The 63726-nt window shown below is 27.8% G+C and overlaps 1 protein-coding gene across 1 annotated transcript; it reads left to right on the top strand.

Annotated features, from left to right (window-relative positions):
• Positions 1-9789: 9789 nt before the first annotated feature.
• LOC129910372 (low-density lipoprotein receptor-related protein 4) lies at positions 9790-52951 on the top strand. The gene is made up of 21 exons (XM_055987726.1): positions 9790-10944; positions 34025-35153; positions 35217-35510; positions 36717-36876; positions 36939-37060; positions 37123-37314; positions 37386-37936; positions 38003-38184; positions 39879-40189; positions 40249-40670; positions 40731-40946; positions 42285-42565; positions 42637-42933; positions 42993-43490; positions 49283-49435; positions 49498-49889; positions 49941-50066; positions 50125-50242; positions 50308-50764; positions 52509-52666; positions 52741-52951. The coding sequence occupies exons 1-21, from the start codon at positions 10905-10907 to the stop codon at positions 52864-52866; spliced, it is 6225 nt and encodes a 2074-aa protein (XP_055843701.1). The 5' UTR covers positions 9790-10904; the 3' UTR covers positions 52867-52951.
• The last annotated feature ends 10775 nt before the right edge of the window (positions 52952-63726 follow it).

Genomic DNA, 63726 nt, shown 5'->3' with positions numbered 1-63726 from the left:
ATTTCACCTGGCATCTTTAGAATTGTCAAAAAAAATTTCCCTTACCCAAAATCATCATCATAGCCCCATCACTTGTACAACGCCAACGTTAAAAACAAAACGTTATAGCTTAGTTTCAAAATTCAGACTGGTCGAAATAAGCGTGGGTGGGACGTTGTCGTTGGGGTCAAAATGGATTTTTTTTTTCAAACAAAAAAAAAACTTTCTATACCAAAGCTGAAAAAATGGCAGAGGTTGTTAAAGAAAGTGTGAAAGAGACAATTCTAAAATGGCAGAAAGCTTAACAGACTGCGAAAAGTACCCAAAGTCTTAATTTTTATTGATTTTTTTTTTTAAATTTAACCTAAATCGGAAATTTCTACATTTTCAAAATTCATTATCTTCGTGATTGTATGTAGTCAGAAAATTCAAAATGGCAGAGAGCAGACTGAGCGGGTTCTATTTATTTTCAATGTTTTACTTTAGAGAGAACAAACAAACTTTTTATAGAAAAAAAGTAAGTATTAAAATACAGCGGCAATAACTACTACAATCTCATATTATATCTAAAAAGCCAGAAACCCATTATTTCATTATCTTTTTAAATAATGTTGTTTTACACCTTAAAATAAGATAATAATCACCTTAGATCTCACCCTCTGAAAACAATGCGATTTCCACTTAAAATAAGTGGAATTCGCTTTAAATATAAATGTCCATCTTAAATAACCGATTATAAATAAAAATTTTAAAATTATCGTCAGACTTTAGCTTAAGTTGCGGTTTATCATACTTTTTTCCAACAGCGAGTTAGGCTGATGGTGATAAGATAACAGTTGTAGGTTGGATTTCTAGCAGCTGCTAGTTTTTTTTCAATGAAAATGTTTTTCGTTTAAATTTAGTGGATTTCTTTTACATTAGTGCATTCAAGAAATTAAGAAGATTTGTCCGCTAAGTTTAAGACGGAAATCATCTTGGCAAAAAAAAAACATGTAGAAATCCGCTAAAAAAATAATATACAATTGTAGATAACAGCTTGTTCTAAGCTTACAAAGAAGTGATTAAAAAAGAATCCGCTTGTTTTTGTTTTTGAAAAAATTATTATTAAACAAATTTTTTTTCTTCAATTTTTAAATAAAGTATTTTTGATAATTTTACGTTTAAAAAAAAAACTCTTTTATTTTTGTTAACCTTATATTTAGCACAAGTTTCAATTTTTAATTTACAAAAAGTTTTATAATTTCATTCGGCTTACCTCAGTTTAATATCTAATGTATCAATAAAATACCGTTATTTTAAAGCTACATAATATTTCCAACAAAAAATCATCAATATTTCAGATATATCAATTTTTGTACTGAAATATTTTTTTTTTTAATTGTAGTTTAGTTCACTGAAGATGCGGAAAAATTGCGTTTTTCATATTCTTTTAATTGAAAGAAATGTGTTAGCAAAAAATTCTCAAATATATATTGTTTAGTTGAAATTATGAAAAATTTCATATGAAAATATTACAAAATGCCCCTTGAGTGAATTACAAAAAAATCCCTACTCTGCTATGCTATTCAACTCAAAAAATCACCTTAAAATAAATACTATGTTTTCAAAAACAATCAAATTACTCAGTTAATATGCGTCTTTTTGGGGTCACACTTGCAAAATTTCAAAACCCATAAAATGAAAACAATGTTTGACCCCAAAAAAACGCATATTAACTGAGTAACCTAGTTTTGTGAAAACATAGCCTATTCTTAAAGGTGATTTTTTTTATATCCCGTTTGTATCCAATTTTTGTTTCAAGTTCAAGAACAAGCCATTTGTAATGGGCATTTGAAGTAAAGAAGTAAAGTTTAAAAAATCATAAACATTTGATATCAACTTTCGGTCATAAGTGAAATTCGATGTTTTTGTATAGCCCTGTGTCACTTTATAAGCGCATTACAACGTGTCCTTGTCCCACATGAATTTTTATTACAAGTCAATTTAATAGTTGTGCTACTGTTTTGCCTACAACAAACTTTCTACATACAAACACTTCCATGTTCAAGATATTTACCGGCTTGTTAAATCAAAAAAAAAAAAAAAATATTTGTTTTGATATTTTTTTCTTATTGACCCCCTAAAATTCTTGGTTTTAAAAAATTTATGATTAAAATGATTTAAAGTAAGAAAAACCTTTTCAATAGAGTATACTACGCAAATTAATAAAAAAAACCTTTTGTTTTTACTTTCGAAAAAACTTCAAACACTCATCATTAAAAAACCATGATAACTTTGTTGAAAAAAAAAAAAATATATCTCAATACTGCACTATGTTGACCTAGATTTATATATTTCCTTAAGTACATATGTTTGCACATCAAATTGAATTAAATTTTATTTCTTATTCTATTAAAAGAAAACCACATGAACAGAGTGTTCTTATAACTCGCTTTTATAATTTTTCATTGAAATCTATTCAAAGAACACCCCACACTTGAACATTATATTATCTGCATCTCATTCAGAGTCAAAGAAAAATAAGTGAGTATGTTTTTTTTTTTTTTTTAATTTAAATCTCGTTTTCATTCAAGAAATACATAACAGATAATAGGATTAAAAAAAAAAAAAACTGATAGAAAGCCAAGTGAATGAAGAAACATGACATTGAATGCCATTTTCCATCACATTATCCTTCAACACCTCCCCCAACCTTGTCACTTTTGATCCATATCATTCATTTTGCATAGATTCACAATACACATATACACACACAGAATATGTGAAACTTAATTTCATTGCGGTACTCCGCAATTGAATTTTTTCAATTCGAAATGTTTCAATGGAAAACTAAATTCACTCGGGCGTATACTTACTTTTTTTTTTTTTTTAGTTTTTCCCATTGAGACAGTACTCTGTCGCGTACTCGTTACTTGACTCAGTATGAAGTTTAACTGTTATTTTTAGAGAGAGAAAAAAAAATAACATCACACTGACTCCGTGGATGTGGCCATTCATAATCTCAATCATGGCTACCAATATGTTTTTGACTTCTGGCACCAAACACTGCTAACTTCTTTTTTTTTTTTTTCATCTTCTCGTTACTTCAGAATGACTTTCGCGTCGGTCTTGTATTTTTTTTTTTTTTTTGTTATTTTAGTTCGAATGGAAAATAAATCCATCTGTTTACTAGGTTTGTTCGTTTTTATTTGAAAGATCTTTTTTCTCTGTTTTTTTTTTGTCTTCCTCCATCAGCAGGGATTTTGAAGTAAATACTCACATTATCTCCCACGTAAAAGTTGTGTGGTAATCATCATGTAAGAAAAAAAAAAAAGAAGTAGGTTGTAATTTTGTAAACTCGAATCTCGAAAGCTTTTTTGGGTTGTTTTTGGCGAGAGTGAAAAAGAGGACATCTTCTTTGTTTTTGTTTAGTTTTATATTTCGAGAGAGTATTTTCTACTCTAGACAGAGTAATAGTGTAGAAAAGAGACAAAAAGATAATACATTTCAAAACAAGATAAGTTCGAAAAAAAATTATAATTTCGGAATTAAGTAGGTAATGGAATTTTATTTCTATCTTATGAGAAATTACTGACAATAGATAGATATATGTTTGTATGGGTGGTATAGAGGTAGAAGGTAGGTTATACACAGATGATATTAAAATGGTTGATGAGATGATTTTGCAGCAATCAGCTATGACACATTCTGCGTAGGTTTTTTATTTATCAATGAATTGAGAGTAAGTAAACAGATTTTTTTTTGTTTTTTTTTTTTTTTTGTTTTTGTTTGAGGTGATGATGAGGTGGGAGTGGGTTCTTTTTTGGTATACTTTTGATGTAGGTATATTCACTTTTTTAGAGTTTTTATCAGTTATATTGATTTTTTGGGGATAATTTTCTAAATTTTGGTGCGTAATTTAAGAAAGATATGGATTTAAAAGATAACTCATTTTTAAAATAATCATGGTAAAAATATGATCTTATGAATGAATTTTCTTAGTAGGTATGTAGGTATCACTCGTGCGTGTAGTATTAAAATTTTCACTCTGCTAAAACACAATTCTGAAGGTCAACTACTCACAACATATTGTGTTTCAAATACATGCTACGAGTATTTCCAAAATGTGAAAATAGCTTGAAGCACTCCAAGCCAACGGCCATTTGTTACATTAACTCAAATGTTAATTTGTTTATGAATCTCTACATAAACAATTGAAAAAATTATCGTATAATATGTAGTGGAGTAACTAAAGCTCAAAAATTGGCAATATTAGGGAACCCGGCCGAACAGCTTAGATTTTGATTTTTTTTTTTCAAACGTCGGTAATTAAAAATACTTTAAAGTCTATAGATTAAAAATTGCCGGTGTTGCCGTTTTGATTTTTTAAATTTAATTGAAGATTTTTGTGAACAAAAACAAATTTTTTTCAAAAAATTTTCTTAAATTTCATAAATTAATTGATGCCAAAAGATTGTCTAGGAAATTCAAGGAAAAAAAAAATAAATGGGAGTGAGGGACAATCTTCCATAGTTCAAGCGATAGATGCAATTTTCTTATTAATTGACTTCAAACACAAAAAAAAATATTTGAACACAACGGCAACACCTACAATATTCAAATATACATTTTTTAAAAGCTAGAAGATTAGTCATATATGTAAAATTAAAATTAAGTTAATTGAATGAACGGCTTTTGAAAGTATGGTAATTGAACTCAGATTTTTGAAAAAAAAAAAAAATTATTGAAAAAATTTTAACATGTCGTTTTTTAAACTTGGTCGTAATATAAAATGCATTTATTTTAAAATTTTTTTGGCCGCATTTATTATGATTTCAAATTATAAAAGGAAATGTCAAAATGTATTACGGTTTATAAAAAAAATTAAAAAGTATTTCATTTTCGAAGAACTTTTTTTAATAAAAGTTTTGAAAAAAAATGTAACTTATTTTTTTTTTAAAGTTCAACATCTAAACATAAAATTATTTTTTATTCATTTAATAACCCTTACTGTTGAAAGTTAAATAGCAAAAATTTAAAGTTCCTATTTACCACAGTCTGTGAGAAAATTAATTATTTCAATGCAAAAATTCAGTTTTAATAAAAAGAAACCATTGAAATTGAAGTAATTTTTCATTTTTTCATTTTCAAAAGTGTGATATATTTTACCTTTTTTGCTTCGAAATTCAACTGATAATATTTATGGCCAAACATTTTTTTTAAATAAATTCATATTTTATTAGAAAAAGTTTGGAAAAAAGTCATTTTAAATTTTTCTAATAACATTTTTTTTTAATTCTGAGTTTGAGGACCATTTTTTCAAAAAGTCTTGATTAAATTTAGTGGATTTAAATTTAAGAGATAAGAATGAGCTTCTGGCTTTTTAAAAATGTATTTTAAAATTTTGTAGGTGTTGCCATTGTTTTCAAAATATTTTTTTTGTGTTTGAGGTCAGAATGTTAGAAAATTGCATTTATCGCTTAAACGATGGAAGATTGTCCCTTACTGCATTTTATATGTATATTTTCCTTAAATTACCTAGAGAATCTTTTGCTATCATTTGTTTTATGAAATTTAAGCAAAAAAAAATGGTTTTGTTAAAAAAAATTAATTTTAATTTTGAAAAACAATACGGCAACACCGGCAATTTTTAATCTATAGACTTTAAAGTATTTTTAATTACCTACGTTTGAAAAAAAAAATCGTCAAAATCAGAGCTGTTCGGCCGGGTTCCCTAATAATTTGCTTTAGTTACTCTACTATAAGACGGGAGATGTCCAGCTTGATCGATCATTGCTTTGTCAATACCAGTCATAAGAATTCATGAACTCATTTTTTGACCATAACTCCTATCTTTTCTGAACTCTTATTTCTCTAGAGAACCACTAGTGCAAACAGCATACAGTAAAAAAACGGTAAGAGAGGGCATGTTCGTGATTGCATTAATTTTTTTTGCAAATTAACTTATTTTTTGTTTAAAAAATGAAGTCATATGTGCCCAGTCTCTTTACCTTACAAGAAGTATATTTTAAATTGTCTCCAGCATAAATTTTTGGAAATAATTTGAATTTTTTTTCAAGATTAAGATTGATTATTTTAGTTGCCTTGTTTTGGAAGTTTTAATTATTCGCTGTACAACTAAAATTTTGACATCTACCATGATACCATGGTTGTGATTTGTTTTTCATTACAAAGTAAAAAAAAAAATGAATTGCAAATACAAAATAATAATGCATTGAAAAAAAATATTTATTGCAACTGAAAAAAATGGCATTAAAAAAAATTGTATTGCAAGTGAAAAATAAAAAAAAAATAATTTTTGCAACTATATTTGCATTGAAAATAAAATTGGTATTGCAAATTTAGTTGCAAAAAAAAATTTAATGCAAATAAAAAATTGTCCGCATTGAAAAAAAAAAAATCTTTTCAAAATGTGTCCATTAAATTCTGTTTTTTTTTTTTTTTTTAATATTCAAATTAAACAACAATTTTAATCCCCATTCTTTTTTTTTTTCAATGCAAAAAAATTATTTATTTGCAATGCCTTTTTTTTAATGCAAATATTTTTCAGTTGCAATTCCAAAGTTTTTTCCATGCAATTTTTTTCAGTTGCAATAAATATTTTTCTTAGTGCAATTTGTTTTGTCTTTGTATAGTTTTTTTTTTTATTTCACAAGCATTTTTACTTGCGATATACATAGGTACTATATATCAAGTTATGCATTCGTACAAAAAAGAAAGTTGAGATAACATTTTTCCATGACATTACGATGGTAGACAATGCCAAAAAAGTGGGTCCCGGAAGTCCGTCTGTCTGTCTGTCTACCGATTTTAGTAAAATTGAAATATCTCGAAAACGGCTTCAACGATTTTGTTTAAAAAATTCAAATGTTAGTTTTTTAAGCTAAAGTCTATCTTCTTATGAACAAATTTTTGTTTGAAAATCATTATTAACGGTACCTTCCATAGAACCGTTTTTTTTTTAAATCCGATTATCTCCGAAACTGCTTATTCGATTTCAACGAAACTTTTTGTGAAGAAGCATTTATATAATTTAAATATAAAACAAAAATAAAATTTCCACAAAATTAAATTTTGGATTTTTAAAAAAATTTTGAAAATTTGTTTTTGAAAAATCAAATTTTCGAAAACGGGACATTAAATTTTTTTGAAATTTTGTTTTTAGATGTTGATTAGTGATTTCTACAAAATGGCATACCAATTTTATTTTAAAACTTTATTTCCAAAAAATTAAAAAACTTCTCTAACGATTTTGAATTTTTTTTTTTTCTAAAAATGCATGTTAATATATCAATCAAAACTGCATACTTGTTTTGGAGGGCAATTTGATTTCAGATTTTATTTTATTTTCTTAAAGAAAGAAATTTTATTGATTTTTTTCCAAATTTCTATATAAAAAGTCTTAAAAATTTAAGCAACTTTAACTCTAAGAGCAAGTTCGTGCGACCCAGTCGTGCATTTTATTTTAATTGATATTCTTACAACTCTGCATGGTACTATTAGGGTAAGTACTTTAAGGTAAGTATAGGATTCGAATACCTACATACTTATTTGCTACAAAAATCAGACATGACATTACAATAATAGAGAATGCGAAAAAAAGTGGATCCTGCGTGGATGCTTTGGATGTGAAATCGAATATTTTTCCTGCACTACAAAGCAAAAATTACTAATTTGTTTTTCTTTTTGAAATATCAGGTTTTTAAAAACTGTTCAACGTTTTATTGTTTATGAAACTTTGTTTTAAGTTGTTGATTAATAATTTCTTTTGAATGGAATACCATTTCTTGAATGTTTGAAAATGTTTATTTTTTTATAAAAAAATTATTTTGTTTTCTTAAAATTCCTTAAATACACGAAATTTAATGGCATATACTACATACAAAGATTAAAACATATTAAGATAAAATAAAAAAAAAATTTTTTGTCAATTAAATTAAAATAATTTTTTTTATGATGAAAAGCTTGAATACTTTTACAATAACACCAACTTCTAGAGAAATTTAAACTGCCTAACTGGGTGGACGAGTTTTCTTTAAATTTCGTACAGATGTTATTTTCTATATAAAACGACACTATTGATTTTGATAAAAAAAGGTCAAACCTTCGATAAAATTATTTTAATATTTGAAATCACAGAGGGTCAATAAAATAAAATCTTCAAAATGTTGTTTGTTGGTAGTTTTAGCTCTTATAGTTTTTTTCGGTCAGTGAATTGAATTTAATCTATTTGAAAAATGTTATGAAAACTGTTAATAATTTTATAACTTAAAAAAAACTAATTTTACTTGACTATATACATACATTGTGAAATGTGGTTCTGTCTTTCTCCAGCATTATAACTTAAAGGAGTCTAAACTTTAAAGCATTACCTATACATCGGTGGCTCCTTTATAATCTTCTCCTCAAAGAGCACGAAATGTGTTTTTATTAGGTATATTATAAGGGTACTCAGAGCCCCTTAATGTAAACAAAAAAGCCTCCCATTGTTAACAAAAATTTTGATACCTTCATATTAATTTAAGTAGTTTTTTTTTTAAATACCTTCCTGTGCCAGATTTTAATTTAATATATATTTTTACTTTGAATAATTTACTTGGTGTTCTAGTGAAACGATCTCAAATTTGTCGTCTAAAAATAGAAAGATTTCTAACAATTTTACAAAAAATATAATAGAATATGACAATTATATCAATTCCATATAAATTCAAAATACGTCTGTCTGACCTAGTGCTCTTTCAAATATATAAAAATATCTTTTTAATTCAATTTAATTTATTCAACAAAAATACGTCAATCGTCAAACAAATAAATCATTAATAATAGCGAAAAAAAACTACTATAAGTTTCATGTAAAATGATACGTGTCCTTACAACAAAAAAAAAAAAAAATAAAAACACCTACACTCAAATTTCTCCCACTTGTGTTTTTCTTTTTTCACACAAAAGAACATATATATTTTTCATTAACTTAAACTTTTCTATATGATTGTCTGAATATGTGTGTGTGTGTTTTTTATATTTTTTTTTTTTCTACAAAATACAGAATCAAATTAAATCCATACAAGTTAACAATGAATTGTGCTATAAATAGAAATTAATAGAATATCCTTTTTCTATTACATCGATATATCCCCAAAAACCAACCAACCACCCACCCACTTTACCACAATAAAGGTAGGTGTGTGTCAAGTAAGTAAGTTAAGATAAATCAAATTGCATCAAGACTTACAAAAAAAAAAAATAGAAAAACTCAAATAGGTACCTATCATAGATTTAGAAACAAAAGAACAAAAAAAAATATATATTTTTAAATTGATTTGAAGCAATCCATTTTTAGCAATGTGACTCTGCTTATGCTCTACTCTGCTACTGCTCTTCCTGCTGATTGCTCTGGTTAACGTCAAAAAGTCTCCACGAAAATAAAGCTGTTTTTGATGAATAATTTTTCCTACTCCTACCTTCAAAAACATAAACAGACGACGACAACACGAACTATACAACATCGCGTAGGTGTTTCTCAATACCCTGCTGTGTGATGTTACAAAATCCTGCGCAAAAGCTACCTTTCAATTTATTATCATCAATGGTGTAGCAAAAATAGAAAAAGAAACAACAACAACAACAAAAATATCCTTGAGATGAGCATCCAAAAAAGCATCTCCCAAAAGCATATTCCACATCCACAAAATTCTATCCAGCATCTCGCACTCTCACCAAACTCTCATCTCAACCAAAAAAAAAGCTCCTTTTTGGTCGAAAATTTTTGCCTGTACACCGCGTTTGAGAAAACTTCAGTCGTCGCGAATACGAGTCCTTGCACTGTTATACATCAGAAAATATCTATTCACATATATTTGCAAAGGATATACTTTTTTTTTGTTGCTTTTTTAAAAAGAATTTTTAATTTCAATTTAAAGGATTTTAAGGACTCTAACTTAATCTGACCTTTAATTCTTAGTTAATTGCTTATAAATAATATTACATGGATTACATTAAAAATTGTGAAGTGAAATCTATATAATTTGATTCACAGGAATTTTCTTTCCTGTGAAAAAAGGATACATTTTTCAATAAGAAAAAAAAAAAAAAAGTATCCTCTTCTCTCGAGAGTGAAGAAAAAAAAAAAAAATTACATAAAACCAAGGCAAACAGCTGCTCTCATCCTGTGGGCTGTTGTAGCGCTTAGGTTATCATTATATGTATATCCCTCAACCGTCTTTCGTCCTTACAACAAAAAAGAAAATTTGTAACAAAAAATTAAAGATGGAGTGAATTAAAAAACGTCCTTTTTCGGTAATACACACCCAGTTTGAAAAAAAAAAAAAAACATTTTTAGAATATTGAAACAAAAAAAGTTTTTCGAAAAGTAATTTAAAATATTGTAAAATTTTGTGCATACATTTTTCGGGAACAGAAAAAGATGTATAAAGTGGAGAAAATTCTATCAAAGGATTCTCTAATACGATGAAACGGGGATACAAAAGAAGACGAAAGGGCCATCGCCGATAAATTGTTTCGGCCAAACCCATTTTATTTTTCTCTCTGTTAAAGAAAAAAACAACAACAACAACAAACGATATCTTTTTCTTGATGAAATAATACAAAAAAAAAATATATAATTCCAATATTTTTATCCAACAAAAAGGATTTTTTTGAAAAAAAGGAACAAAAAATATATATAAATTCCATCAACAACAACAAAGATCCTTATACCAAACCCTTAAAATAAAAGATATTACGCAGTGAATTTATATCGCTAAAAATAAATCATTCCACAGTAAAATATAAAAAAAAAGGATAACCTTTGCACCCTTCCTCAGCAAATAACATAAAACAAAAAAAAAAAAAAAAATAAAAAAATATATTACAAAAAGGATACAAAAATTCAAAAAATAAGGACCGAAAGGAATAATTTTTAGATCATGCTCCATTTATTATCATATTTTATTTGGATACGAATTGGTAAGTTTTGGGACGTCTTCAGCAAAAAATATAAAAAGGATCAGTTTAGACCACCTGTTTGGGAGAGAGTTAGGGAAGATGAGATACAAATTTTCATCTTTGGGGCTATGCCTTGAAACAATATGGCTGCCGGATTGTATCTTAATCTAGGATATTTTTCAAAAATATTTAAAAAACCAAAGATTTATCAGTTTTATATTTGAAAGTGAATCGAAAATGAAAAAAAAAAAAAAAATAAAATGAAAAAATTGTATGGATTTCTAACTTATCGATATGTACAATTTTTTTTTTTTTTTTGAAAGTTCATCAGTAACGCCCTTGCAATAATATGTTGGGATTTTATCATTTATCTAAAAAATCTCTCTTTCTCTGTATTTTCTTATTTACTCTCTCTCTCTATGATTGTGCTCTCTCACAATATCTTAAGTGTTGTGTTGGTTTTATGTTGGAAAATATTTGGGCAGCATTATAGTCTATCTGGAGCTTTTTTTAAATTTTTTTTTTTTTGAAGATATTGTTGGTGATTGAGAAGTGTGATGAGAAGATGAAGGTGTAAATGTAATTGTAATTTTTTTTTTTTGAAAAGTTTAAAGGAATTTTATTTTAACAAAATAGAGATGGTTTTTCTATGTAGATAGGATTATTCTGGACATAATTTTTAGGGTGTTGTGTGTGTTTGGAAGAACAAAAAGGAATAATTTTAACTGAAAATTGGTGTTTAGCATATGGTTTGAAAATGATGTTTAAAAATTGAGTAATTTAGTTAAAGAGATAACTACTATAATTCTTAGGTATACTTAGATCTGTTCCTAGAATAAGTGAATAGTTTGAATAGTGATAGCTTGTAAGAAAAAAACATAAAGTTGACAAAAATCTTGACTATATAAGGTTTTTATTTGACCTTCAATTTTAATTCAAATAAAATGAATTAATATTGATAGCAATAACTTGTAAAGTATACCTACTTTTTTTCAAACTTGTTTAATGTACGTATATTTTTGTATTTATTTATATCAAGTTGAACAAAATTCTTAAAATTGTTTTAAGCTTAAGAACAATTAGATTTAATTTTTAAAAAAGGTATTACAAATCATTTTTACAAATTATTTTTGAAGAAAGCTTTGGAGAATATTAGAATTAAGGACAGTAAGTTAGGACACTTTATATCCAAGATTTGAGCAGGCTGAATCATTTGAAGTCTTTTAGAGAGTAGGTAGAAGTTGGTGAGGATTTCAGATGACAACTGCATGACTATGCATGATTTGATCCTACTAAGGTTTAAGGTAGGAAATATACCAACAAGGGTTTATTGATCAGAAAAACCTGTATCGAATGAAAGCCTTAAATATTTTACTTTAATAGTTCTTTGAAGATAGCTGCACTTTAGAGAATATTGAAACTGGAATATAAAATGTTTTCTAGAGATAGAATACAATCATATTTTTAACATTAAGATTGAGACAGTTGCATTTAAACCAGCTGGAATATATTATGAAAGTCATTTTAAAGCTTACGGCCTTATACCTTTATAATATATAGTATACTAGCTGACCCGGCGGACTTCGTTCCGCCATTTCTTGTATTTATTTCTATTTTCGACTTTGTAATTTGTCATAATTCCCAATACAAAAAGGAAATCAAAACTTGAAAAGTTCGTCCAATTAATTTAAAAATATTCACTTTTAAAATTTAAAAAAAAGTGGCCTATGTTAAAAAGTTTTTTAAGTTTTTTAATTTACCATTGTGAAGCTTGTAGTGAATGTAGCGTTATGTGTGATATATCAAATGAAAGGTAATATTATCAGGATGCTCAATAAAGATAAATCAAATTTTTGTAAGCTCCAGATCAAAAGATGCAATGTGTTGAAAAATAGAGTTTTATTTTACCGTTATTTCAAATTTGTCATTACAAAATTAATTAAAACTATGTACAAATATAGTCTTGCCTATTATCTATCTACACTGCTGTAAATTTCATTCATTTATCTATTAAAGAAAAAAAGATAAAAATAAAAAACTGTTAAAAACGGCCACACAGAGAAAAATAGACCACATAAAATAGAACAAAAACAATAAGATTTCTCTATGGTTTTCATCCAAGAAGGAAACCTTATTAAAACAATTGGGTTTTCCTTATTGTTTTAAAATCTGCAAAAAAATAAAAAAAACCATGACCAGGCTGGGAATCGAACTGGAGACTTCAAATCATTAGTCGCACACCTTACCACCTGAACCAACCTGCCATGAAAATATTGATCGCGATTTTTGTTCAAGTGCTAACTTGCAAAAAAAATCAACTTTTCAGTCAAATTTTAATAAGATTTTCTCTATAAAAATAATAAGAAATCTCCTTAAAAAAACCTTATTAATCGTTGATTTTAATAAGATTTCCTTATGAAATGTATGGACGGTAAAACAATATGGCAATCTGTTAGTTTTTAGCGGGTCATATTTTTCTCTGTGCAAGAAACTTGGGACAAAAAAAATTGTTTTTCCCGTTATTCGGTCAAAAATCATTTTAAAAATTCAAATTATATACATGCGCATGATTAAAACCTGTATTTCCTATACATTTGAAATTTTTTGCAAACTTTTAAAAATTCCAAAAAAATAAAGGACTACTCAAAAATGTCTCTAAAAATTAGGTTTTTTTTCAAAAATTTTTATTTCAAAATACAGGGCCTATGAAAAAAATCCGTTTTAGACCCCTAATTTTTTTTTTAAATATCTTTCTTATGGTGTAACTCAAATTTCTGTGCAAAATTTTGCGTACCTGTAATTAGTCTTTTGTCGAAGGTCTATGACTGCAAAAAAACCCTCACAACTTGGTTTAGAAATTTTTTGAATTTTTTCAATACCTTTTTTAACTATTGAATGAATTTGTCTATCATTTAAAAAAAAAGTCAACTCTTTACGACTTACCGTTTAGAAAATAGCCTCTTTTTTCAATGTCGTGTAACCCCTATTTACCCTATAAAATCTTAAATTTTTTTTTTGCCTTAAACCTTCTCCTCTTATGGCTCTTTGATTTAAAAAAGAAATTAAGAAAATAAGTCAGTCGGTGTGGCCGGTTAGCGAACGTACACAAAACCAAACTTTAATATATATAATAGAATATACATTATGGCGTTCGTTATTTAGGTTTTTCTTCGAGAATCAAGTTCCTAAGTTTCCACTGTTTCTAAATAATAAAAAAAAAAAAATCCTCTAATTTTTTCAGATTTTTATTTTGACACTAGATGGCATGGCGCTCCAAGAGCATTTAAGTTTTTTATCATTTGAAATAGGTATGTGTTGGCTTATGAGGCCATGTTTTTAGATATAGACTTAAATCAATTGTTTCTATATTAAACAAAGTTTTCAAAAAGGTATAAACCATTTTTCTAGGACCAGGGGTTTAGTCAGGACATGCATTTTTTTGTTGGGTTGCATTTTATTTTTCATCCTATTTCATTATGCTTGTTTTAATAAAACATGCTTGCTTTAATACCCCTAAAAAATAATGCATGCCCTGACTAAACCCCTGGTCCTAGAAAAATGGTTTATACCTTTTTGAAAACGTTGTTTAATGTAGGTAGACAAAAACCTCGTCAAAAAAATTTAATTTAATAATTTTTGTTGGGCGGTATACCAAGTTTGATTTTAACTAGATTTCCAAGAGATTAGGATTACCAATTTGTGTAGTATTTTTAACGTTGTTTTTCGAATTCGATTTAAAATTAAAATCAATATGGAATATTGAAAATAAAAAGCAAATAATAAATGGGTCAAGTCCACTTCTCTATAAGTTGGATGTTTTCAGTTCTTAAAAATGAAGTATTTTGTTTTATCTTAAATAGAATAAAAGAAAGAAATTTTGAAGATATAAATCTATTGATCTGTGAAACATTTATTTCCAAAGTTCTTTTAGTCTGAGAAAGAGCTCCTTAAAGTTCAATATAATGCACAAATTTCAAATGGACTTATTTTTATTATTATTCTGAACGTCTCAAATGTAGGCAATTGAGCAATGATAACATTAAAAAAAAAAAACTGACCAAGAGTTTTATTTTGTTCAGACGATTCCTCACCTTTGTAAGTTTGGAATTAACAATGTGGAACTTGGCGGTGAAATGAGGCACAAAAACATTGCGTTAACGTTAATGTTCGAGCAAAATGTATTTTGTTGTGTAACATTTTTTTACATAAGTTTATGAAATTTTAAAATAATTATTTCTATCAAATTTAATAAAAAATGTCCAATTTTGTTGTGTACATTAGATAACTTTGTTAGTTCTAAAGAGCCTTTATTTTCAGTTTTTGTTGACCAAAGAAGAAATTATGGAAAAATCTAATTTAAAAATTTGAAACGCAATGCAGTTTAATTTTTTCAGTTGTCAAAATAATTTTGAAATATAAATTAAAGGAAAACATATTTTTTAATTTTGATAGTAATGGTTTTGTTTCTATTGAGACACGTAATAAAGTGATGAATAACACTTAAACTATAAAATCCTATTCCAGCCAATAATGTACTTGGTTGCTGAATAATAAAGAATTTTTCTTAGCAATAGAAATATATTTTTGATTGTTAAATTCCTTGCTCAGTTTGTAACATTAAAAAAAAAGAAGATAATTAGGATAAGACAAAAAGTTACGCATACGCCACAGTGATCCACTTTTAAAGAATTCATTACAATTAACTGTCACTGGCCGTACATTAAGACAAAGTTTTATTTGAAACTTTGGATAACACATTAAAATCTTGAGTGTGTTTAAAGTTTCAAATTTTAGCTATTTCTCGATGATCAATTTTTTTTTCGAATTAAATTTTAATTTAATGAGTTTTATGGTTTTTCTCATAGTTTCTATAGCCAGAACAAAATTGAAATGGTACCACACGGCACCAGATTTGCAATACAAAAAGAATCATCAAAATTGGTTGACTCAGTCTAAAGTTATGAGGTAACAAACATAAAAAAAGGCTTGTACGCGTCTTCTCCGTTACCGGTTTATCTGTGAATAATTTGGCTACGTTTAATTAGTTTTTCGTGAAACTTCTAGAACATCAACTTTATTAACTTAAGACCTACAAAGTTTCAAGAAAAGAGATTGCTTCTTCAACTAGATAAACTGGAAACAAGGTCAATATAAATGTTTTCTCCGTTACTTTGGAATGGCCGTTTTGGTAAATCCTGCGATCAAGTTTTAAAAGGGTTAAATATAAAATAATAAAACAAACTTTGATCTTTTATTAGTTTGAATTTCTGTTTGTTGAATCCAAACAATGTTTTGAAAATATTTAAAATAGCCAAGAAGTATGCAAAGGATTTTTTCAAAAATATTTTCTTATTATTTGTTGCCTGGACAATAGGAACAAATTCTATCTGGATGACTGGATTAAAGTAAAACTCTGTATGTTTCTTATTGGTTTTCAGGATTCTTCCGCTTCTTTGGTTTTTATTGAGTGATTCTCCGAGAAAAGAAACAGTTTTATATTTCGTCGATTCAAAAGAAAAACTCACTAACTGCTATTTAAATTTGTTTCTTTAGAAATTAGAAATATTTTTATTCATTTTTAAAAATTCCGTCATTTAATAGGGTAAATAGGGGTAAAACAAAATTGGCTATTTTCTAAACGTGACAATGTAAAGAGTTGAACTTTTTTTTAATCAATAGATAAATTTATTGCAAGTCTGACAATGGTATTGAAAAAAATTCTAAAAAATTTCAAAACCAAGTAATAAATGGTTTTCTAAAACTAAAACATGAGGTAGACCTTTGACGCAGTAGTGATTATAGGTAGGGGAAATTTTTTTTGACAATTTGAAAAACGTTATTCGAAAGATAAGAAAAAAAGAAGTTAGGGGTCTAATGCGGATTTTTTTTTAAGTCTCTGCGTTTTGAAATATGAATTTTTGAAAAACACCTACTTATATTGGGGTATTTTTGGGTGAGTTTTTATTTTTTTAAATTTTTCGTAGCGTTCAAAAAATCTCAAACTTATAGAACATGTAGTCTATGACCGCATACATGTGGTATTTTAAAATTACCAAAAAACGGGAAAAATAAGTTTTTTGTCGCAAGCTTTTGACCGTTTTTAACCGTTTTTTATTTTTATCTTTTTCTCTTCAACAGATAAATAAATGAAATTGTAAATAGATAAAGACTGGACTATATCTTTGCAAAATTTCAATCAATTTTGTAGTCACAATTTTGAGATAAGGGTAAAATAAAGTTCTATTTTTCAACAGGTTATATCTTTTGATCTAGAGAAAATACAAATTTGATTTTTATTGAGTATTCTGATGATATTACCTTTTATTTGATATATCACACATAACTGTACATTCATTACAAGCTACACAATGTTAAATTAAAAAGCTTGCGAAATACCTCAAAACACCTGTGAAGATCTGTTGATCATGAACAGAAACCAGTGTGGGAAGTACCGTAATCTCAGTTTGGAATTTCGACATGGTTGGCTTTAAATAATTCTAACTTTTTTTCTAGGCATCGCAGAAATAAGATTGAAACGTCATATTAAAGTTGAAAAAATGAGCTTTCACATGATATATTATAGGTTGTCATTGAAAAAAATTGATTCAAAAGCATGCGAAGATAAAATAATATATTTCTTTTGCCTTTTTGATAAAAATTGATCGAGTTAATAAATTCTAGCTCTTTTTGTAGATGTATAATAGACATGATCTACATATATATTTTGAGCTGAAGCAATAAGCTTTCAGGTGGTACAAAATTTATTATAATGTTGTTATGTCAAAAAAATGAATTTTTGGGTGATGGAAGTGATTTTTTCACTTTTTTTTATAAGAAATGATTGTTTTTAATCAATTATTTTAATACTTATTGCGAATTGTAAAAATTTAAAAATGATTTTATTCTTTAGAAGAAATGTTTGGCTTTTTAATTGTATAATTTTTTTTTGTAAGCTTTTAAAATAAAAAAAAATTAATATAATGAGAAAAGAAAAAAGGTATTTTTTTTGTAGAGTATAATATTTTCTTATTCAAATTTTAAAAAGAACATAATAAGAATAATTTGTTACAAAACTTCAGTGTTAGTTTCCAGTTTGTTTGCTTGTACGACATAATTTATTAAAAATAAAATTACTTTAGGCACTGTGTTTCTTAACTTTATGTTATAATAACAAAAAAATCAGCCTACGGCTTTAATTCTTTGACAAAATTCCCCCAAGTTATATTACGAGTATTTTATGAAATGTAGGTTACAAATCGCCTGCTACAACTAAAGTCCTTGTATGAAATTGAAATATCAAAGGAATTGCTTTTTTATTCTTTTTGTCACTTAAAAAACATAAAAAAAAACATATTATTGACTCAACTTTCGAATCTAAGTATCTTTTTTTCTATGTGAACAAAGATTTTTATATCATCATCTGTCGATTGCAATTGAAAATCAAGAAGTTTCCAACTATGAACACCAAAAGCAAAAAAAAAAAAAAAAAAAAAAAATCAATCCACCTTGCAGTTGCTTGAAGCATCCAACAGATGCACCTACCTATTCCTAGGGGGTGCATGTGTAAGGATTCAAATTGTATATATCTTTCTCATTCATTCACACAAAAAAGACAAAAAGTCAGACCAGAGGTTAACAAGGCGAACAAACAAACATTCATTGGGTTCATTATTAATCTGAATATGACTTGAAGCGTTTTTAACAAAAAGAAAATATATATACATACTCGTTGTCTCATAGCCAACCTCCCCTAAAAGATCCTGAGATAAAGTGTACTATTATATAGCTAGTTGTTGTTATATGATTGCATAAACGTATAAATGTATGTATGGTACCGTACCTACTCAATATGGGTCGAGGTTTTGCTATTTATTGCATTCTGTTTTATTTGTTTTATGTCTCTGACTATTTTTGTTGTTTTTTTTTCTGTTTTTTTTTTTTTTTTTTTTAATTTACAAACTAATATTTTATGCAGAAGATGAAACTTAAAAGTTAGGTTCTTAAGCGAAAAAAAAAATCCTTGCTTTAGGATAATTAACTTTCTCTGATGGGGAAGAACTCGCGTGTGCATTGTATATGCAGAGATTTGTTGTGTACACTTCGTGTCATTTGATTGAGGTTAGTTTTTTTTTTTTTTTCAAACCAAAATTTGAATACTTTGTTGAATAATTAATGTTGGTGACTTTAACCTTTCTTTTATGTTTTGGGCAGATTCGGGAGATGGAATATATCAGATGAGGGGAGGATACAATCGTTTTTTACTAGTAAAAAAAAAATGACATTAAAAATGTTTCTAAAATTTCCAAAAAAATTTCTCTTTTTCGAAAATTTGATTTAAAAAAAAAATTAAATAAAATCCACAAATTTAAATCTCTTTAAAATTTAAATAGTCATGTCCGATCGTTATCTATTTTTTTTTTTTACGAATGCATAACTTGATACAATGCAACACGGATATAAGAAAGTCTAAAAATCCCTGAAATGTATTTCTTATATCCGAGTTTTTCTTATACATATAAAAACTTCGGATATAAGAAAGAATATTTCTTTCGTTTCAGCTCAAAATATTTATATCGACCATGTCTATACAACATCTACAAAAAGAGCTAGAATTTTTTGAACCCAATCAATTTTTTCATCAAAAAAGTAAAAAAATCAATCTTTTTTCTCTCATTAAATCAATTTTTTTAACTGACAACCTATGATAAATTTTATATCATCTGAAAGATTACTTCACTTTTTATATGAAGTATCAATCATATTTCTACCATGCTAACAAAAAAAGTAAGAATTTTTTAAAGGCAACTATATGAAACTGAGATTACGGTACTTCCTACACTGGTGGCTGGTCATCGGCAACAGATCTCCACAGGTGTTTTGAGGTATTTTTCAATTTAAGATTGTGTAACTTGCAGAGCACGTACCGTTATGTGCGATATATCAAATAAAAGGTTATATTATCAGCATGCGTATTAAAGTTACATCAAATTTGTATGTGCACTAGATCAAAAGATATAACGTGTGTAAAAAAAAGGAACATCTTTGTACCGTTATCTCAGAATTTTGAATATAAAATTAATTGAAATTTTGTACAATTATAGTTTATTTAATTACCTACACTGAGGGAATAAATAAATTGAAGTTGAAACGTCGTTGATTGAAAGTTGAACTACTTTGATTTATGTGACTTTAAGATACGAAACCATCAAAAATTAACCTATTTTCCACATTGATTTTAAAATGTTCATCTTCAACGCAAAATCATTCCGAATTATAGTTAAATCAATGTGGTTTTCATTGATTTAACGTTGTTTTATCGTGGCGTTTCCTTGAGTGTATCTACAGTACGAATTTCATTCATCTATCTATTAAAACAAAAAAGTTATAACAAGTTGAATGTTCGTGTTGCGTTTTCGTTTCATCTTGTTTAAAATCACTACGATACTAAAGAATTTTTAACTTCAAAAAATTTCAAAACACAAAACTTAGCTTGAAACGGTCTCGGAATTTAAAAAAACGGGGAAAAAATGTTGTACTTTGAGATTCAGTCCATAAAATCTGCACCAATTTGGTGCTTGAGCAAAATAAAAAAATATTTTCAAAAAGAACAAATACTCCTTTGTTTAGAACTGTAAAAAAATCTGAAATTGACCGAAAAATTACTGATTAAAAAATCGTTGAAAAATGAAAACATTAAAAAACTGTTTTTTGACGATAATTTGAAATTTTGAGAGTCTATGAAAAATTTCAAATCAGAAGTATGATGTCCTCAGTAATACCTACAACCTCTGCTAGGTCACTTCCAAAGTAACTATCATGATTATTTTGTAACACAGTGTAAGAAATAGTATCCACGTTGAAAAAAGACTCATTCAGAGTTAAAATTGTAGTATCTTTCAATTAAAAAACCACTTAAGTTACGTAGTGACTAATAAAAACTAGTTTAGTAAAGTAAAGTAAATTTTTGATGTTAAGTTACTTTTAGGGAAGGATTAAAATGTCTTAATTTTAGGTAAATCACTTACCTTGAAAAATGCCCTACTTTCAAAATTACATATATTTTTATTTAATGACAAAAATTATTGATATTCACTTGAATAATGCCAAAAATAAATCCTCGGCTAAAAATTTAACCAAATTCACACAGCACAGTGAGCGATTGAATTAATGGGCCACTGTGTTGTATGTGCAACTTTTTTATTGACAAATGTTCAATAAAACAGTATTGACTGTTCCCGTGTCAGTTTTCTTATTTAAAATTCCTTTACCAATGCACTTATGAGTATATAACTCAAGTCCTTTTTACCATATTTTTCTAAAAATCCACTTAAGCTTTTTAAAGATCATAAGCAATAGAGTATACAAAATCAAAAATAATTTTAATGCTTTAAATTTATACATACATTATTGGTAGGTTTTTAATTTTGTTGAAATATTTGTACAAACACTTAAGTGATTAAAAACCAAGCAAAAGTCGATCATAAAATATGTAAGTATACATTTATATTAGGGGTATTCACGTAAACGGGGAAAAACCCATAGAAACCGTAGAATTTTCTATCGGTAGAAATGAGCTGTCAAAATTTGTATGGGAAAAATACAGGTTTCAACTCCAATAAGGAATAACTAATGGAGGCTTTTTAGAGAAGAATAAATGCATAAATTAAAAAAACAAAATGCAAAAGTCATTAAATAAAAAAACAAACAAAATGCAAGTATGTGTTTTATAAGCCAATTTGCTTTTTTTTTTCAATTTTCAACGCGAATGCATGACAGCGACTCTTAGCGGTCATTTTAAAAATTAAAAAAATCTTTTTATACTTTTTTGGATCCAATGCAACTTTTGCGGGGGGTATGTTTTTTTTTCTTATTTTTCAATTTAATTTTTTTACCATTCAATGTGGCTCCGGCCCAATGGGCAGGATTCACAGTCAGAAACAGTGTCTAATTGTTAATTTAATGATTTTTACACATAATAATAAATTGAATTTAATCTTGAAAGGTTGAGAGGTTGCGTTGTTTTTATTCTTAATGATAATATATATAAAAACCTTAATGCAAAATTTGGTTCCGCTACCACAACTTTTAAGGGTTTTTCGGTAGTAAGTTAGCAACTGTAATAATAATATGGGTTGACAGATGAAAAACAGGTATAACTTTTTTCAGAGACGTCAGATTGCCTTTATTTTAGATTTTTTGGAATCATTAAAAAATACCTTGAAATCATGTATCATATGTGTCTATAATACCATCCTCTTTTTTTGCTAATTTTGAAAAACCCCATTTCGCGCTTTGACCTTGAAAATCGCGACTTGCGGACATGAGATTTTTCTAGACTTTGGAGGTATGTTATAGAATGCCAAAACGAAGGTATTGAGCAAAAAAAATTCTATTAGCATTCATTCCGAGGTTTAACCCTTATTTGACTGGATTAAAATTACATTTTATTTATTGTTGCATAGTATCTATGTACATATTTGCAAAATTAGCTTGACTTTATTTTTTGAAGTGAAAACTTCTTTAGTATCGTAGTGATTTGAAACAAAATGAAACGAAAACGCGACACGACTTCAACTTGTTATAACTTTTTTGTTTTAATAGATAGATAAATGAAATTTGTACTGTAGATAGGTAATTAAATAATATATTATTGTACAAAATTTCAATTAATTTCATATTCAAAATTCGGAGATAACGGTAATAAGATGTTCTTTTCCAACACACGTTATATCTTTTGATCTAGTGCACATACAAATTTGATTTAACTTTAATACGCATGCTGCTAACATTACCTTTTATTTGATATATCATACATAACACTACGTGCTCTACAAGTTACACAATCTTAAATTGAAAAAAATTTAAAAATACCTCAAAACACCTGTGGAGATCTGTTGGCGATGACCAGCTATCAGTGTAGGAAGTACCATAATCTCAGTCTGGAAATTCGACATGGTTGACTTTAAAAAATTCTAACTTCTCTTGTAGACATCTTTGAAATAAGATTTATGCATAATTATACAAGGTGAAACAATAAGCTTTCACATGGTATAAAATTTTGTATAGGTTGTCAAACAAAAAAATTGATTTAATAGCATGAGAACATAAAAATAAATGTTTTTTTTTTGCTTTTTGGATGAAATTTCATCGAGTTTAAAAAATTCTAGCTCTTTTTGTAGATGTCTCATACACCTGATCGATATATATATTTTGAGCTTAGACAATAAGCTTTCAGATGATATAAAATTTATATAGGTTGTCATATAAAAAACATGGATTTGAAGGTGATAGAATAAAAATAGGTAGATTTTTTTTTTTTTTTTTTTTGCAAGAAAAATGATTTTTTAAGGTTTCACTTCTACCACGTGTGAATTGCACACATGATTTTTTTTAATTGAACAAATTTTATAAGTTCAATTTGACGTTTAACTAACAGCTGTTTGTTTCCCGTGCTTACGCAATTATTTTCTGCTGGGGTGTTCATTTAAACCTTTTGCGGAATTTTCTATTATTATTAAATTATTTCGTTACGTGAATAGCCTTATTGTTTTAAAGCAAATGACGCGTAGTGTAAATTATTTTTTTGTTTTAATGGGTTTTTACGGGTAAATATAGTTCTTGAATAATACTTACAAAAAAATGAAAGTGCTTCAACACTCTCTAGATGTTTATATGCTATACAAGCCTACAAGTGCCTAAAGGCAATTGAGATAAATGTTATAAGAGTAGTAAGATGGTGCACATGTAAGAAACTTCTTATGTTGTCGTTGTTGTTGTTCTAGTTATAGTAATATTTGTATTGTACCTACCTTACTTATATTATAGCTTTACCAAGGATACAGGAAAAGAAAGTGCACTCAAAAAGTGTTAATTCCGACAGAGTTAAGATTTGAAATTTTGAAATGTTTTGCGGTTTCTTATTTTTTTGTCAAGTATTTATAATGAGAGGGAGGTTGAAATAGGAAAAATTGTATTTCAAGTATGACGTCACTATATTTTTGTACAAGTACATGGAATATAATAATTTTGTCAACACTTAAACTCAATTTTTTAAAGTGCAGTTTATGTTGGACTCCCCTTGACATTGAATGCTAAAAAAAAGTTTTAATATATACCAAGACTTATTTGATGTTGCGTTTCTTCAGTTCAAATTGATTGAAGAACTTCTGAAAAAGGTGTAATACGGTTCAAAAAAAAAAATCTGTGAGGGATAGGTTTCAAGCCAAGTGAATTTTTCTGAAACAAACAAATAATTCAATACAAGATTCATCTCTTATTTAATGGCAGTCAAATAGATTGAGTAACGAAAATAAGATAGCAACATTTTGGTACAGATTTAATAATGCAATATCTAGTTCGAAGTGTTAACGATTGGAATCGAAAATTTGTTGCCTAAAGCTCATCCTTTATAAACATCATGCAAAATTTTGAATCAACAACTATATAATAATTGTGATAGTTAGTGACTGGTTAACTTAAGTTAAAATGTTTCACCATTTAATGAGCGATTAAATTAATGGGTCACTCTGGTGTATGTGTAATTTTTTTATTTTTGTTGAAATTTTAATATCAATTCTTCTATTTTGGGAGGAGGTTAAGTCATATTTGTTGACAATTCGTCGTTTTTCTTAATTATTTTTTGAGTCCTTTGACGGCTTGCATATGATATGTGCTGCATTTCAGCTAATCTTAGGGTCAGCTCACTACTTACTACAGGTATTTATACTTACAGTATACAAACAATTCGGTTTTTTGTGACCTTATTATTACCTATAATAGCTCAGAAAACAGTAAATATTTATTTCGTAGCAAACTTTTCATTTTTAGTGAATTCTTATTACCATTTCTAAATAATAGGTAGATATGGTTTCAATATATCGAAATTTCAAAAAATACAACAATTGCAGGAAACATCATAGATAATTACACTGGTCGGCAAAAAAACAAAAAAAGTCGGGAGCAAGAACTCTGTAAGGTGATTTTAATAAACTTGAGTGTGCTGAATTCAAAACAGTTTATAGATATTTTCCATCACGTCTAGTTTTTGAGCTCTGCTCATCACAATTTTAGTTATAAAGTCCCAAAAACTTATTTTAAATGAAATGTTTTTTGACATTTTTTGATCTAAAAATATTATTTTTCTATTTTGCTATTTTTTCAACCGAATCAATAGTCGAAAACTGAAATTTACTTCAAATCCGCTTCAAAAACCATAAGTTAACTTAACCACTAAGATTTTGAGATATCATACCTTTTTATACCAAATATCTTTTAGAAAAAAATAATTTTGAAAATAAAAATAAACGTACAATAAGACGATAAAATATGGCTTTTGAATATTGCATATGTAGTTTTGCGAAAAAAAATTTACTCACGGTGGTGATGAAATTCAAAGCCAAAAGTGTTTTTGACCTGTTAATATTTAAATATTTCGAAAACTTGACGTGCCAGTGAAATTTTGACTTCAGTTTCGGAATCAGCACACAAAAGTCCTTTAAAAAAGTATGGTTTGGTTCAAGCTCCATTTTCGTTGCCGACCAGTGTTGTTTGTGGCAAGACACTCCATAAAGGAGCAACGCCTAGGAACTAAATAACTCTCAACGATTCTTACAATTATATCCGAGTTCCGAGCCCGAAGCAGGGATGCACTTTCTCTGGGATACAAACCCCAGGCTTTTGCGTCACTTTCTATCACACTTACCATTGTGGTAAGGGATACAACAACAAATAACCATATTTGAAATATATATTTATCAAAAGGCAAATTTTTACCAGTAAAATACTGCAATTTTTTTCTTGACCAAATTTATAAAAAAAAATATTTTTTTTCTAAGATGGCTCTAACAAAATATTATTTATGCTATTTTATAAAAAAAAACACTACTGTACTGTTTTTTTCTGTATTAAATAAATAAAACTAAATATTTAGAAACAGTTTTTCCACTTTGGAACTGGATTCTCGAAAAAAAAAAAAAAATATAAATAACGAACGCCCTAATGTTCATTATGTCCCGGTTATAAGTCGGTCGAAAGTAATCTATTACTTTCGATTTACTTTAAATTCTTACAATGAAAATTCAATTAATTTTCTAAAAAATATGTAAAATTTTTCTATACAAAAAATAATTAATGTTTTAATAGAAAACTTAGTCACAAATTGTTAGAAACAGGTCATTTGGCACTGAAAAAAATTTAATTTTGTTAAAATTTAAATTTTTTTTTGATTCCACTTAATTATTTTTTTTTTTTCTTTAAATATTAAATATTAAGTTTCTAGTTTTAAGAAATAATAACAATAACAAAATGATATATTTTTTTTTTAAGTTACATCATAAACAGGTCGTTTTCTTCTTTTCGGTATTTTTCTATTACGGTTTTTTTTTTAAATTTGTGTCTTGGATTGCAAAATTCTTCTTCCGGTTTTTAAAAAATTGATAGTGCAAAATAGTGTCCTCGTGCTCATTTTCTTAACCTTTTCGAACCCAGATAGAACAATAATGTATGCTACTTCATCTAAGCCAAAAAACAGAACACTTTCTGGACTAACATTTTTTATATAATTTTTTCAAAATTATAACCATATAGGTATATAAAAAAAATTAAAAATTGCAAAAAAAAAAATGTGAATTTCAGTCAATTTTTCGATAAAAATAAACGAACTTGCTCTTAGAGTTAAAGTTGCTTAAATTTTTAAGACTTTTTATATTGAAATTTGGAAAAATAAAAATAAAAAAATAAAATAAAATTTGAAATCAAATTGCCCTCCAAAACAAGTATGCAGTTTTGATTGATATATTAACATGCATTTTTAGACAAAAAATTTTCAAAATCGTTAGAGCCGTTTTTTAAAAAAACTAATTTTCTTAAAATAATTTCTTGGAAAAAAAGTTTTAAAATAAAATTGGTATGCCATTTTGTAGAAATCACTAATCAACATCTAAAAACAAAATTTCAAAAAAATTCAATTTCCCGTTTTCGAAAATTTGATTTTTCAAAAAAAAAAAAAATTCAAAATTTTTTCAAAAATCCAAAAATTATGTTTTTGGAAATTTTATTTTTGGTTTATATTTAAATTTTATAAATACTTGTTCACAAAAAGTTTCGTTCAAATCGAATAAGTGGTGTCGGAGATAAACGGATTTGAAAAAAAAAAATGGTTCTATGGCAGGTACCGTTAATAATGATTTTCAAAAAAAAAATTTTTTCATTAGAAGATAGACCTTAGCTTAAAACTAACATTTGAATTTCTTAAACAAAATCGTTGGAGCCGTTTTCGAGATATTTCAATTTTACTAAAATCGTTATTTGACGAATACCGTTATTTTTGGTCCAAAAAAATTAATTCCAAAAAACCCTCTGGAGAGTCGCCAAATAACGCTACATACCAAGTTTGACATCAATCGGTCCATCCGTTTAGGCTGTAGCTGCGTTTACAGACAGACAGACTGACAGACAGACAGACAGACGGACTTCCGGGACCCACTTTTTTTGGCATTCTCTACCATCGTAATGTCATGGAAAAATGTCATCTCAACTTTTTTTTTTTTACGAATGCATAACTTGATATATAGTACCTATATCGCAAATAAAAAATTAAAAGTATGATATTTGACTATCTTTTTGTACTAATCTAGTACAAGAAATGTGGATACAAATGATGAAGAATTTTAAAATTCGGGATAATGGATACAAAATTTTGGAATTATGACCCCTACCCAATTATATCACAATAAAAACTTCTTAAATAGTGTTTGGTTATAAATAAAAAAAAAATAAAAAAAAAAAAAAAACAAAAAATTACGTTTTCAGTTTGAAAAGTAAGAAACTTTTGTTTGTTCGTTAAATCAGCCCTTTTGACAAAGAAGTGCATAGGAAAAATATAAAATTTTCACTTAAACCAATATCGATAAAATGCAATTACAACTAAATTACAAAAATAAATATTTAGCTTCCTAATAAAAAATATTACAACACGCTTTAAACGATGAAACAGATTTTAAAAAGTAAAAATGAAATTAGATGGTAAAGAATTTCATCATTACTGTGAAAGAGTGAAGTAATGTAAAAGGAAAGACTTGAGCCGTTTTTCGGAAGGATTCTCCATATACGCATAGAATATTTCAAGAAAACAGAAAAGTGTTATAACGAAACAAAAAACCTAAAGAAAATTCCCAGAACCCTTGTACACATAAATAGAAACAAAAACAACAACAATAACAAAAAAATAACACGTTCACAATTTTGCCTTCAGACACTCTTTGGACATATTCACAATAGTCTCGTCTCAAATGTGTTTAAAAAAAGCTATAGATACCTAATTCCATAAAATTCCAAAAGTATTCACATTAAAAATAGAGTTTTTGGAGACTTTACATTTTTGTTTTGTTATTTTTGTATCTACCTCGTACTAAAGGAGTCAACATTTTTCGAGATATAAATGGTTAAAGCTTTTTAACTACAAAAAGCAGAGGCACCACCAGTCAGCATCATATACCTACTTGTATTTTACTTTGGAGTCAGAAGTGGAATTTATTATTCATCTTCTTTTTCGAAACTCTTGTCATCTCGCTCTTGCTCTCTCTTTTTCTCCCACTCTCTCACTTTTTTGAGAATCTTTCCAAAAAATCAAATTCTCTGAAAACTTCAGGAATTCAATTTTTGTGCATCCTTTTTTGGATATATGTAAAATTTCGAATATAATGAGTATATATATATTTTCCTACGACTTTGAGTTTGTAGGTACACATGCGTTACGATGAAAAAAGCTTTTGTTCATTCATCAATTTCTATACCTACTGGTACATTGGAATATTGAACGAGATAGATGAGATGTAACGAAGGACATATCGCCATGTATAAGAGACACAGGATATAGCAAAAATTTTAACATGAATGAGGGCGGCACAGTGCTGTAGACGACGAAGAGCATGACATGCTCAACATTTTAACATTGCGTGCATAATAAAGATTCAAAAAGGAGATACACACCAAACCAAAAACACAAAGAGAGGAGCCGCAAAAATTTTCGAATCCTGCCTGAATCCTGTAACTTTCTGCCTGCCCTACCTCACGACGAAATTTTATGAGTTTGGGTGCGCCCAAGAAAAGTTAATAGATAAAAAGAGCCATCTATAGTTTTTTTTTTGTTCTTTGTTGTTGTTGTTTTTTTGTCTCAATGTGTTAGATGGTGGAGTAGCCAATGTGTTGAGACTGAATGAAGATGAGGTTTTTTTTCTGATGGAGTTTTACATTTTTTAAACTTTTTTTCTTATATTAGTGTCACAGGTGAAATTTGATGTGATTTTGAATAGAGATGTAACGATTGCGATTTCAGTAGAGCGATTTGCTTCAAACTTGGTAACTAACATTTTCTTGATTTTCGTAAACGACTTTGCCGATTTCAAATTTCCCTGTCGGCCAAAAGTTTGAGAAAACTTTAGGTAAAAATGAAAAGTAAAAAAAAACTAAGAAAATTTGAAAGTGCGTAAAATATGTAGGTATTATTTACTCAAATAAACATCTCAATTTTTTTTTTTTGTGAGTTGTTTTCGTCAGAAAAATCCGTAACTAAAGGAATTTTATGAATTTTTTACAAACCGTGCCAAACGAGTAATCAACTAATCGATTTTTCCTTGTGATAAAGTTTTTCAACTATCTTGTAAAAAATTTTACATAAACAAGGCATCGAACACGAACATCAAACACTTCTCGCAAATTTAGGCAGGTCAGCCTATAAAAATTAGACCTCTTACTTTCTACGGCATTCTTATATGCATTATACTTTTATTTCACCGTTACTTAATAAGGAAATAACTTACCTAATAATAAGCTTGACAGTAATGCTATAGGGAAATGTATAGATTTGGTTTTTAAGTTACATTTTAGTTTCGTAAAGATAAGGTTTTTTTCGAAGTGTTCTCAAACATTGGCCACATTAAAAAAAAAAGAGGTTTTCTGTAAAGGTTTACGGACGATGATTTTACGTGACAACGTCGTAAGAAAACAGGTTGTGTGCTTTTAAAATGAGTCAATTGAAACGTTTATTTATTTCAAACAATCAAAATTTACAAGAAAAAGTTAAAAGAAAAAACCTTTTTTTCTTTTCTAATTATATTAATTTTTTTTTTAAACTTAAAAAAAAAAATTATACCATTAAAAAGCCAAATATTTCTTCTAAAGAATAAAACAATTTTTAAATTTTTACAATGCGCAAAAAGTATTAAAATAATTTATTAAAAACAATCATTTCTTATGAAAAAAGTGAAAAAATCATTTCCATCACCCAAAAATTCATTTTTTTGATATAACAACTTTTAATAAATTTTATACCACCTGAAAGCTTATTGCTTCAGCTCAAAATATATATATCGATCATGTCTACTAGGCATCTACAAAAAGAGCTAGAATTTTTTGAACTCGATCAATTTTCATCAAAAAAAGCAAAAAAAAAACATATAATTTTATGTTCTCACGCTATTAAATCAATTTTTTTTAGACAACCTATAAAAAATTGTATATCCTGTAAAAGCTTATAATTTCACCTTTCATATGACGTTTCAATCTTGTTTCTGCGATGCCTAGAAAAAAAGTTAGAATTTTTTAAAGCCAACCATGTCGAAATTCCAAACTGAGATTACGGTACTACCCACACTGGTTTCTGTTCATGATCAACAGATCTTCACAGGTGTTTTGTTTTGAGGTATTTCGGTTATGTGTGATATATAAAATAAAAGGTAATATCATCAGAATGCTCAATAAAAATCAAATTTGTATTTGCTCTAGATCAAAAGATATATAACCTGTTGAAAAATAGAACTTTATTTTACCGTTATCTCAAAATTGTGACTTCAAAATTGATTGAAATTTTGCACAGATATAGTCCTGTTTTTATCTATTTACAATATAGATTTTATTTATTAATCTGTTGAAGAAAAAAAGATAAAAATAAAAAACAGTTAAAAAAGGTCAAAAACTTGGGACAAAAAAACTTGTTTTTCCCGCTATTCGGTCAAAAACCATTTTGAAATACCAATTTTTTGCACATGTATGCGCACTGCGCACAGTCATAGACTTCATGTTCTATAAGCTTGAGATTTTTTGAATGCTACAAAAAATTTAAAAAAATAAAAAACTCACCCAAAAACACCCCAAATTAAGTAGGTGTTTTTCAAAAATTTATATTTCGAAACGCAGAGACTTAAAACAAAATTCGTATCAGACCCCTAACTTTTTTTTTTATTATCTTTCGAATGACGGTGTTCAAATTGTCAAAAAAAAAATTCCCCTACCTATAATCACTACTCTGTCAAAGGTCTACCTCATGTTTTAGTTCTAGAAAACCATTAATAGCTTGGTTTTGAATTTTTTTAGAATTTTTTCAATACCATTGTCAGTTTTGCAATAAATGCATCTATTGATTTAAAAAATTCAACTCTTTACATTGTCGCGTTTAGAATATAGCAATTTTTTAAAATTTTGTTTTACCCCTATTTACCCTATTAAATGACGGAATTTTTAAAAATCCTTCATTTGTATTAAGCATTAGGTTATTATCTTTAAAATAAGATATAAAAGATATTTGTATCTCTCATAGTTTATTTTTAATTTTAAATTCAAATTTTTTCCGCACTGCGAAAGTGCGAGAGTGGAACGCTAGAAAATGGCGTCACTTTTTTGTGGTGGCTGCCATATCTCATCGATTTATAACACGTTATCACGTCATAAAGAGAAGGCATTTTTGGATGACTTTTTTTGAAAATTTTGGAAAATTTTGTATAAGAAAAAATCTAAAAATGGCTGTAACGATTCAATCAAAATCAAATTCCATTATTAGTTTTGAATTAAAAACCTCTTTATTAGACCAGTGCCAATACGGTTAGCAGAGGACAAAAGCTTAAAAGTTATTAGCAGCATAAGCATAATACTTGTGCAAAATACTTGTGAATAATTAACTTCTAACAAACGAATTGTTAGAAAGGGGGTATGTATACGAAAAAGTGCGGTGGGTTTCAAAAATCGTAGTATTTTAAGATTCCTGTCAATAGGATTCTATTTTATTTGGTCAAAAGTAGACCTCCTATCGAAAAATGTTATATACAAAAAAATGAACATAATACGGAAAATTATCTACAACTTGAACTCAAAACATTTTTTTATACAACAAAAATATTGAGAGAAATGCAAAAATAAATACAATTTTTTTGTTTTTTTTTCAAAAATAGTTGGATTTTAAGAAAACTTAAACTTTGTATGTTTTTAATTTTTTTGCAAAATATTAATTTTTGACGAATTTTATTTGAAAATTATAGCCAATTTTTCAATCAAAAAATTTAGGAAAATAATTTCTGATTTTTAAAAAGTTTTAAAAATATGGTGTGCTTTAGAATAAAACCTTTTATTTAATTTACTATACCTAATGTAGAAAAACTACATTTTTGTTTCAGAAAAATATTGGGTAAAATTGAAACACAAAAAACGATGTTTTAAACTTGATATTTCTGTAAAATTTTGCCTTATGAACCAAATTGCACATTTCTAATGGACTTTGACCTTCTATAAATTCAAATCAAGTACCAGAAATTTCAATTTGGGGATCTGGGGTAAAAAAATTTGGGATAGCAGTTTTTTTTTTGTTTCCAATATTTTCTGAAATAAAAATATAGTTAGGTTTTCGCATATCTTTCTTTAAAGGCTTGTGGTCATTTATGGGTTATTCACGCAAGTTGACCGTTAATATGAAAATATTGAAAGCCAACGTGTAAGATATTGAATGACAACACCTAAATACTTTCAACTTTAACTTTAATCATTTCATATTTGTATAACTTTAACAATGTAATTTACAAAAAAAAAACAATGCATTAGATATATTATTAAATATCTATCTATCCAAAAAAGCAAAAAACAACTTCAAGTCAGGACCCTGCATGGGCCCCAAATGCTTTTACTTCAGGACTTAAGGAATTAAATTTAAAAAAAAAATGTTTTAATTATTTGTTGATGGATTACTAAATATGACTTTAGGAACCCCAAAAAAATATGACTTCGGGGATCCAAAAATATTATATGAAGGGTCCCAAAAAATAATTTTTCAGGAACCCCTCTAGTTGAGAGGCAATCAAATATTAATTTGGGGGCCCCAAAATCTATTAGATAATAAGAAGAACAAAAATATTCCTCAAATTTTCTGATGACATGACAAATATTATTTGAGGAACAATCAAATGAAAAATTAAATATCAATTTAGGGCCCCAACATAAATACATCAGGGCCCAAAATAAAAACATTACGTTATTGGTGACATTCCGAATATTACATCAGAACAGAGGCCCCAATACCTATTAATTCTTGGCTCCAAAAAAATTATATTATATTTTAGGGGCCTCTAAGTACTTAATTTTGAGGCCCCAAAAATAATTTTTCAGGGGCCCCAAAAGAAATAAACTATGTTTGATGATGAACAATCAAATGTGTACACATTACTTCAGAACAGAGGCCCCAAGAACTATCAATTCTAAGCTAAAAAAAATTATTTTAGGGGTCTCTGAATATTTAATTTTTGGGGCCCCTAGAACAAGTATTTACTACTTTTATGATAAAAATTTTAAGTAAGTATATCAAAGTGCATTACGAACATATTAAAACATTAAAATAAACCTAAAAATAAATTAGCCATACAAAAAAATGTATGGCGTATACGTACTTTTTTTGTATCTAAGGGGCCCCCAAATATCAAAGGGGCCCCAAAATTTAGTCTTGCCCCGGGGCCCCCACGACTCAACGTACGCCACTGGCACTAACTAATCGTTTAAAACGATGTATGGCGTATGAGTGATTTTTTGTCACATGATGGATATCAATAAACTAAAACGTACATAAAATGTGGGGTAGCATCCAAATCTTTTTTTATTGAAAAGTAAAATATTCAAATGAACTTATTGAGTGCAAATCATTACAAAATAACACGTTATACTCTATTATAAAAAAAAAACTCTCTTCCAAGAAAGGTGTATCTGAACAAATCTGGTACATTTTAATTACTATTTTTTTTTTTTTCCTAAAACAAAAACCCTTCAAGATTTAATATAACAAAATCCAAAGAATTTTTATTTTTTATCACTTATTTAGTGTTTGTATTATGTGATGAACAAGCGACAGCATTTCCGAATTCAGCAGCAGCTGCAGCTGCTGCATCCGGTGGAGGAAGTTCGAAAATTGGAGTTAGACAAGGTTCGGCGAGACAATTTCTTGGTTCGAGTTTTGTCAGAGACGATAGATCCCCTTTGCTATCACTACGATATGGACAACAATCACGTCCATCACGTCGCGGGGATCGCCACGATATCGATCATAATGGAATGATGCAACATCAAATAAGACAACACCATCAACATCAAGATGGCATGGATGATGATATGTTAGATCAGTATGAACCACATCCTTCAGACTTTCCACCACATCCCGATGATGATTATTTCGGACAAGACATCCCAAATTATTTGGCTCAAGAAATTTACACAACAGAACCGTTACAACCAGGTGGTGGAGGTGGTGGAGTGGGTAATAATCACGGTGGTGGGGGAATTGTAAGTAACGGAGGAGGATATGATAAGTCTGATCCACGTTATCGAGCTGCTGTCAATGCTCGAAGGCCATTAGTAAGAGGGGATTTGTATGGAGTTAAAGAAACTGGTGATCGAAAAATTGATACCCAACGTGGAACGGAACGATTTTTGGGAATGTTAAATACCCGGGATAGAATATTTAGACCACACATAGCTTTGGTTAGTGATATCTTGTCTCCGAATGATGGATCTGTACACGAGTGTGCTAATAACTGCAAGGACACTCAATGGACTTGTTCAATGTCATGTTCTTGCATACCAAAAAGCGAACGATGTGACAAAGTTCGGAATTGTGATGATGGTACTGACGAGCAAGATTGCGATGGTAATGACGATATGATTAGTAAAATCCAAATGACTTGTGAATCGACTGGAGATCATGCAATGTGTCCGAAGACTTATCGATGTATCAACAAAGAATGGCTCTGTGATGGCGATGATGATTGTGGTGATTATTCGGATGAAACTCATTGTGGTAATCGAAGTAATTGCACAGATGATCAATTTGAATGTTCGAATGGTTTTTGTGTTCCAAAAACTTGGGTCTGTGATGGCGAAAATGATTGCAAGGATTTTTCTGATGAAGCTAATTGTTCAAGAATAACGTAAGTCTCCCATTTTTTTTTCAAGACTTTTTCGGACTAATTTTCTTATCAATTTTTCTACAGTTGTTCACAAGAACATTTTCCATGTGAAGATGGTTATTGTGTATCACTGGCATTCCGCTGTGATGGTGAAAAAGATTGTGCTGATGGATCAGATGAACGAAATTGCCAAGCTGTTATGAATAGTTGTCCAGAGGGAGAATTCAAGTGTCGTGGAGGATTAGGTGGAGCTGGGGGTCCTGGTGGACAGTGCGTCCTTAACAGATTCCGATGTGATACTGACAATGATTGTGGCGATTGGAGTGATGAAGAAAATTGTCCAAAGAAACCATCCAGTTGTACGTCAAATGAATATAAGTAAGTGAATAAATCAAAATTAATAGTTATTCAGTTTTATTTCAGCATTTTTCTTCAATTCTTCCAAAATTTCGTTAGATTCACTTTTAATTCCGAAAATCTTCATAATTTCTTTGTCCTTTTTGAAGCAATTTTTTCTCAATGAAGTTCGGTTCAACATGAAGACTTTTAATTCCGAAAATCTTCATTAAGTTTGTGTAATTTTGAACAATTTTTCTGCAACATGAAGACTTTTTATTCCGAAAATCTTCATAAAGTCTGTATTCTTTTTGAAGTGTTTTTCCTCCATGAAGTTCTGTTTGACATGAAGACTTTTAATTCTGAAAATCTTCATGAATTCTGTGTACATTTTGAAGTAATTTGTTGCTCCATGAGGTCTTGTTCAACATGAAGACTTTTAATTCCGAAAATCTTTATAAATTTTGTTTGCTTTTTAAAGCAATTTTTTCCTCCATGAAGACCTGTTCTAAATGAAGACTTTTAATTCCGAAAATCTTCATAATATCTTTTTACTTTTTGATATAATTTTAGCACCGGTTCAACATGTTAGCCTTTAATTCCGAAAATCTTCATAAAGTCTGTGTACTTTTTGAAGCAATTTTTCTGCTCCATAAAGTCCTTTACAACATGATGACTTTTTATTCCGAAAATCTTCATAAAGTCTGTATTCTTTTTGAAGTGTTTTTTCCTCCACATGAAGTTCTGTTCAACATGAAGACTTTGAATTCCGAAAATCTTCATAAATTATATGTGGTTCCTAAAGAACTTTTAATTCCGAAAATTTTCATAGTATCTATTTACTTTTTGATATAATTTTAGCACCGGTTCAACATGTTAGCTTTTAATTCCGAAAATCTTCATAAAGTCTGTGTACTTTTTGAAGAAATTTTTCTGCTCCATAAAGTCCTTTACAACATGATGACTTTTTATTCCGAAAATCTTCATAAAGTCTGTATTCTTTTTGAAGTGTTTTTTTCCTCCACATGAAGTTCTGTTCAACATGAAGACTTTTAATTCCGAAAAATTCATAATTTTAAAAATTCATAAATTCATCTTAAAAATCTTCATAAAGTCTTTGTGCTTTTTGAAGTTTTAATATGAAGATTTTTAACTCCGAAAATGTAGTTTTTTAATTATGTTTTTTCTATTTTGTTAAGAAAACTCCTGTAGCTTATTTAATAATCTCTTATTGTAAACCCTTTCTAGATGTAACGACGGAACTTGCATTCCGAATCGATGGAAATGTGACAAAGAACAAGATTGTGATGGTGGAGAAGATGAAAAAGATTGTGGCTACATGAATGGAAGTCAGCCTACGACTTGTGCTCCTGACGAATTCACTTGTCTTAATGGACGTTGCATATTGGTAATTTTGACGTGATACCTTAACTTTATCTAAAAAATATTTAAACCCTTTAACTTATTTAGTCTACATGGCTCTGTGATGGTTATCCAGATTGTTCCTCAGCTGAAGATGAAGTCGAATGTCATTTGGCGTGTGATCCTGGTCAATTCTTATGCCCAGCTAAGAAAAATATAACCAACTTAAAGTATGAAAGACCTTAAAAACCTTTGATGAATTTGGCTAAAATCTATTTTTTTGAACTTCTAGAATTTGTGTACATCAAAAGCACGTTTGTGATGGTCAAAATGATTGTCCTTTAGGCGAAGATGAAATGAATTGTCCCCAAGTTAAGAATTGCCCCAGCAATTCACATTGTGAACAGCTTTGCATAACATCTTCTCGAGGACGGGATGAGTGTACCTGCAGGCTAGGATTTGTGTTACATGAAAACAAGAAAAAGTAAGACTCTCTCCGAAGACCGATGATATCCTTAATTTAAACCTTTCTTTTTTTCATACTTTCTTTAACAGCTGCACTGATATCGATGAATGTCAATTTATTTCGAATCCAGTTTGTTCTCAAAAGTGTGATAATACCCTTGGAAGTTTTCGATGTTCATGTGAGATGGGCTATGTTTTGAGACCGGATTTGCGAACTTGCAAGGCCTTGGGTGGAGCTATGCAGCTTCTAGTGGCTAATCGGTGGGACATTCGGAAAGTTACTCTTAGCAATAATCGTTACACGGCTGTAGTCAAGGGTCTTCACAATGCCATAGCTCTGGATTATCACTTCAAAAAAGGTCTAATGTTTTGGTCAGATGTATCAACAGATGTGATAAAAATGGTATACGTAAATGGAACTCGAGTGAGAGATGTTATAAAATGGGGTCTAGAATCACCTGGAGGTATTGCTGTCGATTGGGTTCATGATTTATTATTTTGGACTGATTCTGGTACAAGAAGAGTTGAGGTTTCAAATTTTCAAGGAAATTTAAGAGCTGTTATTGCTGTTAATGATTTGGATAAACCGAGGGCAATTGTTGTACATCCTGGTGAAGCTATGGTATTTTGGTCAGATTGGGGTTAGTTTTTGAAAAAAAAAAAAAAAACGTTTTTAGACTTGAAATAAATATCTTTGTTTTTTATAGGTCCAAATCCAAAAATTGAATATGCCTATATGGATGGTTCACAAAGAAAAGTTATCATTACTAAAGGTGTTACATGGCCAAATGGTTTAACGATAGATTATCCAAGTAGGAAATTGTATTGGGCAGATGCTAAACAACATGCTATTGAAAGTTCGAACTTTGATGGAAGCGATCGAGTTAAGGTAAATTTTTGACGAATTGATAAGTTTTTGAATTGGGAGATTATAAAGAAATAGCACGAAAAGGCTTCTGTCCTTCTTCTCTAAGAAGGATTTAAGATAATATTAAGTAGTTATAGGGTGCAAATGGCTGATCTTGACATTAAAAAAAAAAAAGAATTTATGTCTTGATGAAATACGGGCATTTGGCTCTGGAACAAGTTTATTTATTTTTTTTTTAATTTTTTTTTTTTATTTACTTTTCGTCTGTTTGAGACCCTTTTCTTCTTTTCCAGTCTATAGTTTTGAAATTTGCGTTATATCAAGGGTAAAGTAATGGAGTCTTATTTAATCTTTTTTATTAAAGTAACGTACAAATTCTGTTTTATTTCTCCAAAAATGTTCCTCAAACTACTCGGTTGAACAGCAACCATATCTATGAAATGTTCAAAAGTTTTTTTTTAAATTTCATGTCTGAAAACTCACTCGCCATTTTCTAGACTTTTCCGGATTACTCACTTCAATCAGTAGACCACTGCCACTCATAGACTCACTGACTTGAAGTTTTATGCTATTTTAGATCAAATAAGAAGTTTTTTGAACAATTCTACATTTGACTAATGAGTGGATTGCCTAAAGCAGTCCAGTCCAAGTTTCAGAACTTATTTCTTGAACAATTTGAAGAACTTTGGATACTACATATGTTAACTTCTACATTTTCTAGCAGAATAACCTATTATTACATTTGCTTAGGATGATAGCTAGTAGAATCCGTTGGTTGTGGAAAGCTTTATAAAATCTAGCTGGAAACCTATTTCTCTCAACCACCCAAAAATATCAATTAAAAAAATGCATTTGAAATTAAAAAAAAAAATTTATTTCAAATAAAAAAAAATTTGCATTAAAATAAATGTTTATTTCAACTGGAAAAAATTGCACTAAAAATATTTTGTATTAAAAAAAATATTTGCTTTAAAATAAAATTTTATTGCAAATAAAAATTACTTGCATTAAAAAAAATTTTAAATTTAATTAATTTTGAATCAACTCAAAAATTCGACTTTTAAGTGAATCCACAGGAAATTTAAATAAACTCTACCCTGGTGGTCTTCAGGCCACCATCTGATCTCTTTTCCTTCTCATACTGCTTTTTGATACTTTCTCATCAAGTGAAGTATGGGTGAGCCATTCCGGAATGTATTAATAAATAACAATAAGTGAACCAACTATTTATGAGAAGCCAAAGTCTAGAGAAAATTTTAAGCCTTTAACACAATGCCAATATCGATACAATAATCAAAGAAAGTTTGACACTTTGTAGTTACTGATTTAGCAGATAGAAAGCCAACATTTACAGTTTCATAGCTTAGGTTCGAGTTTTTAAGGTAACAAACAAAAAAGATAAAGGTTTCAGAAGTCAGACTAAATTATTTGTTCCCAAAACACTTTTGCTCTCCAACTAGCAGAAATTGAAAACGCAAATTAGTAACTATTTTAATCCTTACATTTTCCGCCCTCTATCTCCTCAAGTATTAACTGTAGACCATAAAACCTGTGACAAGAGAAATGTTAAACTCTCTTTATTATTTATAGCAACTTTTACCAGAAGAGCAAATTTTCAAAAATTATTTGCAGAATTTGCTTTGATTTGAAACCAGGCCTATATTAACTAACCATTATACCAAGTATGAATTCTTAAACTTCGATTTAATTTACAGATTTTAAGTACCCACCTACCGCATCCATTTGCTCTAACCATCTTCGAAGATACAATGTATTGGACGGATTGGAATACCAAGACCGTTTCTGCAGCAAACAAAATATCTGGCAAAGGTTTTCGTTCAGTTCATGAAAACTTCCATTTCCCAATGGATGTTCATGCTTATCACCCGGCTCGACAACCTGAATATCCTGACCGTTGTCAAAAAGATCGTCGTGGCCTCCGAGGTGGATGCACCCATTTATGCCTTCCGAACAAAAATTCAAGACGTTGTGGTTGTCCAATCGGACTCACTCTTAAAGAAGATCAGTAAGCTTATCAACCAAATACTCAACTCTGAAACTTCTTAATAATTTTGTACACTTTAGAAAAACTTGCAACAGTTCTCCTGACAAACTTCTCTTAGTGGCACGTCGAAAAGACATTCGTCTTCGTCAACTCAATAGTAAACCCTCTTCAGCCAATGATATTGATATGATTGTTCCAGTGGACAATTTGAAGCACACAGTTGCTTTAGATTGGTGCAGTGAAACCGATTTCATTTATTGGACAGATGTTGAACGTTCGTCAATCAATAAGGCCCATTTAAATGGAAGCTATCAGCAAAGACTTGTACATTCGAATTTAGTTTCACCAGCTGGTTTGGCTCTGGATTGGATTACAAATAAAATTTATTGGACTGATCCAGCGACAAATCGAATAGAAGTCGCTATGACAGATGGTAAAATGAGATCGATTTTAATTTGGGAGAAATTGAATAAACCTCGAGATATTGTTGTTAATCCAATTGGTAAGCTTGGAAGTTTGCTAAGAAGGATTTACTGAATTGAAAATGATCCTCTTTTTTTAGATGGTTTAATGTTCTGGTCGGATTGGGGTGATGTTCCAATGATTGAACGATCCGGAATGGATGGAAAAAGTAGAACTGTGGTCACTTCGCGTAACCTTAAGTTCCCAAATGGTCTAGCTGTGGATTATGATAACCAGAAAATATACTTCGTCGATGGTGGAATTAAGACAATTGAGAGTATGAATTTTGACGGAACAGCCCGGAAAGTGATCATAGGTAAGAAAATTAAAAAGTAAAAATTTTAAAGTTGAACAAATTTGTAAGAAAGTTGAAGAAAATTGTAACGAAGTTGAAGTAATTTGTAGGAAAGTTGAAACAATTTGTAAGAAAGTTGAGGAAATTTGTAGGAAAATTGAAGAATTTTGTGATAAAGTTGAAGAAATTTGTGAGAAAGTTGAAGAAATTTGAAAGAAAGTTGGAGTAATATGAAGAAATTTGTAGGAAAATTGAGAAAATTTGAAGAAATTTGTACGAATATTGAAGAAATCTGAAGAATTTGTGAGAAAGTTGAAGAAATTTGTGAGAAATTTGAGGGAATTTGAAGAAATTTCTACAAAAATTGAAGAAATTTGAAGAATTTGTGAGAAAGTTGAGGGAATTTGAAGAAATTTCTACAAAAATTGAAGAAATTTGAAGAATTTGTAAGAATTTTACAAATTTGTAAGAAAGTTGAAGAAATTTGTAGAAAAGTTGAAGGAATTTAAAGAATTTTTGAGAAAGTTGAGGAAATTTGAAGAAATTTCTACAAAAATTGAAGAAATTTGAAGATTTTGTGAGAAAGTTGAAGAAATTTCCGAGAAATTTGAGGGAATTTGAAGAAATTTGTAAGAAAGTTGCAGAAATTGAGAAAGTTGAAGAAATTTTTAGGTAAGCTGATGAAATTTGAAGAAATTGGAAGAAATTTGTAGGAAAGTTAAAAAAAATTGTAAGAAAGTTGAAATAATTTGTTAGAAGGTAGAAGAAATTTGAAGGAAAGTTACAGAAATTTGAAAGAAAGTTGAACAAATTTGTAAGAAAGTTGAAGAAATTGAAAGAAATTTGTAGGAAAGTTGAACAAAGTTGTTAGAAACTTGGAGAATTTTTAAGAAGGTTGAAGAAATTTATAAGAAATCTGAAAAAAAAAAATACGAAATTTGAAGAAATATGTAGGACAGTTGAAGAAATTTATAAGAAGGTTGGAGAAAATTGTAGGAAAGTTGAAGAAATAAGAAGAAGTTTGTAAAAAAGTTGTAGAAATTTGTAGGAAAATTGAAGAAATTGGAAGAATTTTGTAGGAAGGTTAAATAAATTTGTAAGAAAGTTGAAGAAATTTGTAAGAAAATTTAAGAAAAATTGAAGAAATTTGTAAGAAAAATGAAGAAATTTAAAGAAATTTTTGAGAAAAATGAAGAAATTTGTAAGAAAATTGAAGATATTTTTAAGAAACTTCAAAAAATTTTTGAGAAAGTTGAACAAATTTGTATGAACAATGTTGAAATTTGTAGTAAAGTTGAACAAATTCTTAAGAATTGAGGTTTTGACACTTTTTAAACTTTTCACTATAAACTTTTCTAGGAACTGGTTTGGGTCATCCATTCGGACTAGACATCAATGAAAACAAGATCTTTTGGACTGACTGGGACACCAGATCGGTCAAAGTTGCTGACAAGCTCACAGGACAAAATATCAAAACCGTTATTGCAAACACAAGTGATCTGATGGATGTTCGAGTCTTCCATCGTTCCCGTAGGAGGATGCAAAATACTTGTGGAAACTTCAATGGAGGCTGCTCTCATTTGTGTCTGCTGAGTCAAACTGGATACAGTTGTGCTTGTCCAGTTGGGGTAAAGCTTTCGGTAAGTTCATAATTTCTTCCCAAAATAAAACTGTTACATTTTTAATGATTTCTTAATTATTTCATCTAAAGGAGGACAATAGAACTTGCTACGATGGACCATCGACTTATATTCTATTCGCTCATCGAATGGATATTCGACAGATTTCCTTAGACTTTGCTCATATGATTGATGTTGTTCTTCCATTGCCACCGATCTCCAATGCAGTTGCTTTAGATGTTGACAAGCAGACAGGGTTGATTTATTGGTCCGATACTGTCGAAAAGAACATAATGTGTTCAAGTGCAGATGGCTTACATGTAAATCTGATTATTGGAGAGAGTTTGGATAATGCTGATGGCCTCATTATAGATTCTGTAGGAAGAACTGTAAGTTTTCCTTTCTCTTATTTGAATCAAATTTTAATTTCAAAATCCATTTTTTCCAGATGTACTGGACAGATGCTGGTCTTCATACAGTCGAAGTTAGTAATCTAAATGGCAAGAATCGACATTTAATAGCTTGGCAAGATCTTGAATCACCACGTGGATTAGCCCATGATTATGAAGCTGGTCTCCTTTTCTGGACGGACTGGGGCCATTTTAGAAAAATCGAAAGAGCCAACATGGATGGTGGGGAAAGAAGTAAAATAGTTACCAGTAAGCTTGGTTGGCCAAATGGTCTTTCAGTAGATTTAGAAATGAAAAGAATATTTTGGGTTGATGCTCAATTGAAAACTATTGATTCATGTGATTATACGGGTAATCAAAGACAGTTGATTATGGCTGCATTACATCATCCTTATGCATTGGCTGTTACACCTAAACATATATACTGGACTGATTGGAAGTCCAAAGCATTACATATGGCTGACAGGAAGAATATATCGATAAGATCAGATGTGATTGTTAATGTTGATGGTCTTATGGATATTAAGATCATAAAGGTAAGTGAAAAATTGAACAAGGTATATTTCCTTGAACTGATAAATTTAATTCAAACATTTGAATATAACTCAGTAACCGAATATCGAAGACAATTTTGGGTTTCATTTATGGATAGAGCTTAAAAACCTCTTTCTTTTGATGTCTCACTCGATTGATTAGGAGGAAATTTTTTCAAATGCATTTTTTTTTTTCTGCAAGGGGTTTACCTTGATTTTTTCTCGAAAATCTGAAAAAAAAAAATAGATTTTTAAATTTTTTACCTAAATGCATAGGCATGTTCACTGTGAACTCATATATGTATATCAAACTTGTTTGGTCCCCAGATATATCAGCCTCCGAATGTAAAAAAAAAAATTTGAATGCAAATAACTCAGCAACCAGATCTCTAAGAAACTTCTGGTTTTTAGTTATGAATAGAGCTTAAAAAGACCTTTCTTTTGATGCCTAACGTGATGTATTCGGAAGAAATTTTTAAAAATGCATTTTTTTCGACAAGGGGTTTTTATAAAAAATCCAAAAAAAATATATGTATTTGTAATTTTTGTACTATGTACACTATGAACTTATATCTTTAAACCGAAACTTGTATCGAGGTTTTCATCCGAAGAAGTTTGAAAATCAAATCAACAACATTTCATAATTGAAAAAAAACCTATCGCTTGTTCTCCATTAAAACAAAGAACAATTATTCATTATTTATTGTTTTCTTTCTTCTAAAAAAGTTTTTCTCAAGATATCAAGTTACTAGTACAACTCGGCTGTAGTGACATTTTCTAGATGTATTATTGATGTAACATTAAGCGGATTAGATTGTAATAATGTGTGTAAAAAGTATTTTCCTAACACCTTTTTTTCAATGTAAAAATTCCTTTTGCGATCAACTAGACAGGGATACAATTTTTATTAGACGTTCAAACTGGGATAAACAAAAGTAAATGCACTTGACTATCTCTACGAATAGAATTTTTTCTACTCGATTTTTGTTGTACAAAACTGTACAAAACTCGTAGATAATTTTAGAATTTTTTTTTTAATTTTGATACAATTTTAAAAAATGTCCGGGCTGAGGAAACGTTTCCCCAGCCCGGTACTTTCAATTGGCTATAATTTTCGTTGTAAGCTTGTACAAAACTAGGCTTTGGCTGTACAAAACTGTACAAAACTTTGGCATACTTTTTTTTAAATTTTGCGATAGGTCCCGGCTGGGGAAATGGACGTATAAATTTAAGTTGATACGTTAAGCATATTATACTATAAATAAACTGATTTAAAAAAATTCATATCCATTAGTCCCCAGCAACAAAAGTATACTTTTCTAATGGATTTTGATATCTATACTGAATTCGAATATGAATTAAAAACTTTTCAATCTGCTCTCGTTTTTGAGATATACCTACTAGTTTTTTTTTACATTATTTTCAAAAAAAAACTTGTTTCTGTGACTTTCAACCTATCTCAAAATCTTAACGTGGTAGAAATTCTTCGATTTCGGAAACGATTAAGTATCGCCCGATCGTCTTCAAACTTAAATATTTCTTACCGTAGCGATTATTTAGTTGGCTAAACTATAGCCCGATAGAAAGTCTGTAATATGCCGGTGCTCTTATGCGGCTCCAACGCAAGCTTTAAATTATATTCATTTGTGCACAATAAATCAAATGGAATACAAAATTATATCGCACATGTAGTACAAAAGTGTCACAACTCAAAAAACACGTTTTTTTAGTTTTTGATAAAAAAAAATATTTGAAATTTTCCCGGACAAATCTATCTAGTTGCCATTGATATAATTTGAATAGTTTTTATCCCAGGATGTAAAATGTCGTTTTAGATGTTTCATTTGAAATAAAAAGTCCTTTGACAAAAATGACATATTTTTAGTTGCGACGTGATTCTTGTTGGAAAAAGTTGTTTCATAAGTATTAAAAGTGTCTTAATTTGAATTGTGTCATTTTAGTTGTACCATTTTCAAGAAAATCTAGTGTTGCATTTTGAATTGAAACACTTTTGCTGAATTTTCTGGGCAAAACATTTGTTTCATTTTTAATTCTGACATTTTAGTTGATTGAGGTTACCGTATCCCCTTTGTATTATTTTAAGTTACAACACTTTAGATAAATGAAAAGTTGAAATTTAGAGTTAATACAGTTTTGTTGTTTATTTTAAAATATTGCTTTTTAAAGCTCAATTAAATCCCAAATGCTTCCAATTTTTTATCAAACCTTAAGCTAGCTAGTGCAGATATTTTACAAACACTTCAACTCAAAACAAATCCTATTTTCATAAATTTTTTGATGTTTTTCGAGTTATGACACTTTAGACGAATAAACTTCTAGCTACAAAAAACATGCTGACTTCAAATAAGTCTGAAATTTTTTAGCACTTCGCCTAAAAATCCAAAATAAAATTTTTTCGTTCGTTGTGTTCTAAACAATATTTTGACATGAGTTAGATGAATAAAATATTTCAACGGCTTATAGGTTATTAAGCTAGTCTCAAAGAAATGTTTGTGGTTTCCTAACGTGAGTATCTCAAATCCCTGTTATGATTCATCTCACCGAAATCTCTTATATAATGTAATTTTGTGCTTCGGTCTTATAGTTTTCTTAAACCTATGTTTTTTTTACGACGGTGCTACCAAAGAGAATTTCTGAATAATATCCTATTCCAAATAAAGTTAAAGTTTTCAGTTTAAGAGAAGGAAAGGCTCCGAAAGAGGTGTGATGAATAAACGACATTGTATTGAAATAATATTCAATAATTTATTCTTAACAAAATATGAAAGCGGTGAAAAAACTTGATTTAATTATTTAGAATCAAGTACATCATAACTGTCACAACTCAAAAAAAATTTGTCTAAAGTGGCTGAACTCAAAATAATACATTATTTTTTGTGTACAAAAAACACCAAAATTGTCACAACTCTAAAAACGTGAATTTCCAAGGTTTAATATAATTTAAATGATGCTGGTTGTCTGAATTTGGTTAAAAGTGTATTTCCTCTTCTAAAAATTAACTAATTAATAAATATTCTCATTCTATTCTCGGTAAATTGGTTTATCGCCTCTATTGAAAAATGAAGATTTTTGAGTTGTGACACTTTTGTACTACATGTGCGATATGTCAAAATCATTTCAAAAAGGGGGTTTCGTAATTAAAGAAATCCTTTATAAAATTTTTTTTTCAATTTTATTTAAATTAAATTGAACTAAAATTATTTTCTTATTAGTTTTTACATGAAAAGATTTTACAACTTCAGTAAGTTTAAGCATAAGAACAAGTACATGCGACACATAATCTTGTGTTTTATTTAATCCAAAATTATAAAAAAAACTATATTGTTAAAATTTTATAAATTTAAGAGAATAGAAAATGCACGACCGGGTCGCACGAACTTGCTCTTAGAGTTCAAGTTGCTTAAATTTTTAAGACTTTTTATATAGAAATTTGGAAAATGTAGGTACCTATTATATAGGTACAACAAAAAAAAAATAAATTAAAAAAATAAAATTCGTTTTTTAAAAAAATAAAATAAAATCTGAAATCAAATTGCCCTCAAAAACAAGTATGCAGTTTTGATTTATATATTAACATGCATTTTTAGAAAAAAAATTTTCAAAATCGTTAGAGCCGTTTTTTAAAAAACTAATTTTTTATAGGTAAATAACTTTTTGAAAAAAAAAGTTTAAAAATAAAATTGGTATGCCATTTTGTATAAATCACTAATCAACATCTAAAAACAAAAAAAAATCAATGTCCCGTTTTCGAAAATTTGATTTTTCAAAAAAAAAAAATAAAAAAATTTAGTTTTTTTTTTTATCCAAAAATTATTGTTTTTGGAAATTTAATTTTTGGTTTATATTTAGATCATATGAATGCTTTTTCACAGAAAGTTTCGTTGAAATCGAATAAGCAGTTTCGGAGATAATCGGATTTGAAAAAAAAACGGTTCTATGGCAGGTACCATTAATAATGATTTTCAAACAAAAAATTTTCATTAAAAGATAGACCTTGTCTTTAAACTAACATTTAAATTTTTTAAACAAAATCGTTATAGCCGTTTTCGAGATATTTCAATTTTACTAAAATTGGTATATGATAATTACCGTTATTTTTGGTCCAAAAAAAATTAATTCCAAAAACCCCTCTGGAGAGCCGCCAGATAACGCTACATACCAAGTTTGACATCAATCGGTCTATCCGTTTAAGCTGTAGCTTTGTTTACAAGACTGACAGACTGACAGACCGACGGGTTTCCGGGACCCGGTTTTTGGCATTCTCTATCATCGTAATATCATGGAAAAATGTTATCTCAACTTTTTTTTTACGAATGCAAGTAAAAAAATGTATAGGAATAATTTTCGAGCTATTTTGTAATACATACACATAACAATTTTTTTTTGTTCTATATTTTTCATTTAAAACTTGAAAATAATGATGAAGTATTTTAAGTTTTTGCCTTGCTTTTTAAGAAAAAAAAAATTATAAACGTAAACTGTAATAATGGTCTATGTTGTTTTAAATTTGAAAAAACTAACAAGAAAAATGTTCAAATAAAATTGAAACAATACTTTACTTTACTCGCATAGTGACCAAAGAGTTGTAGGATCAATCCCCAATTATTGCTGTCTGTTTTTACTTTTTTTTATTTAAATTTGATTTTTTTTTAAAGCTTTAACACCTTTATTTAAAGATGTTTATGATTATAAATCACATAAAACTAAAATCGCTCTACTTAAATTTTGAAATGATCGTCTTCAACTGAAAATCATTCCAAAAATAATAAAGCGCCCCTGAAGATGCTGAGAAACTCCAGCGAAACGTCGGGACAAAAATTTATGTTTTAATTTTTTATTTACATAAACAAATCAATTTGACCAAAAAAGCCCAATTAAACTACTTAAATTATAAAATTACAAAGAATTGGTCACAAACACAAACTTAATATTAATTCCAAAAAATAGTTTAATCAATGTGGTTTTCGGCGATTTTAAGTTGTTTTTTTTTTTATCAGTGTTGCCATATTGTCCACTTTCTGCATTAACTTGCAAAGACAAACATTTTTCACTTCTTAACAAAAATTTTAGTTTTTCTTATAATGTACGTACCTATATGTTTATCGTCACATCATTTTATTTTATTTTTCGCCAAGGGCAACAGTTTTTAAACCATTAAGATTAATGTATTTTTAAAAACCGACGCCGGCATTTTAAAAATTACCAAAACCGTTTTTTTTTTAGCTTCAGTTAATCCACTAAAAACTTCAATAAAAATCAAAATCGCATAGTAAGAGCTTATAACAATTAAGTATTTTAGATCAGTAAAATTTTAATTAGATTCATACATCTGTGTGGCCTCGGAAACTAAAGGGTTAAGTCAGAAATGTTAGTTTTTCAGAAAATGAGATTTGGAAAAATATAGTTATGAAAATCGATGAGTTATTAATCAGTTAAATTCTCTACAAAAGAATTTGATACCAAATGAAAGAGAATAAAAAGCATATTCTTACTCCATAAAAAATGGAAATATAAAATTTTGTGACTTAAGCCTTAAGTAATTGGGTTTTTTTTTTTTGTTGGGCTATTGGAGTAGGTCCTTTTTCGAAAATATTCGAATCGTGTCCAGAAACTTCCTCAATTTGACCCATTTGTTTTCCGATTGCAGTACTTTTCCTAACCTTAATTAGAATTTTTGGCATCCTAACGTTTAACCCTGTTTTAGAAGAAACTTATCAGAAAAATATAAACAATATTATAACCGTTGAAAAAAATATAATTTTATATCTTCATAGACCAATGTTACATTGTTGGATAACGTTTGTGGCAAAGACAATGGCGGATGTTCTCACTTATGCTTAAGAAATCCCACAGGATATTCATGCAAATGCCCAATTGGTTTAAGACTGAAAGATGATAGTATAACGGAATGTCAAACATTACCAGATGTAAGTTTTTCTTTTTCCAAAGAAAACCGGAGTGTAAATAAATTTTCGGTTCCTCCATTTAGGACTATCTCCTGATTGCTCAACGTTCTGGTATTGGAATGATTTCTCTCAACACTCCCGACTTCATGGACGTTGTTTTACCTATCAAAGGAGTTCACGGTGGTGTTGTACTGGACTATCATTTCAAAAAGTCTTTACTATTCTTTGCTGACGTTAATCTGGATATCATTCGAAGAGTCAATCTGTTGAATTTCACTGACAACAGTGTCATTGTAAATTCAGGACTTATTACACCAAATGGACTTGCTGTCGATTGGATTGCGGATAATGTTTATTGGTCAGATACGGATAGAAAAATTGTTGAAGTCTCTCGATTAGATGGTTCATCTCGAAAGACAATAATGTCTGAAGAACTCAATGATCCGAGATCATTGATTGTTTATCCGAAAAAAGGGTAAGGGTTTTTACACAAGTTTTTGAAGGATATTCTAATTTTTGCTTTTAGTTTCCTTTTCTGGGCTGATTGGGGCACACCTCCGAGTATAGGACGATGTCTTCTTGATGGAACAAATCGAACAGCAATTGTTACCACAGACCTTGGATTCCCAACTGGATTGGCTATTGATTTTGAGTATGTTTAAAAATATCCTTTTGATCTTTTTTCATTCTAAACAAGTTATTATTTTTAGATCTCGACGACTATTTTGGGCAGATGCCTTACAAGATCGAATCGAAATGGTTGACTTTTATGGCAAAAAACGAGAACAAATTATTCCATTTGCAACTCATCCATATGGATGTACTGTGGTAAGTATCCTAAAAAAAATCCTTCCATACAGGTCCTTAAAAATATTTTCCATCGATTTTATCAGTTCGATTCAGCAATATATTGGACCGATTGGTACAATAAATCCATTTATCGAGCTAAGAAAACTCAACGAAATGGCTACACGAATATTGGTGAAATACGACATTCGTTAAGTGGAGCTTTAGATGTTCGTTCAGTTTCAGCTAAACGTCAACCAGATGATTGGAATCAATGTTCATCGGATAATGGTGGTTGTTCACATTTGTGTTTATTCCGAGGACATGATTATATTTGTGCATGTCCTGATATTGCTGACAAACGAACATGTAAACTGGCACCAGCATTTATTGTACCACGCAGATCTGATGAAACACCTGAATATCCAGATGAAGTAACAGCTGGAACGAGTTCAGCGGAAGATGAATCATCGACCGATCAACGAACAGCACAGGAACGATTTGTGATAGTTGCTAGTGGAGTTGTTACAGTTATGATTATAATGGTCGTATTGGCTATTTTAGGTAAGATGACACAAAATATAAAAAGTTTAGAGCCTTTAAGCTGAAATTGGTTTCAAAGCCGATTATTATTTGCTAAGTTCTTTACTGAGTCTAAACTTGGTTTTAAAGTGGTTGTAAATTAGTTTTAAAACGATCCCAAAATACGGATGACCTATTCAGAGGCTGCGGTAATGAGGACGAACAGGAAAACACTGTTCACTTCCTCTGTCACTGCCCAGCACTCTGTCGCACTAGGAAAAAATTCTTAGGAAGTTACTTCTTTAATGAATTAGAAGAACTATCGGAACTCTCAGGCAATAGCCTACTGAAATTTGTCAAGTCCTCTGGCTTGAACAACCATAGCATTCATAGGTTAACACTTTTTCATGAAGTTACAATACTTCAGGGTATCACAAGGGATCTACATTGATCTAAGTGTGACGGTAACAAAATCAACTGTCAGCCCATATAACCTAACCTATAACCTACAAATTTATTGGACATTGATTTTGAATTAAGTTTTTAATCAATTGCAAGCCAGTTGCAGACGAAAAAATTAGATCCGAACAAGTTGCACATCGATTTCGTTTATTGCCAAAATTTTCCAATTCTATTTTAAATCGAAATAAAAATGAGTTTAAAGTTAATCAAATTTAATTTGGATTTGTTTGAAAAAAGTTGCAAATCCATTCTAAAATGGTTTCGAGTAAACAAAAAATAATATCCAATACAAATGAAAAGAAAATTTAAATCAAGTGCAGGCTAGTGTCAAATCGGTTGAAAATCAACTGAAAATTAGTTTCAAATCGATCGAAAATTAGTTTGTTATTAGTTGCAAAATAGTTTCACATCGAATAGAATTGCCATATATTCGTAGAACAAAATAAATTGAAATAAGAGTTGCAAATGAGTATGGCATTAAATAGAAAAAGTTTTAAATCAGTTTCAGATTAGATACAAAGAAATGGCAAATCGATTGGTTAAATAAAGTTAATAGGAAATTCAGTTTCGAACTGAAAGGAAATGAGTTCATGAGTTCCAATCGTGTCAAATTTATTTTGAATAGACAAAAAATAATGTCCAATGCAACTAAAAAGAAACTTAAAATATGGTACAGATTACTGTTGAATCGGTTCAAAACACTACTAACTGCAAATTGGTTTTGAAACGATTGAACATTGGTTTGAAATTAGTTGCAAATGAGTTTCAAATGGAATTGAAATGACATGTAGAAAAAAATTAGAAATACAAATGAGTTTTAAATTAAATGCAAAGAACTTTTAAATAAATTTCAAATTAGTTTCAAAGAAATGAACTCCAATGTCATTATTAATTAAAATTAAAATTAAAAAAAAAAAAAACAATTACAAGTCAGTGGCAGACTAAAATCATATACAACGAAAAATTGTAAATCGATTGCAAAATGATTTTCGCATAATCTGTTAACAACAAAAAATGCAATTAAGAATTAAATTAAAATCAATTGCAGACTAATATCAAATCGATTTAAAATTGAAAAAAAAAATTGACTGCAAATTGGTTAGCAATCGATTGAAAAACAGTTTAAAATCAGTTGAACACTGGATTCAAATCAGTTGAAAACTATAGTTTCAAACCAAATGAGTTACAAATTAAATTATGATAAAGTACAAACAAGTTGCAAATCGAGTTTAAATTTAGTTGCAAATCAGTTGTAAACTAATCATAGTTTAAAATGTATTGCACTTTTCGTTGAATACTAATTGGGTCTTTTTAAATATTTTAGTTTTAGTCCTGAATTCAAAAAAGAACAAACCAAAGAGAAACTCCAGAGGATCCAGTCGATCAGTGTTGACATATTCAAATCCAAATTATAATGTTGATGGTACACCAATGGAACCAAAAACAACAATTTGGAAAAGATTTAGATATGAAAAGTCAAGTGTAAGTTTCAATTATACACATTTGTAATCTTTTAAACAAAAAAAAAAAACTAACTTCTTTTTCAACATATCTAGGAACGAGTATATGAAGAACGAAGTTTAACAACAGAAACAGCATCGACAAGTCTCTTTGTTGCCACACCATCACCCATGGCTTCACCATCAAATAAAAATAATATACAACTTTCAACTATAACATAAATTATTTAATTTATTTTTATTTTTTTAACTAAATATTTATGTTTACATTTTTCCAATAATAATTCATTTGTATATTTAACAAAAAAAAAAAAAACATATTTTTGTGTCTCTAAGATTTTTAAATAAAAAAAAAACAAATTCTAATTTTCTATATATTGAAAAAAAAAAACAAAAAAAAAAAAAAAAACCCCTGTATAATAAAATAAAAAAAATTAAATGAGCGGCACGGTTGTTTACTAATAAAAAATAAAAAAAAGTAATTATGTCAAACCAAAATTGTATTTAAAAAAAAAAAAATAAAATCCAAAAAAAAACATACATACGTTTTCGGAAAATATTTGCAAAATTAATATACGTATTTTTGTACAACAATATGAAAATTAATATATTTAACAAAAACAAAAAAAAAAATTTAGGCAATTCAAAGAAATTATTTAAACAAAATTGACAATTTTTTAGTTTTTAAATTGATTTTTTGTTAAGTCAAAATTATTTAACAGCAAACCAAACACTCATCAATAAAATAAAATGAAAAGAAATTAAAACAACTTCACACTGAAGTAAGTGTCAACACTATCCGAATGAACAACCAATGATTCCTAACAACAGAAAAAAAAAAGAATATATTTATCAACAGAAAGTAAAGCAACTCTATAAACAGAAAATATTATAACAGAAATAGAAAAATTAAAAATAAAACAACAACCAAACAGGTACCTTGTGAATTGTTATTAATTAACGTTTTTTTGTTTATATAAATTATATTAACTCATGTGTAAATATTTGTAAATAAAAAAAGTATTTTATTTTTAAATGTTTAATTTTTTTTTTCTTAAATATAAATGTAAATTTTTTTATTTTATTTTAAAAAGTATTCTATTTAAGAATAAAAATACTAAAAAAAAAATCCTTAGAAAAAAAAAAACTATAAGGAGCACAAAAAAAAAACTTAAATTGAATACAACTGTGAATTTCAGTGCCAAAAAATATATAAATTAAAAAAAGAGGATTAAAAAAAAAACCTTTAAATAAGGTTAAATGTTTTTTTTTTTTTTGTAAGAAAAAAATGTATATTTTTAAGTCAAATAAGTTCAAAAGGAATTAATATTTTTACTTAAAATTAAGATGTAAGAAAATATTATTAATTATACAATAAGTATAAAAAAAAAGAAAAATATATTTTTAAAAACAGACAAATTAATTAAAATGTATGGTGAGTATGGTTAATAGTGTTATTAGTTTTAATAAATAATAATTTATTAAAATGTTTATTTAAAACTAAAAACAAACAAAAAGTAAAAACAAACAAACAAAAATGGGGAATTTTAATTTTTGTACAAACTTAATTGTTTTAGAAAATTAAAGGTGATATAAAGGTGAAGGCTGAATAAGGCCATCTGTGAATTTACAGCACTGTTTACAAGTTTATACCTTTGAGGTATTGGATTATTTGGAGTATTCCAAAAGATCGTATCTTTTTTTGTGCTGCGCAGTTACCCAGCATGTGTTTTTCCTTTTCATTGCAGAATCTGCAGGTAGATCTCTTTGGAAGGAATAAAGAACAGTTTTGAAAAAAATATAATATTTTTGAATTTTTTTTTAGGGAATTACTATTTTTTTTGCTTTTCAATAATTTATATCCGGACCTGAAGCACTTAGATATTAAAAGATTTCTATATTGTAGCTACATAAAAAGACAACCAACCTCAGATTATAGTGAAAAAATATTCTATTAATCCGATAGCTCTAATTTTTGGCAGAGTTGTTTGTGTGCTTAAAAAAAATATTTGTCAATGTCAAAATCTTTTTGGGCCAAATAATTGCCAAAATATTGTTTTTCAAATATCATCAAGGAAATTCAAAATCACTATTCAAATTGAGTCACAACTAGGGTTCTAAAAATATCAATTGAAAAAAAAAAAAATGCATTTGAAAATTAAAAAAAAAAAAATATTCAGTGCAAATAAAAATTAATTGCATTAAAATAAAATATTTATTGCAACTGAAAAAAAAATATTGCATTAAAAAAAATTTTTGTTGCAACTGAAAAATATTTGCATTGAAAATAAATAAAAATTTAATAAGATAAAAAAAAATTGAAAAAAAAATTCAATGCAAAATGTGTGCGTTAAATATTTTTTTTTTTTAATATTTGTCAATTTCCTTACAATTTTTGCTATTTTACCATACATTAGGTTCAATATTATAGTTGAAATAGTTAATGTATGGTCGAAAAGCCAATATTGTAAAAAATTCCACCAGAAAACTTTTTGTTTGCAATACAATTTTTTTTTTTATGCAAAATATTTTCATTTTCAAAATAAAATATTTTTCAATTTCAATATCATTTTTTTTAATGCAAATTTTTTTTAGTTGCAATATTTTTTTTAATACAAAAATTTTGTATTTGCAATAAATATTGTTTTTTAAATTTTAAATGGAAATCGAATGCATTAAAAAAAATTATTTTTTGCCACACTGATTTAGAGTTAGGATATTGTCTCTTATTTTTTCTCATTTATTTTTTTAGCCTAGGTTTTCAATTAGGTATGCTAGAAAATTCTAAATATTTTTTTTAAATTTTGTATTCAGATTGCGGTTAGCGATTTAGTGTTTCTCTCTATAACTCAGAAGTATGAAAAATGTTGTAAAGGCAACTTAAGGTTCCTATAAACGCACATTTATTTCTTTGGAGAAAGCTCCCTCAAAACAGACACTAAAGGATGCTTATTGCTTATGCTTAATTATCTGAAAATATGCAGCATTATAACTAACGTTTTTAATGTAGAATTAATGCAAACTGTAAAATGACTAAGAAATTATTAACTTCAGTTCTTTTTTGTTAAATTTGATAGTTTCTTGTACAACTGTAAAAACGTTTTTGTTAAATTAAATGTTTAACAGTTTTTAACTGATAATTTGGGAGTTAAAATATTAACAAGTCAAAAGTTATGTTAATAAACTTTGAATAAAGTGATTGCATTATAAATATACCGTATACTTTTTACATAATTGTTTTTTTTTATGTCTTATCAGCCTTCACTAGCTTTTATGAAAGAAATTCTAATTCACTGTATAAAAAAAAAAACGTAAAACCTCCTTACGATAATAACATAAAAAAAATTAAAATTTTCCATAAAATCAAAAAAAAAAAAAAAAACATACAATAACACTGTAACATAGCAATTATCGAATATTTGAAAATTTTAAAAATAAAAATGGTGTTAAATTTGTCATATACATATATTTAACAAAACAAAATAAAAAAAATGAAATAGTTCATAAGTACTAAAAATAAATAAATGTGAAAATTTTTCTCTACAATAAAAACAAATTTATAAAAATCCTAAAATCAAAAATAGCAAAGGGTTGTAATAACTTAAAATTATAAAAAAAAAACATATAAAGTTGAAGGAACTTCTTAAAAAAAAAAATTATTATAAAAAAAAAACTACAAAGAACAGACGAAGAGCGTTTGATAAAATAAAAATTGATCGATCCAAATAGCAAAAAACAAGACAAAAATAAGTAGCTTAGACATATCTCCATCCAAATGACGAAGAAGAAATAATATAAAATAAAAAGAAAATTAAATTAAATGCACGATAAAAAATTTAAAAATAGCATTTATCATAAACTTGTATAAAGAAAAATTAAAAATATATATTGTATATGTAACAAATTTATTGTGTATACTTATGTAATATAAAAATTAATTAAAAAAATCTTTGTAAGAGAAACAGATAATTTATTTATAAACAAACAAATGCATTTAAATTCTATATTCTATATTTTTTTTTAATTTTAGGTACATAATTTTAATTTTAAATTTATCTATTATTTTGTTTATTTCTTTTTTTTTACAATTGAAAAAAGTTTGGCAATAAGACTGATTATAAATGAGTACAACAAACCAACTTTTTTTTCTACATTTATTTTAAATAATTTAAGAAAATTGATATATTTTTAAATTAAATAAAAAAAAAAACGGGTTTAAGAAATATATAATTAAGTTACACTTTTTTTGATGTATTATTATTTAAAATTTAAAACATTAATATTTTTTGATTTCTTAATTTTTAAAAGCATACACGTGAATATATTTTTTATTAATTTTAAAAACTCCAATGTATATAGTTATTTTAGTTAATTTTATTATATTTCATAAAAAATCTCATTCAGTGTAATTTGATGTATAATTTTATTATTACTTTGTTTAAATTCCGACCCAACCAATAAGTATGCCTTTTGATAAAATTTAAATAAAAAAAAAAAAAAAACAAAACAAAAGGAAAATAAATCAATCTTTACATTTTGGGTAGTGTGTCATTTTTGTGTAAATACTTTTTTAATAATAAAATATTAATTTAAAATTGTTATTAATAATACAGTAAAATAAGGAGAAAAAAGGGGTAAATCTCGGAATGAATGTTAGTAGAAATTTTTTTTGCTCAATATCTTCCTTTTGCCATTCTATAACATATTTTAAAAGTCTAGAAAAATCTCATGTCCGCTTGTCGCGATTTCAAGGTCAAATCGCGAAATGGAGATTTTCAAAATTAGCAAAAATAGGCTATGGTAATATATACACATATGATACATGATTTCAAGGTATTTTTTAATGCTGATTCCAAAAAAATTAAAATCAAGACAATCTGACGTCTCTGGAAAAAGTTATACCTGTTTTTCATCTGTCAACTCATATTATTATAACATTTGCAAACTTACTGCCGAAAAAGCCTTAAAAATTATGGAAGATGAACCAAATTTTGCAAGAAGATTTTAGAATCCATCATTATTAAAAATCAAAACAATCCCTTACAAAAAATATATATACCTACGATATAAAGGTATTTTTTGATATAGGAGCAAATTTTAGGATATGCACTAAAGAAGATTCTTGTTCATCTTAGGAATAAGTGCAAATAGGCTAATTTTTTCATTTTAATCTTTGTTTGGATATTCTTTAACTACCCTCAAAAATCTAAAAAAATCTCATGTCCGCAAGTCCTAATTTTCTTGGTTTGAAAATAAGGTGCAGATTTTAAAAAATTTGAAAACTACACTTCAGATATTTGTGTCAGATCAACATGAATAAGGTGCATTACTTTTCAGGGATGGTCAGGTTGACTTGTTTGTGAGTTTTGTTGGAATTAGTGTTAAAAAATACCTTTAAATCATGTCGCTTATGTTGGTATACATATAAAAATTTAAATTTTTCTTATTAATTTTTTAAAATCTGCACCTTATTTTCAAACCAAGAAAATTAGGACTTGCGGACATCAGATATTTTTAGATTTTTGAGGGTAGTTAAAGAATATCCAAACAAAGATTAAAATGAAAAAATTAGCCTATTTGCACTTATTCCTAAGATGAACAAGAATCTTCTTTAGTGCATATCCTAAAATTTGCCCCTATATCAAAAAATACCATTATATCGTAGGTATATATATTTTTTGTAAGGGATTGTTTTGATTTTTAATAATGATGGATTCTAAAATCTTCTTGCAAAATTTGGTTCATCTAACATAACTTTTAAGGGTTTTTCGGCAGTAAGTTTGCAACTGTTATAATAATATGAGTTGACAGATGAAAAACAGGTATAACTTTTTCCAGAGACGTCAAATTGTCTTGATTTTAGATTTTTTGGAATCAGCATTAAAAAATACCTTGAAATCATGTATCATATGTGTATATATTACCATAGCCTATTTTTGCTAATTTTGAAAATCTCCATTTCGCGTTATGACCTTGAAATCGCGACAAGCGGACATGAGATTTTTCTAGACTTTTGAGATATGTTATAGAATGGCAAAAGGAAGATATTAAGCAAAAAAAATTTCTACTAACATTCGTTCCGAGGTTAAACCCTTATTTAACTGGATTATAAATTTTTATTTGATTTTGAGTTGTGGGGCTCATTTAAATTCATTTTTGATTAAATCATAAAAAATTTAAATTAAAAAAAAAAAAAACAACTCAAAATAACAAATAAAAAATTAATAATGAAATAAGTAAAAAATCTACTCATAATGTGAAATTTGATTTAATAAAAATTATTGAATAACAAATGATATTCTAAAAAAAACTTATATTTTTTTTCTTAATAATAAATTATGTATGTAAGAGAAATGAAATGATTCTTATTAAAATGTTAGTGTTATAAGTTCGAAATTAAAATACAATTATTTTAATTGTACAATTTGACAATATAGTATAATAAATGAAAAAAAAAAAAACAAAAAATTATAAGAAATATTTTGTAAAAAAAAATTAAATAAATTGATTGATTAAATACAAATAAATAAAATATAATCTGTTCATGAGGTTTGTATTGAAAAAAAATTAAAATTAATTTAAAAAAACATATAAAACGAAACAAATTAAAATACACACAAAAAAAGCCTTCCATTGTTTGCATAAATAAAATATTATTTTAATTTTTAATTTTTTTATTAAACATCATCTTCTTTCTGTTTTTAAAACATCCAAATCAATTGAAAAATTTATTGAAATTGTCGAGAGCAGTAATTTTAACCTTTTTTTAATTTAGCAATTAGCAATTTCATTCGTTTTGCATTTAAAATTTTTTACTAATAAGCAGTAAAATATTTTTTTTTACCAATCTTTATTCTCCATAACCAGGAAAAAATTATTTCGACAGGTTTTTTTCATCTAGGTCATGTCCTCAAAATTTGTACTAAATATATTTTGTTGTCATTAAAAAAGTAACACCACTTAATGAGTTCATTTTCTAAACGTGTTTCAGTTTTTATGAAGCAGGGACAAAGCACCACAGATCATAAGTTTAAAATGGATTTATGACTCGATTGGACATAACTTCATAATTTGGTAATGGGCTTATGACCCAAAAAATAAGGATTCTGAGAGACTTAATGATTAATTTAATGGTTCTGACGTAAAGTAACGTAATATAACGTTACGTAACGTTATGTAAAGTAAAGTAACAGCAAATTAAACATGAAGGCCAATACGATCAGTGATAATAGTTTTTGTCTTCGTTGGTCTGAGCCACACTTAACCATTGCACAATGAATTTAGGTCGAAAGAGTTATGGTATCAAAACGACGAAAGGAAGGAGTCTATTTTCATTCCGTTTTCATTTAGAAAAGGAGATTTTCTAATCCAGTGATTACTATTTTGAGTCAAGTTACTTATAAAATTATCCCTTACATCTTTATCTTTTAAGTCCAAAAACCATGTACCTACTGGTTTAACTTTTTGTTCAACTATTTTAAAAAAATATTTTTTACAAACTCCAGTTTTTTTTTCCATTTGTTAGTCCCTACTAAATAATTTTTATTTGATCAATTGTATCATTTTAACGAAACAAAACAAAGTTTATACGAGTATGCCTTTAATTTCAACGAAAAAAAAATAGATTTAACATTTTTTTTATTTTTTTATATTTATTTGTTTTCTTTGACAAACAACTCATTAAATTCATATAAAAAATATGATTTCTTATTTTTTCCCAAATCCACTACAAATATAAAAATAAATACAAAAATTAAATAATAATTTAGCATTAAACATACATTTATTGCACGTTGTAGTGCAGTAAAATTGAGATGCAAAAAAAAGTTAAACATTTATAATTTTTTTTTCTTTTAATATAAATAAAATAAATAAACACAAATTTAAAAAAAAAAAAAAAAAAAACTTTGACAAAATTAACAAAGTTTTATAAAAATAATTAAAAATCAAATAAAAACAAAAAAGTTAATAAATATAAAAACTTTTTTATATTTTGTTATTTTCTTGTTTTTTAGTTTTGATTTTAAAATAAAATTTTTTTACTTAAACATTTAAAATAGAAAGAAAAAACATCCTAAATAATAAAACAAAGAAAACAAAAAACAGAAATTTATCTTAAGTATATAAAACAGAAGATTTGTATATCAAAATGATTTTTTATATATTTTAATGAAAGAGAAAAAAAAAACAACAACAAACAAAAACAAATAAACTAAACCACAAAAACATGTTGAATACTAAAAATATACATCCATTTTTTATTGTTACAAGAAAAAAGAAAGAAAAAAAAAACAAATAATAATATTTATTACATTAAATTATTATATAAGTGGAAGAGAAAAAAAAACGGGATAAATAAACCTCGACAATTATATGTTTTCCATATAAATAATAATAAGTTATAATTTATTATTAAGAAATATTTTTAATTTACAAAACAAAAACCTGATATTTTTGCATGAAACGATCTTTAAAATAAAATGTCTCCATTTGTAAGGATCTTTTCACAAAAATATATACATTTCTATATAATAAAAAAGAAAAAAATAACTAAAAAACAAAATTACACTTATGACTTAATAAAAGCAAAAAATTACATATAATGTTAACTAGAATTTAAATAAAAATTGTAATATTTAATTAAATTAATAATGAAAAAACAAAAACAAAGATTTATAGAGATAAAAAAAAATATAATAATAATAATATGTGGTAAATTTTTTTATGTTTTTTATAGTTATGTATAATTTGCATGAGATTCAATAATATTATAAATTTTACAAAGAAAACAAAAAATAAACATAAATTGATTAGAGTTTAAGATTATTAAATACAAATTTAAATTAGATAATAAAAACAAAAAATAAATCTCATGTTAAGAACTAATTAATAAAAAGAAAAGAAAACAAAAAACTAATAAACTGAAAAAAAGGAATCCACATTAAAAATTGAATTGATACGTGAAAAGCGAACAAAAAACGAACGAAGAAATAAATGTATTTTAAATGTTAAAATAATTTTGTTGTGTTTTTTATTGGAACTTTTTTTTTTTCAACAGGTTAGAAAGAATCCATGGTTTGGTACGCGACAGTTATTGAAAAAGTTTCACATTTGAATGAGCAAATTTTCAAAATCATTACGAAAATTTTAGCTTAAATTAAAAAAATGTAAGTAGGTATGGTATGTGTCAATTTGTTGACATATTCAAGAAATATGTTTGTTTTCTACTCTTGCACCAGAGTTTTGCTCAAAAAGTGAATGTCAAGCCCAAAAATTACCAAATTCCAATCACCCTCTACTTGAGGGGACGGAAAATGTAGGTAATATGGTCAAAGGAGATGGCACATTTTTCTATGGAGCTTGGGCCCAGTGTGTTCACTAACGAAATTGGTATCAAATGAAAGGTGACGGTAAGCACATTACGTGGGTAAAATATTTTTAAATTCGTTAGTGGGGTTTTGGAGATATTTGAGTTTGAAGTTTCGGATTTCACAATCAAGATTTCAGCTAATTTTTCGAACAATTAATCGTAGAATGCGTAATAATGGGTGTACAGAAATAATATTGGCATCAAATAAAAGTTATTTCTCTTGTCTATAAATCTGTATCAACAGTTTTTTTCTTTGTTAAAAAAAATAATACATATTAGGTATTTACTTCTCAAAAGGTGATTTTTTTAAGCGAGGCATTTGGCACATCGAAATATCAAAATATTCAGTGGTGACATGCACTTTTTTTTTGTAATTTTTCGATAGCTTAATGTGTTACCTTTAATTCTATATATAAAATAGTTCTATAAAAAATACAAAAACCTTATAATAAGCAAAATACACAAAAACGCGCTGAAATATGCCTATTAAATAATAAGAATAGAAACTATAGTTCAGTCAATGGGGAAAAATCTGGAAAAAGCTATGACGTGAGCTAAGTTTGAATGCAGTATTGAAGAGGGGTTTATCCCAAGTACAAATCTCAGATTGCGTATTGTTTGGTTTTGTGGGGCGACCGCCATTTTGAAAAACGCATTTGTCTCAATATCTCGAGAACGACTGGTCGGACAGAAAACTAGAGAGGACTTTTTAGATTGGAAATTAGTTAATCTTTCTTTTTCTAGTACATCATTTTTCTCTAGGAGTTATAATTTCAGAGTTACACTACTGAAAATTGTGTGTTTTTTGATATTTTAAATATTTTAAACAACCCTTAGAGTTACGTGCGGAATTACTGAGAATGAGATACTTTGTGGTTCTGTTACTCTGAAAGTATAACTCCTAGAGAAAAATGATGTACTAGAAAAAGAAAGATTAACTAATTTCCAATCTAAAAAGTAATTTCTACGCATTCTACGATTAATTGATCGCAAAAATAGCTGAAATCTTGATTTTGAAATCCGAAACTTCAAACTCAAATATCTCCAAAACCCCACCAACGAATTTGAAAATATTTTACCCACGTAATGTGCTTACCGTCACCTTTCATTTGATACCCATTTCGTAAGTGAACACACTGGGCCCAAAAATGTGCCATCTCCTTTGATTAAATGTTGAAAAAAAATAACATAAAACGTTTTAAATTAAAATTGAACCAACACTTAAGAAAATGTTAAAATTGTATTCAACTTTGATGTTTTAACTACATAAACCACTAAAATAACGATGTTCTAATTTAATTTTAAAATCATCGTCTTCAACGCAAAATCAACCCGAAAAATAATTCAGGTATGTAGTTTAAATTTGTTGATTTTAAGTTGTTTTTCCCCTCAGTGTTCAACCCTACAACAAAACAAAACTATAATTTAGTTATAGTCCTAGGAATATATTCATGAATTGCTATCAATTTTGTGCATTGTTTGATTTAGATATTATTAATTTATTGACTTTAATCTAAAAAATTTTTACATAATATCTTGTATTCTTTTTCACATCATTCCCAATCCAATTTACAAAAATTCAAAGCGGATACTCCAACTTATCAGAAGCCGCCTTTACATAGTGCTCCAAATAATTCCACGTGTCATCGTGATCATTATATAATATATATATTATTTTTTTTGTGAATCAATTCAATTCAAAACGTTTCACT

The sequence above is a fragment of the Episyrphus balteatus genome, chromosome 2 (assembly GCF_945859705.1).
Source record: "Episyrphus balteatus chromosome 2, idEpiBalt1.1, whole genome shotgun sequence".
Classification (NCBI taxonomy): domain Eukaryota; kingdom Metazoa; phylum Arthropoda; class Insecta; order Diptera; family Syrphidae; genus Episyrphus; species Episyrphus balteatus.
The sequence above is the reverse complement of the archived record's forward strand: the minus strand, read 5'-3'. Positions and strand labels throughout refer to the sequence as shown.

Coding starts and splice junctions, on each gene's coding strand:
- LOC129910372 (XM_055987726.1), top strand. CDS start 10,905: ATGCTCCATTTATTATCATATTTTATTTGGATACGAATTG. Junction 40,190..40,248: donor CTCACTCTTAAAGAAGATCA/GTAAGCTTATCA, acceptor TGTACACTTTAG/AAAAACTTGCAACAGTTCTC. Junction 49,436..49,497: donor AATGTCAAACATTACCAGAT/GTAAGTTTTTCT, acceptor TCCTCCATTTAG/GACTATCTCCTGATTGCTCA.